The 72,089-nt window shown below is 46.0% G+C and overlaps 1 protein-coding gene across 1 annotated transcript; it reads right to left on the bottom strand.

The window, feature by feature from the left end:
* Window positions 1–23,458: 23,458 nt before the first annotated feature.
* Window positions 23,459–60,397, bottom strand: LOC134289907 (uncharacterized). Its single transcript, XM_062856629.1, has 3 exons — window positions 60,094–60,397; window positions 38,918–40,651; window positions 23,459–23,586 (listed from the first exon to the last, which is right to left on the bottom strand). Exons 1-3 carry the CDS (start codon window positions 60,395–60,397, stop codon window positions 23,459–23,461), a joined length of 2,166 nt encoding a protein of 721 aa, XP_062712613.1.
* Between the last annotated feature and the right edge of the window lie 11,692 nt (window positions 60,398–72,089).

The following is a 72,089-nucleotide window of genomic DNA, read 5'->3' as shown; positions in this document are numbered from 1 at the left end:
CGATGTGGAACTTGCGGGGATAGCTAAGTCCCTTAGCGTAGGTAAGGCCCCAGGTCCGGACGGAGTTCCGAACCTGGCCTTAAAAGTAGCTATTGCAGAGGCTCCCGAGATGTTCAGGTCTGCTATGCAGAAATGCCTGGACGAGGGAGTTTTCCCAGAAGCTTGGAAGAGGCAGAGCCTGGTACTATTGCCAAAGGCGGGGAAACCACCCGGAGACCCGTCGGCATATAGACCAATATGCTTGATTGACACGGCGGGGAAGGTGCTCGAAAATATCATCCTCAATAGAATGTTGCGGTTCACCGAGGGCGAAAATGGTCTTTCGAGTAACCAGTACGGCTTCCGGAAGGGGAGGTCCACCGTAGACGCTATCTTGTCGGTTACAAAAACCGCCGAGAAAGCACTCGAGCCTAAGAGGAGGGGAATTCGCTTTTGCGCGGTAGTGACTCTGGGTGTAAGGAATGCGTTTAATAGCGCCAGCTGGTCTGCTATTGCCGATGCGTTCTTGCATCTGGGGATACCGGAGTACTTGTACAAGATTCTCGGAAGTTACTTTCAGAATCGTGTACTAGTCTACGACACGGAGGTGGGTCGGAAGTGCTTTCACATAACCTCAGGAGTCCCGCATGGTTCCATCCTGGGTCCGGTGTTATGGAATGTCATGTACGACGAGGTGTTGAGGTTAGAGTATCCAGTGGGAGTGGTGATTGTCGGATTTGCCGACGACATTACGCTCGAAGTCTACGGTGAAACGATCGAGGAGGTAAAGTTGACTACCAACCACTCGATCAAGGTTGTGGAAGCGTGGATGCGGTCCAGGAAACTGGAGCTGGCTCACCACAAGACAGAGGTGACGGTTGTTAACAACCTGAAGTCGAAGCAGCAGACGGAGATCAGTGTAGGAGACTGTACTATCCTGTCAAAGCGCTCCGTCAATCACTTGGGCGTGATGATCGACGATAAGCTTACCTTCGGTAGCCACGTCGATTATGCCTGTAAAAGAGCCTCCACAGCTATTGCGGCACTGTCCCGGATGATGTCCAATAGCTCTGCAGTTTACGCCAGTAAGCGCAAGCTTCTGGCTAGTGTTGCTACATCCATACTTAGGTATGGCGGCCCAGCGTGGGGCACCGCGCTAAGTACTGAATGCTACCGACGGAAGCTGGAAAGTACTTACCGGCTTATGTGCCTGAGGGTTGCGAGCGCGTACCGTACCGTGTCACACGACGCTCTCTGCGTCATTACTGGTATGGTGCCTATCAGCATTCTTATCAGTGAGGACATGGAGTGCTTCGAAATGCGCGGCACAAGAGGCATACGCAGGACTGTCAGGATGGCCTCTATGGTCAAATGGCAGCGCGCGTGGGACAGTTCCACCAAAGGAAGGTGGACCTATAGGTTGATACCGAGGGTAGATAGTTGGATTAATAGGCGCCATGGGGAAGTCACATTCCACCTGACACAGGTCCTTACAGGTCATGGTTGCTTCCGACAGTATCTACACCGTTTCGGGCATGCGGATTCTCCCGAATGCCCAGTGTGCAATGGTTTAGAGGAAACGGCGGAACACGTTTTGTTCGTGTGCCCGCGTTTTCGCACAATGCGTGACCGCATGCTTGCCACATGCGGGGAGGACACAACTCCGGACAACTTGGTCCAGAGGATGTGTAGGGATGAGTTTGGCTGGAACGCCGTTTCAACGGCTATTACCCACATCGTCTGGGAGCTACAGAGGAGGTGGCGCGTGGACTCGGAGAATGGCTAGTCCAGATGCAGTACAAGAGGTGGTCCAGGGGTTCGGAGTCGGCTTCGTAGGTCATACCGGTGCCCTGCGGTCGAGATCGACCCTAACAACGATTAAGTGGCCGCGGAGAGGAAGTCCCGGTAGCGGTGCTGTCGTGGCGTCGGTCTACTGGGTTGGATCCGAGCCCGTGGTTGGAAAGAGGTCCCTGGCAAGGGTCGGGGTAGGTGAGATCCTGCTGTCTGCAACCTACGGGTGCATCTGATAGGGCCTGAAGGGTAGTGATACCCTTCCTTACGGGCAGGTCAGATCGGGTTGCACGTGGGCATCAGTTCTTGATGTCCGCTCAGCAGTAGGGCGCGGGCGGGGTTGACCCTGCCCGCCTTCCGAGGACAAAGGGAGTGGCGAGGACCACTCGGGAAACTGGCTAAGCGCCAGCATGCTACCGTGATGGACTCTCCAAAGCGAGTCATCGATGTTCGTTGTAGCAGGCTACGCAGCTAACCATGTGGGTGCCATGTGCACTAGCCCCTCTCTGAAGCAATACCTTCTTGGTGGTTCCGGAGAGACGTAGGGTTTGGCGACCATAGGAATGGTTTAGTGGGTACGAGGAGAGAGTAGTCCTGGATTTTACTTTTGTTGTAGAAGACGGCCTGTCAGACCTACACTGCCCTAACCTTCTGTAAGGGTGTCTGTTGAGCAGATTATCCCCCTATGGTTTAGAAGGAAAAAAAAGCATACTCAACATGACTACTGAAGCTCTTCTTGTCGTCGACCATGACTCCAAGAAGCTTCAGTGAGCGACTGGACTCGATCGAGCACCCGCCCGTGGTGACCACTGCCTGCTGTGCAGACTGGCGGTTGTTCACCACCACCACCTCCATCTTGTGGTGTGCGAGTGTCAGTTGCCTCGACCTCATCCAGCCCTCCACTATGTCAATCGCATGCGCTGCCGTCAATTCCACCTCTTCGAGCGACTCACCGTATACCACCAGGGTAATGTCGTCAGCGAAGCCAACCAACTTTACTCCCGGTGGTAGTGCTAGCCTCAGTACTCCATCGTATGCCGCGTTCCACAGTACCGGACTCAAGATGGATCCTTGCGGTACCCCCGCAGTGACATTGTACTGTCTTTGGCCTTCCTCGGTGTCGTAAATCAGTACCCTGTTCTGGAAGTAACTACCCAGAATACGCCTTAGGCCAGCCGGGACACCTAAGCGAGTTATGGCGCTCTCTATGGCGGCCCAGCTTACACTATTGAATGCGTTTCTAACGTCTAGCGTTACGATCGCACAGTACCGTATGCCTCTTCTCTTTTTCTGCAGCGCAATTTCGGCCAATCCAGTCACCGACCTAATGGCATCCACTGTCGATCTACCTTTGCGAAACCCGTACTGGCTGTCTGATAGCCCCGCGTTGTCCGACCTCTCGGTATAGACCAATAACCTTGACAGAATGATCCGCTCTAGGAGTTTCCCGGCCGCGTCTAAAAGGCAAATTGGTCTATGAGCCGACGGGTCGCCTGGTGGCTTCTCGTGCTTGGGCAGTAGAACCAATTTTTGCCTTTTCCACCTCTCCGGAAATTCTCCTCTATCCAAGCATCTCTGCATAGCCGATCTGACCATGTCAGGGCTAGCTTCGATGGCCGCTTTAATAGCCACCGTCGGAATGCCATCCGGGCCCGGGGCCTTGTTCAGCTTAATGATTTCGCAATTGCGGCTAACTCATCATTCGTCACTGGGGGAACCTCACTCGGACCAGGATGGTCTTGCGGTGTGGGTGCCCATGGTCTCACCTCGTGGTGCGGGAACAACGTTTCCACAATCCTCTGCAGTATCACGGGAGAGCGTTCCGGTGGTGCAGATGTGCCTTTCGTTTTGCACATGACTACGCGGTATGCATCTCCCCAGGGGGTTGTGTTAGCCGTCTGACAGAGATCGTTGAAGCACGCCCGCTTACGCGCCTCGATCTCTTTGTTCAGTGCCAACTTTGCTGCCTTGTATTCCACCTCTCGCTCCGCTCTCGACTCATCGGTCCGGGCTCTCTGCATCCTTCTCCTTGCCCTGTGGCAAGATGCACGGAGCTCCGCGATTTCTTGACACCACCAGTACACCGGTCTTCGTCCATTCCTGGGTATGGATCGCCTCGGCATTGCCGCATCACACGCTCGTCTCAAGGTACCAACTAGACCGTCGCTAGGCAAGTAGTCTGTATTCTGCTCCATGAGCAGCCGCTCCACAAATGCCGGCTTATCGAAACTCGAGGTTAGTTATCCTCGGTGAGTGTCGGTTATCCTCCACTGCTGCCGTCTACCGCCCTGTTCGATACTGTATCGAATCGCCAGGTGATCACTATGCGTGTACCCGTTATCAACTCTCCAGTCTGAGCTAGCGTTAAGCCCTGGGCTCCAGAAGGTCACATCAATGATGGACTCCGCACCGTTTCTGCTAAAAGTGCTTACACTGCCGACATTCGCGATCTTAACGTTCAATCCCGCCATAGCTTCGAGTAGAGCCCAACCTCTCTCGTTCGTAGAGCGACTGCCCTACTCGACCGCCCACGCGTTAAAGTCCCCACCGATGACCAAGGGGCTCAGTCCAGCTAGAGCGCTTGACAGCGAATCTAGCATGGACGAGAACTGACCTGTCGGCCACCTAGGTGGGGCATAGCAGCTCCAGTAGTAGACTCCGCCGATCTTCGCAATCGCGAAGCCCTCGCACGTCGTGGAGATTATCTCCTGGACCGGGTACCGACCGGTCGTACAGATCGCCGCTTTCTTGGCCTTATCCGCAACCCAGTTCCCGTTATTGGGGGGGATGCGGTTTGGGTCCGAAAGAAGCGCGATGTCTATACTTGACTCCGAGGCGGATTGCCACAACAGCTGCTGCGCGGCTTCACAGTGATTCAGGTTCAACTGTGTGACTTGCGTCATTTTCGGCCGTTACGTCCACTTATGCTTGGGCACTTAGGCCCACCCGTCACATGGCCCTTGTTCGTCGTGCAAATCAGACACTTTGGCGCCGATTTACACTCCCTGACGAAGTGGCCTTCTACTCCGCATCTTCTGCAGAGTTTGCTCCTATCAGGGCCTTTGCATGCCCACGACTTGTGGCCTCGTCCGAAACACCTGAAGCACACTTCCGGCGGCTCACATACACTAAGCGGGCACTCCGACCACCCGACTTCAACCATGCCCTCAGCAGTCGCTTTTTTCGCTTCCCCGACTGGAAGCTTGATCGTCGCGATCTGCGTACCTGCTGGGCCTCGCCTGATGTGGATCGATGCGCTTGGCGCGTCCATATTGCACTGCTGTTTAAGAACAGCAGAGAGCTCCTCCGCGGTGGTGATCTCATCCAAGTTCTTGCATTGGATAGTCATCTCCGGCGTCAGAGCCCTCACCCGTACCTTATCACCAAGCACCTCTTGTGCTAGAGCCGTGTAAGAAGAGCCCTTGTTAACGGCATTCTTCTTAAGCTCAAACATCATCTCTCCAGTCCTAGTGCGCCGGATGCTTTTAACATCCGCGCCTAGTCCCGAGAGACGATCCTCACTCCACAGTTGACAGTTTTTTTTTTTTTTTTTTTTATAGAATGAGGAAACCTGTTGGTTAGCAACACCGTAGGAAAACCACATTCTGCACTACCTGACCTTGCTCCGCGGCACGCCCGTTAGGGATTACTTCGTAGAGGAGGGGGGGGGACTGTGCTTTCGCACTCTCGCTCATCTGTCAGCCATCACACTCGGCATATCTCTAGGGGGCCAACTCGACTAACTGTTGGTCGGCCCGCCATTTCCTTTGGAGGTGGAGCACGATTGTGGATATCGTGTTCGACACGACATTCCACTCGTCCACCCCCGAACACATCCTCTCAATAATGTTATCGGGAGTAGTATCCCTGCCGCATATCTCTAACATGCTCGACCTCTGCTCCGCAAAACGCGGGCACTCGAAGAGTACATGTTCCGCCGTTTCCGCCCTGTTTGCACACTCCGGGCATGTGGGTGAGTTTGCATGCCCGAACCTGTGCAGGTACCACCTAAAGCACCCATGGCCCGACAGGAATTGTGTCAGGTGAAAGTTCACTTCGCCATGGGGTCTACACGTCCACCGGGACACGCTCGGTATGAGCCTGTGTGTCCACCTACCCTTTGTTGATGAGTCCCAGACTCTTTGCCATTTCACCATAGACGAAGTTCTGGCGTTTCGTCGCGCACCTCTCGTACTTCTTTCATCGTAGCACTCAACATCCTCGGCCAACACCAGTGCTATCGGCATCATGCCCGCTAGCACGCATACCGCGTCTTTCGAGACAGTCCGGTATGCACTGGCCACCCTGAGGCACATCAGCCTATGTACACTCTCTAGTCGGTCAACATTCCTCTGCAGCTTGAGCGCGTTCGACCATGCGGCGGCGCCATACCGTAGTATGGACACCGCGACTGACGCGAGCAGCTTCCGCTTACTCGAGACAACTGCCGAACTGTTTGACATCATCCTAGACAATGCCATAACCGCTACACTCGCCCTCTTACAAGCATACTCGACATGACTACTGAAGCTCAACTTGTCGTCGACCATGACTCCAAGGAGCTTCAGTGAGCGACAGGACTCGATCGAGCACCCGCCCGTGGTGACCACTGCCTGCTGTGCAGACTGGCGGTTGTTCACCACCACCACCTCTGTCTTGTGGTGTGCGAGTGTCAGTTGCCTCGACCTCATCCAGCCCTCCACTATGTCAATCGCATGCGCTGCCGTCAATTCCACCTCTTCGAGCGACTCACCGTATACCACCAGGGTAATGTCGTCGGCGAAGCCAACCAACTTTACTCCCGGTGGTAGTGCTAGCCTCAGTACTCCATCGTATGCCGCGTTCCACAGTACCGGACCCAAGATGGATCCTTGCGGTACACCTGCAGTGACATTGTACTGTTTTTGGCCTTCCTCGGTGTCGTAAATCAGCACCCTGTTCTGGAAGTAACTACCCAGAATACGCCTTAGGCCAGCCGGGACACCTAAGCGAGATATGGCGCTCTCAATGGCGGCCCAGCTTACACTATTGAAGGCGTTTCTAACGTCTAGCGTTACGATCGCGCAGTACCGTATGCCTCTCCTCTTTTTCTGCAGCGCAATTTCGGCCAATCCAGTCACCGACCTAATGGCATCCACTGTCGATCTACCTTTGCGAAACCCGTACTGGCTGTCTGATAGCCCCGCGTTGTCCGACCTCTCGGTATAGACCCATAACCTTGACAGTTTAGTCGAACCCCTTTGTATACCACTCGTAGCTTCGGAATGTAGTAAAGCTGGCGGAGCTCATTCACCACCGTTTCGTGATTACAATGGTGATAACGCACATGGTAGTCCATGACGATTAGCTTCGTTATGTGGTGATTCCTTGGGAGGATTATCGGATTTTTTGCGTCCATGGTGGCATTTGCTGCTTCTTCCTCGCATCCGTATTACTCTATACTCGTCCAAGAATGGAGTAAAACTGTAGATTCCGCTCGACTTGGGTAACTGTTGTAAATTTCCCAGCAAACTGATTTCCTCGGGATACCTTTCCTGTTGTACTTGCTGGTAAAGAAAGACGGATGCTTGTCGTAGTTCCTCCATTGATAATGGGCCACTGAGTCGCGGCTGTTTTGTTACTGTTTTACGAAGATTATTGCTATATCTGAATAGCCAAGCAGTAACCCGAAGAAGTCGTTTCCATGTGCCAAAGTAGTGCCAATAACTGATGCATTTACTGTAGCGTGATGGAACAAATGCGCGCGGAGCTCTTCCTCAGTCCCTTTACGATCAAACGATTCGGTTGGCCAGTGATCAGGTTTGTTCCATAGAAATTCGGGCCCTTGAAACCATCGACTGTTGTTACTCAGATCCGGTAGAAGCTGCGTTTTGGTACCTTCGTCAGCTACATTTTCTTTAGAGCAAACCCATCTCCAATTGGGAATAGATGTCGTTTCAAGCAGCTCACTTACGCGAAACGCTACGAATTGTGAATATCTTCTGTGGTCTGAGCGAATCCAACACAATACGTCGCGTGAATCTGTCCAGTAGATACGTTCATCGATAGAGAATGACAATGAGTTTGCTATGGTTTCAGCTAATCTGGCACCTATTACAGCCGCTTGCAGCTCCATCCTAGGAATAGAGATGAACCGTAGTGGAGAAACCCTTGCCTTAGCCGAGACGATCGACACTTCTACTTTTCCGTGTTGCTGAAATCGTAAGTAGCAAACGGCCGCATATCCATATTCGCTGGCGTCGACAAAAGTATGCAGTTGCACATTGGTATCCTCTCCAAAACTTATTGAGACACGGTAACAGCGTGGTATTCTGACCGATGGTACCTGCGGAAGAATCTGCAGCCAAATGCTCCCACTTATGGTTAAGCGCTTCGGGAACTTCATCATCCCAATCAACTGCCGCTCGCCATACTTCTTGTAGCAGTATTTTAAGATAGATTAGGAGATTAGAAATAAGTCCCAATGGATCGAAACTGGCCATCAGAGTACGTAGCATCTCTCGTTTCGTTGGCCTCCGTTTTCCAACTAGTAATTCAATGTCGTGTTTCGCAGACAGCTTGTAGGTGAACGTGTCCGTTGTTGGGCACCACCACATGCCCAGTATCTTCTCGGTTACCATTTCCGACGCAAGATTCAGGCTAACTTCACGTGCTTTGCTGGCATCCAGTGCTTCGAGAACCGCGGGGGAATTAGAGAGCCAGTTGTGCATCTCATACCCAGCTTGAGCGTGAACGTATCTCACATCCGTTGCTAGTTTTACCGCTTCGTTTTCCGTTTCAACACTAGTTAACATGTCGTCAACATAATGCTTTTTCGTAATCGCTTCAGCTGCCGCAGGATATTGACCCTCATGCTCTCTTGCGTTCAAATTCTTAGCATATTGAGCGCAACTCGGCGAACAAGACGCCCCAAAGGTCATAACTTGCATTACGAACGTACTTGGCTCTGCATCGGTAGGAAGCTCTCTAAAAAAAAAAGCGTTGACAGTTTTGGTCTTCTTCAGCAATCAGTGTTTGATGAAACATCTCTCAGATGTCTCCTCAAATGGCCACCTTGTATTCACGGAATGAATAGAGCACGGAGTTCAACGATGTTAACTGATCTGGCCCTTTGAGAAGCATCATGAGACACGCCCAAGTAACAATCAGCATGCCTTGAAGGTTTATTCATGTTTTATCCTGGTTTTATACGAGCATGTCAAAAATCTAGTTGTTCTAAGTTAGTTTCAAGTGATAGTTTTTTACTTTGAACCTTTGGCGTTCCATAAAACTATCATATAACTTCTGCTATAAACATCTTCAGTTAAAGACTTGCAAGTAGACCTGAATTGGTTTTATCACTTATTATATACCATTTCAATAAAACTTGCATTTGGGGTTGTTGTCGTAGAGATTTTTTTTTGTAAACAAATACACAAAACTGTGAGGCAATGCATAAAACCAACAAAAGATTTCGTGGCCGTAACATAAACCAAAAAAATGCTGTGATAAAACCGCTCAGTTATGACTACCTCAGGAGGGTTAGCCCTATTGGAGGAATCATCAGGAACACAGAGTTTTATCAGAAAAATATGTCGCCTAGCCGGGATAATTCATGTAAATACAGAAAAAATATTACTCAATTTTATGATTTCACGTACAGCTTCAGATCAAATTAAACCATACAACACGTTTCCGTCATTTTATTTTGTCAGAAAAACTACATATTGTCTTTTAAATTCCGCTGTGTTGAAAAAACCTTTTTTGCACCCAATTCCACCGAGTATATTAAATGCATTTAACTTCCAAGTTATGCATAGTTTGTGTGGCGCACTTAGTTTTTCTCATTATCACAGTCACATTCACCACAAATCTTCCGTGGTATGTCTCCTGACACGTAATAAATAGCAAACAAATCTGTATTCCATATCTGCATCTTTCCAATTGATGGCTGGATAAACTACCAAGCATAATTTATTCTGACGATCGAACATTGAGAGTGAAAAATAATCAAAACAATTATTTGACAAGTCAGAAGATGGTTTTATTTAGAAGATTGATAAAACTATGATACAACCCGAACTCCTAAGCCGGTTTGCATACGAAGTCCTGTAGACCCTAATAAGACTGGGCCAACTAGCCAGAACGTGGGCTTATTGAGGCATACAATAACTCGAGAGAATTTTTAAGTCGGCATCAATGGTTTTATGTTTAGGACTTTTGAATCGCTAAAAAACTTTGATAAAATTAAAATTGTTGCTTGGGCGCCTTGAGTTTTGGCAGCTGCGTCCCAAACAATGCTTTTTTGTCAGCTTTATTAGGATTGACTACCGGAAATATGGGAAGATACCATACTCGCGATTTCGGTTGCTGTATCTCAGAGGAGTTCAGTTTTCGAATATACCCTTTCTTCACGTATTCCTGGATTTTCGAGTACATAATTTTAGCTTATCCCGGATCACGTTTCATTCTAGTTTCAAGGCACCGAAAACGTTGAAGAGCTGTTGGTTTACTATTTGGTAGATGGAAATCATCAAACTTCCACTACAGGGGAGTCACGAAACGACCATTCTCTGATCGTGTCATTGCTTGCAGAATAGCTGAGCCCAATCGTCGGCAGACAGAACAAGGTGTTCAGATTTAGAGATTCCTATGCTTTCCAGTGAGAAATACTCCTGCATAGCACGCTGTAAATTATCATTATTGATTTCACAGCATGCGATAGCACTCCAATCGTGATGTCCGCTAAATTCACCACCATCGGATCCACCGTGAATAATCCAACCAAGGCGAGTTTTAGTAGCAACCGGCTGAAACATTTCTCCCTTCGCGACCTTTCTGTGGGTAGCCAAGGTTGGCGTTGTTGCCTCCGATGAGAAGTCGCGGTTGAATGTCCTCATATGATTCAGCTGGTACTCCCTGAAGATGACGATATTGACGAACAAGCTCTTCCATACACAGAGATTGACGAAACAGTCCAAGGTTTGGCACGGTGTGCACATCTCTCAATCGAACCTTTTTTGGACTATCTTCAGTTGATGAAACCTCTAGTTCTAGTTTTTTCGAGTTCTTTTCGTATCGGTGCTTATCTCCTGTCCATCGTAGACAAATGGGTTCCAGATTGCTTCCAGATCCAGTTCAGCGGCCAGTTTTTCATCCATTAACGTGAATGCAGATCCGTCGTCTAAAATGCGTAGGTTTTCAGAGCCTTACTACGACCGTACAAGACAACCGGAACAACACGAAACAGCGTTTTAGAAACGGGATTGTAGTGAGCGTTACAGTCACGTCCGTCGAGATTCTGAATGCTTGGGCCACTCGAGGTAGATGGAAGATTTTGTTCCTTCGCTGGCGTTGCGCTGACACGTTGGGGATTGTGAAGCAGCGGATGGTGCTTGAAAACGCAACCATTTTGACCACATAATTGCTCTGATTTACATGGACCTCTATGTAATTTCAAGCACTTCCTGCATGCCCCGGAATCCTTAACTATACTCCACCTGGCGTTGTAGGCAAGTTCCAAGAATCGTTGACATTTGGAGAAATCGTCACATTCACCTTTACAAGCATAACAAAATTTTGAAGAAGGGTTTTGCATGATCGGATTGGTTTCTTGCACAGAAGCAAAGCTCCACTCCTCGCTGTGCACGTTTAGGAACGCTCATCCACCTTTATCCAAACGAGTGTTCTGTAGCGATGCAATCGGGCAAACTGTTTCTGCTAGATCGTACAGCCAATCAGCAAACATAGAAAGATGAACTACCGGAAGAGAACGACGATGTTTTGCCCAATCTAGTTTGATGGTTGGGGGAAGCTTGTCGACAAGTTTTCTAAGAAGAACGACGTTATACGAGTACTCTTCCAATTCACATGCTTCAATTGTTGCACAAAGATTCTGCACTGTTGATGCGAATTCAACAACTGTTTCGAGTTTATCTGCCTTCGGAGCAGGAGCGGCGCAGATCTTAGTCATTAGATTGTGGACAATGACTTCAGGGTTCCCGTAGAGCATCTTCAATGTTGAAATTATTCCTGAAACATTGGCTGGATGCATTAGCCTACACTTAACAGCATCAAAGGCTTTTCCTCGGAGGCATTTTTGGAGACGTAGGAGATTTTCTTCTTGTGTATAGCCGCACATTTCTGTCGTGGAGTTAAACGTGGAATAAAATAATGGCCATTCCTCTGGAGTACCGCTAAAAGTCGGTAGCTCGCGGGATACGGCCTGACGGGCAGCTATATGGCTCTGCAATATGCTGTATTCACTTTCGGGCTGTAACTGGGGTCGTTTTGGTGTCGATCGTCGCACTGGATCAAAATCACGTACAGTGGAGTTCGCAAACCGTATACTCCTCGGCGGGCCTCGGCTGGTGAGGTCTATTGTAGATAATGGGACTTGTGGAGCTGGACGTAGAATTGGATGTTGTGACTGAACAGCAAAGGTCTGAGATGGTGCTCTTTCATCTTGTACGGACTTACTCCGCAACCAGTTGTTAACTCTTTCGTCAGGGGTTTCTTCCACCACACTTGGTTCAGAGGTCGATGATGTTTCGCTGGCAATTTCCTTGAGCAATTCAAATCTTTTTTGAAGATATTTTCTTTTACTCGCCTCCTCTTGTTCTTGAAGCCTTCTCTCTTCGTCTGGCTTTTGGAGCTCCAGTTGCATTTGCTTCTGTCGCGTTGATGATCTGGAACTAGCAACCCTTGATGACTGGCTTTTGTTATCCACTGAACCTTGAGACTTGTTGTTCTGTGGATTGCTTGGAGGCAACATGGGAGGAGCTGCGAAGCCAGATACTACAGGGGCCGCTTGTGTTTTGGAAAATGGGGGACACGCAAGGAGACAACCGTGGGGTTGTATAGTTTGCATTACTATGGGCTGACGACCTGATTCGACGACAGCTGAAGTTGCAGCCACTGGAATCCACGGAAGTTGAGACACGGGAAAGTTAGCTGGGGGCAGAGATGGCGGGTATTCACTTGTGGTCACGGCAGCATCCGATGGGCAGACAATTAACCGTTCCATAATAAATACAAAATTTCCCATAAATAATTCAAAAAGTCCCAGTGAAGAAACAGGGCTGTAAGCAGTAATAAATAACAAAAGTTCCATAAACAAATAAAAAAATGCATAAATAATTCAAAAGTTTCAATAAATAATTGATTTTTGAGCAATTAAGAACGTCAAAAATGCAATGAATAAATCAACTGTTGCAATAAAAAAAGCCATTTTTCCCACCAAATAACTTCGAATTTTCCATAAATAAATCCGATTTTTCCATAATAAATTAGAAAATTCACAATAAAAAAATATCGAATAAACAATAAAAATGCAATAAAAATGACGAAATTACCCATGAAAAACAAATGCAGGAAATTATGAGACAGTGAAATGCTGAATCGCACTTATATGACTGAAACTACTGAAAAGCTTGCGTAACTATGATTGCAATTTATCGAGCAAATGCTTGCTGTCCGAACTCGCTATCGCTCGTCGGACCTAAAAAAGGGATAACATCTATGTTTGCATTACACCGGGCAAATTTTTGGATCTGTGGTTTGCCTAGAACTGAATCGATTCAGTTACGGTGCATCGGATATCGGAAACTTCGGCGGCCTTCTGCCGCGTCAGTTCCTCAATCCTCTATGCGGCTTCGCCGCATGGTCTACTTGATTTTTTGGCTCAAAATGCATTGTTACGTATAAGTTTGTTGGTATAAAAGAATATGTAGCTGAAATCAACATAGCATTTAAGCAAACAAAATAAACTCACAAACTTGGAAAATTCTTCAACGGCGAACCGCAGCTCGAGAACCCCTGCAATCATTTTTCGCTCTAAGTTCCATCGATCAGCAAGACAGCAGTAGCATCACGCGATCAGTTTAGAAAAACCAAATGCACACACACACAAGCGCTGCATTTTGGCGAAGCGGGGCGATGCAGAGCATCGCGACACCTCGAATAGTCGGAGAGCGGTGAGAGAACGACGCCGCCGAGAACAGCATCCTCACCAGCCTCCGTTTGCAAACCAACACGACTAGCCTGGATGTGTGAAAGAGTTAGCGAACCCGTTTATGACTAAGCGCCTCCCCAGTTTGGCTATCAGGAAAGAGCAGAAAATCTCCCGCTCTCGATAATCCCGTCGACAGGGTATTCGGGAAACTGAATGGGAGAATGAGTTCAGTTGGAACCCGTCCTCCAAGGCAACCACACGCACGGAAAACCGTCGCGAGTTTCTTCAAGTTAGTGCACTTTCTGGGTATGTATGTAATGTATGCACTTTCTGGGGGGCAAGCTTAGAGCAAATCCGGCCATATTGATTAGTGCGAGTCGCGGAGTGGAAAATCAAAAAGTGCGCGGATGATTGTCGGCACACATGCGTAAAATTTGGAGTTGATTTCGACGGTAAGACAGCCAGTGTTCATTCGACGATTTGTTGCTGATTTCGAATTTAGTCACGCAGGAAAAACAGCATATTATCGGCCCAGAGGGAACTGCGAACCTCCATTTTGTTGGTTGGTAAACCGAAGCCACGCGGCACCACACCGGCGTGGGTCAGCTACCCCAGAAGATCGGGAAGAAACCAGTCCAGCGTCGAAGCCAGTGGCTCGTGAACTCCAGAGCCAATGCACCGGTAAGATAATCCTTGACCCATGTAGCGATGAGAATTATCATGATTTTCCAAAATACGCAGCAACCAGACAATCGCGAATCCCAATTCAGACCACCTCTACGGACCAGTACGTCTGCGGCGAAACGGAAAGCCTTCCCAGGAAGTATGTCCGCCTATATCCATCTGCCACGTGTCGAAGCTAATTGGCCATGTGCCACAGGGCTTTCTTTTTCTACCGTTTCAGAGCAAGCTCAATTGAGCGAGAATTTGATCTGCAGAAGGTATTGGAGAGGTGACGTAGCGTGGACCAACGTCCCGGAGCTGGCTGAGTTCAGCTTTGGGGAAGCGAGACTGGCAACATCGTGCGGAGTAATAACGACCAGGACGAGCGACAAACTCTCGCTGACCGGATCGTGGGCATTCGGAGTACAGTCCCACCAGGCCGCTAAGCGGGCGACTGGCAACGTGGATAGTCATTGGCCTGAAGGAGTTCGATTTGCCGCATCAGTCGCCGTGAGCAAGGAAGGCTCGCGCTGTTGCAGGTCAACATGCGCCACGACATCGGTGTAAGCCAGAACGGTCTCGAGCAAGGCGGCGGTTCAACCGGCAGTATGGGTGCACCCAAGTAGATCGCGCGCGCGTGAGTAAATAGAATGAAACAGACATAGAATAAGGAAGAAAGATCAGGCAAGGATAATGATTAGAAAGTAAGAGGAGTGTAGATCAGGTGTGAAGAACAAAAATAAATGTAGTTTGTGAGAAACATTGGTTTTTGTGGATTTCGTTCTCAGTTTTGTGGCATTTTTGAGCTTTCCGGGACTGATCGAGGGTTTCTATTCCCCCCCTCGACAGTCACTTGCAACACTGGCGCCCAACTGAAAATCCACATTTAAACTACCGTTTAGCGATTTTTTGGTTTGTGAGCAAAAGTTTTTGGTTTTTGTGCTTTTTGGTTATCCGGCCTACGATAACCAATATAATTTTAACCCTTACGCATTAAATTCGAAATAAAAATGGACTTTACCCATTTGACTGATGAAGAAGTAAGCTACGAGTTGGCTTTACGCCACGTAGTAAACCTTGGACCCACTACACATAGAGGCAAGGTTCTTCGCCTCAAGGCCCTAATACAAGAAGAGTCCTTGAGAGATAGTAAGCCTACTAGCTCAGACCATGTCATGAGCACACAATCCAACCTAGAGCAATGTGAATCTCAAGTTCACCAGCTGCACATTGGCGCAGAAGCGGCCATCCGCACAGCCGATAGCGTAGCTTTAAACCAAATACGAACACGTCTTTACCACTATCGTGATCGATTACTGTTGATCCGTCCTCCTAACGAACTGCGGGAAACTCACGCAATGCTGTCGGTGCATGTCGACGTGCTTCTAAATAAAGTGAACGGGACAAGTGTAGTGAACGGTGTGCCAAGAAGTGAAAGTGTAGTTAATCAAGCAACGTCAACTGGAGCCATACGAAGGAACAACGGTGGAGAGGAAGGAGCAGTAGGTGGCGAAACGAACGCCACGATTCCAGTGGGCGACGCTTCCAGGCAAGAAACCACACCACCACCAGTGACGTCTTTCTCCGGTGGACAAGGACGAGGATTGCTGTTCTCTAGTTCATTCCGAGCGCTAGACAACGAAGATGCAGGGGAGACACAGCCTAGACAACGAAACACCTCACCACCGCCTCCCTATCTTCCCCGGGAGCGAGAAACATGGAACCGGCCAGTCCCAGAAGCACAGTCACGAGAAGTTCAGGAGCTGCAAGCGAGAATAGCGGAAATGCAGGAAAGAGAACAGCGGACGCGTGAAGAAAACTATCGAATGCGAGAGGACCTGGAGCGGCTAATCCGGCGAGATCGACCAGCACCGGAACGAGCGGACGATCGCCGAATACAGAAGGCGGTGCACAACTGGCCTTTCAAATTTCGCGGCGAGAAGGACACAACATCACTCAACGTGTTCCTAGATCGCGTGGAGACATTCGCGAGGTCGGAAGGCATGAGCGATGCCACACTCCTGAGTTCGATCAAGCATCTACTCCAGGAGGACGCAATCGACTGGTACTCGCGAGCAACGTCGCAAAACCTGTTGCGCACTTGGGACCAGTTCAAGCGGGAGATCAGAAGGGAATTCCTGCCCAGCGGATACTCCCAAATTCTGCGTCTGGAAGCCAGCTTTCGATTTCAAGGAAGGGAGGAATCCTTTGCGAAGTTCTACCGAGACATCTCAGCGCTTTTCCGCTTCGTCGATCCACCAATTCCAGACGACGAAAAGTTCTTCCTGGTGAAGAAGAACATGAACGAGAACTACGCATCCATCGTCACAGCAGCGAGGCCTCGTTCACTGGAAGAAATGGTGGAAGTCTGCACCGGATACGACGAAACGAGAATGCTTCTGAACAGGCAGCGCAGGATTCCCATTCCGCACAGCGCGCTTCTTGAACCGAACTTCGCCACGCCAGTAACAGCAAGCAGACCACCACCAGTTCAGCATCACCAACAGCCACAGCGGTTCAACAGAGTTCACGCCGTGGAGGTAGAAGAAGGCGCATTCGAACACGAAGCAGCGGAGGAAGGACCAGAAGACAATTGGCAGCACAACATCGACGAACTGGTGGAGCAAGTCAACGCGTTGAAGTTGAACATTGAGCGGAGGTCTGCGAGGCCAAGCTTTGCCGCACGCGACGAAAGGCAGACAAGGCCAACGGATAGGTACAACCGGACAGAGGCTGACGTCCTGCGAGCAGCGCGGCAGTACACAAGAGAGACGCAAACGCCGGCACAGCAGCAGCGGCCGCAAACCGCATCGTACCAGACTCGGCTACCACAACAACAGCAAGAACAGCCGCAAAGAGCACAGGGCTGGCAGGCACGACAGTGGATGCCAAGTTCGGATCAGAGCGACAATAACCGAAGAAGCCAACGTCTGCTGTCAGAACCAGCTAGACAACGGGAAGATCGCCAAATACAACAGGAAGAAGCTCCGAACGGCCAACGAATAGCAATGCTTTGCTGGAACTGCGACGAGGAGGGTCACAGATTCATGGACTGTCCGAAGCTGCAAGCCATCCTATTCTGCTACCGTTGGGGAAGGAAAGGCTACTCGCTGCGCAGTTGCTTCACGTGCCGCATGGACGCGGTAAACTACCAAGCGGAGAACCAGCAGTAGAGGGGAGCAGCTCTCCGCAAAATCTCGGAGACCCCTCCGATATCCCGGAATTTCAAAACCTCAACTCGATCATAATCAACCCCGGTAGTGACAATCGACCGCACGCCGTCATATCAGTGTTGGGAAAGGAGTTGACAGCTTTGCTGAACAGTGGAGCGAACTGCTCTCTGCTAGGAGGAAGAAGAGTCGAACTGGCAGAGGAATGCGGATTGCAGAAAGGAACCGTCAGCGGCGGAATAAAGACGGCAGACGGCACGAGACACAGCATCGCAAACTTCGTCTATTTACCGATCGTGTACAACAACCGCAACGAAGTTCTTCCAGTGCTGTTGGTGCCTTCGATTCCAGACTGCATCATCCTGGGAATGAATTTCTGGGACAAATTCGGTGTAAAAGCGGTGTGTTGCACACTCGAAGCGAAGCAAGAAGATCAGATCAGCGAAGAACAGGAGATGAAGCAGCTCAGTCCGGAACAGCAGAGGCGCCTGGAGCAGGCGATTTAGAAGTTTCCGAAAGCGGTAGATGGAAGATTAGGACGCACGAAGCTGTACGAGCATCGAATCGATGTAGGGAATGCACCGCCCCGCAAACAACGGCATTACCTTATGTCGCCATACGTTCTGCAGGAGGTCAACAGAGAGATCGACCGGATGATTGCGCTGGACGTCATCGAGGAGGCGCAGTTCTCGCCATGGAACAACCCGCTGGTCGCCGTCAAGAAGAAGACTGGGCAGTATCGCGTCTGCTTGGACGCGCGTCACCTCAACTCCGTCATGGTGAACGAGGGATATCCGATTCCCCAGATAGCAGCGATCATCAACAACCTGCGAAGTAGGAAATACATCTCTTCGATCGATCTCAAGGATGCCTTCTGGCAGCTACCACTCCATCCAGGTTCGAGACAACTGACAGCCTTCACCGTTCCATCCAGAGGCCACTTCCAATTCAAAGTGGTGCCTTTCGGGCTGTGTACGGCAAGTCAAGCCCTAGCGAGACTTATGACCCATCTATTCGCCGATCTAGAACCGCTGGTTTTCCATTACCTGGACGACATCATCATCTGTTCCGAGACATTCGAAGAGCACATCGCTCTGCTCGAAGAAGTAGCCCGCCGGCTACGCCAAACGAATCTCACGATTTCATCGGAGAAGTCCAAGTTCTGCCGGAAGAGCATGGAGTACCTCGGCTACGTAATTGACGAGCAAGGTTGGCGTGTAGACGACGAGAAGATCCAAGCGATCGTACAATTCCCGACTCCAACAACGCGCAAAGAGGTGCAGCGATTTCTCGGTGTTTGCAACTGGTACCGACGCTTCATTGCCGGTTTCTCGCAGCTAGCAGCTCCACTAACAAACTTGACATCAGGCAAGACCAAGTTCCGGTGGAATCCGATCGCTGAAGAAGCGTTCCTCAAGCTAAAAGCAGCTCTGGTTTCGGCACCGGTGCTAGCGATGCCAGACTACAACAAACCGTTCGCAATTGCGTGAGATGCGAGCGACACAGCAATCGGAGCAGTGCTAACGCAGGAGATCAACGGCGAGGAACATCCCATCAGCTACTTCTCGCAGAAGTTGTCAGCGTCGGAGAGGAAGTACTCGGTCACGGAACGAGAGTGCCTCGCAGTGATCCGAGCGATCGAGAAGTTTAGAGGTTACGTGGAAGGAATCCGGTTCATTGTCCACTGTGATCATGCAGCACTCAGCTACCTGAAGTCGATGAAGAACCCGACGGCTTTGATGAGCCGGTGGCTGTTGCGTCTGAACGCGTTTGATTTGTAGATCCGGTACAGGAAGGGTTCCATCAACGTTGTTCCAGATGCGCTCTCGAGTCCTGGAGCCGTGGTACAGGAAGCTGGTGGACAGACTAAAGAGCGAAGGAGATAAGTTCCCGGACTTCCGCATAGCAAACGACAAGCTATTCAAGAACTGCCGTTGCAAGGACGAAGTGGGAGCAGTTTACCACAAGTTGAAGCAAGTCGTTCCGAAAGAAGAGAGGTTCCAGCTAATCCGAAGATTCCACGACGAACCGGCAGCAGCGCATCTTGGTTTCCACAAGACCTGGCACAAACTACAAGCCCACTACTACTGGCCACAGATGCAACAGGAGATTCACGATTACGTTATGAACTGTGCGACCTGCAATGCGTGCAAAGCACCGGGGAAAAGAATGATGCCGCAAATGGGAAACCCGAAGCCGGCGAAGACTCCTTGGGAGATGATATCGGTAGACTTTGTCGGTCCGCTCACACGTTCCAAGCAAGGAAACACAGTGCTGTTGGTAGTAGTCGACTGGGTCAGCAAATACGTAATTGTCAAGCCGATGCGGGCAGCAGATTCGCAGAAGATGGTGGAGTTCCTGGAAGAAGAAGTTTGCCCGAAGTTCTCTCGGCCGCGGCTGATACTGTCCGATAACGGGAAACAGTTCGAATCGATGGTGTTCAAGTCCTGGCTAGCGAAGAAGACAGCGTTCTACTGTCCGCAGGTCAATAACGCCGAACGCGTCAACCGCGTCGTAGTAACCTGCATCCGGGCATTGTTGGACGGCGATCATAGAGAGTGGGACGAAAAGCTACCGGCGATCACGGCGGCTATAAACGCTGCTCGGCACGAAGCGACGGGCGTTAGTCCACACGAAGCCAACTTTGGACGAAACCTGTTGTTGCACACGGATCTGTACACGCAGCAGGAGCTCAACACACCAGAAGACCCGAAGGTAGCGCAGGATCTACGACTCTCGGCGATTCGTCGAACCCAGAAGCTAATCATCGAGCGGATTAAGAACAGCCACCAGCGGGCGAAGCAGCGATACAACCTTCGCACAAGATCAGTTGCGTTCAAAGTCGGAGACCTGGTTTGGCGGCGATCGTTCGTACTCTCATCAAAGGCGGATCAAATCAACAGCAAGCTCGAGCCGAAATTCGTTCCGGCAGTTGTCAAGGAGATCATCGGGACGAACCTGTACGTGTTAGAACATGTTCTGAGCGGCAAGAAGGGAAGATACCACGCGAAGGACATCAAGGCGGACTAAACGAACATGTGCAAGCTATGCAAACAGGCGGTGCCTGTGAACGACGAAGCGAACGCTGAAGAAAACACCAGAAATGGGCATTATTACAGCGAACAGGAAGGCAGAGAAGCTTCAACCGGATTCTGCACTTCCGTTACACCGATTTGACGACTACATCTACTGGAATCTTCGTTCCCAGCAGCGAGATTCAGGGCTGTTCAAGCTATGTACACAGGCGGTGTTTGTCAACCACGAAGCAGCCAAGCCATCAAAAAACCAAACATTGGGAGATTTGATCACGAGAGCTGAGGGTGAGAAGCCGTCGCAATAGTGCTCCACCGCAGCAACACCGATTGTGAGTCGACAGCAAGGATTTCCGTACAGTCGTACGAGGTTCCACAATGTTAAAGCTATGTCCGCAGGCAATGCCTGTCAACCATGAGTACCACGCTCCAAAAACACGTAACAAGCGGGAAAATGGTAGAAAGTCAGGTGTGATGAGCAATAACTTCTTTACGACTACCTCTCCACCTCGACATATCAGTCAGCTTTGTAGTAGACCACGATCTTCGCCAGGAACAAAGAACGATTTGCGATTCCACCATCCGATCCGTCAGAAGGCCGAACAGTAGCAAGTGGAGAATCAATATGCGGTACCCAAACACTTCCATCGCGCCAGGAGGTGTACCGTGAGCCGTTCGCCAAGCGAGAGAAATGGCACCCTGTGATTCTGGAAACAGGACGCAGGTTTCTCGTCAAGGCACCAGATGTATTCTCTGATAGGAGGAGTGGAGACCCGGAGATCGACGACCAAACATCGGTTCGGCGCGGAGTCGAAGCTTACGGCCACTATCAGGCGCAGGGAGACAGCAACTGGAGAGCTTTGGGAGAGCAGAAGGATGTAGCGAGAAGCCTACAGCGGGCGCGGGAGATTGGAACCCCAAAAACCATCGTTGAGTAGGGTGGCTCCAAATACCAGAACACAGAGCACAGCAAGCACCAGCCTACAGCGGGCAAGGGAGATTGGGACCCTGAAAACAGCAGTGAGTAAGGAGGCTCCAAATACCAGGACGAAGACACGCCAAACACCAGGACGAATCGACAGCCTACTGAAGGCGAGGGAGACTGGGACCCTAAAAACAGCAGTGAGTAGGGAGGCTCCAGATACCATGTCAAAGAGCGCCGCAACCATCAGTCTACAGCGGGCAAGGGAGACTGGGACCCTGAAAACAGTAGTGAGTAGGGAGGCTCCAGATACCAGTACAGAGAGCACAGCAACCAACAGCCTAAAGTGGGCGAGGGAGACTGGGACCCTGAAAACCGTCGTGAGTAGGGAGGCTCCAGATACCAAACGAACAGAACATCGAGTGAAGCGCAACGACATCCAAGGAACCCTCACACCGAAACACCAAGTGGTCATGCCGTTTACCGATCGAGACAAATCGAGCCCATCATCAAGAATTCGACCATCCTCATTACACAGAGCTATGAGTGGCACTACTACGAAGAAACAAAATACGATCTCGGCAATCCAAGCACATCCACGACTGGATGGTGCACACGAACCCTCAAGTGTTTCCAGTCAATTCGAATGCGTGGCCAAGGGTTAAAGATCTGAGGGTCGTCATGAAATCTTCATCCCAAAAGTAACGCGACCAGGGGCGCGGTAAAACCCTATTTCCCGGGCTCATGACGATTTAGATTAGTAAATGTTTCTTTTCTCAGAATATGCACAAACCATAACAAACCAATTTTGTCCTTGTAGATAGTTTGTAAATATAGCTTCTTAATGTTTTGTGTGCGATTAAGCCTATTTTAGTCAATACAATAGGCTAGAATCCGATTTGAGTGTTTTGCCGTAGGATTCGTGGAAGCTGGACAAGGACATTGGTCAGAGACGATTTGTGAGGTCGAAGATTTTGCCAGGCGCAGCTGGCGTGAAGTTTAGTTTAGCATTAAGATTATGCAGTTTGGAGGATAGAGAAGATTTGGCAAGCGACCAAGGCTTGCGTATGAGTTTGGTTTTAGTTGAGGAAACGATGTAACTTGAGGTCTGCTCAAGAGTTAGGTTGACCGACTTGTCTCTGACCATCATCCTAGGAGGATGAGTAATGATTTTGTGAATTTTTCATAAATCGCTTGATCATCGATTTATGAAAAAATCTTCCGCTACGGTGGAGTTGTGTTACGTTTAAGTTTATTGGTATAAGAGAATATGTAGCTGAAATCAACATAGCATTTAAGCAAACAAAATAAACTCACAAACTTGGAAAATTCTTCTACGGCGAACCGCAGCTCGAGAACCCCTGCAATAATTTTTCGCTCTAAGTTCCATAGATCAGCAAGACAGCAGTAGCATCACGCGATCAGTTTAGAAAAACCAAATGCACATACACACAAGCGCTGCATTTCGGCGAAGCGGGGCGATGCAGAGCATCGCGACACCACGGATGGTCGGAGAGCGGTGAGAGAACGACGCCGCCGAGAACAGCAGCCAGTAAACTAGCAGCCTTCGGAAGGCACGGGAGATTGGGACCCCGAAAACCACCGTTAGTAGGGAGGCTCCAAAGACCATTGGGCAGAGCGCAGCGATCCGTCAGCCCACGTCAGGCAAGGGAGACTGGGACCCCGAAAACCATCGCGAGTAGGGAGGCTCCAGAGACCAGTATGCAGTTATACAGTAAACTTGCAGCCTTCGGAAGGCAAGGGAGACTGGGACCCTGAAAACAAGCGTGAGTAGGGAGGCTCCAGATACCAACAAAAGAGCGAGGAATAGGAGTGAGACAATCAGAACAGCAAGAGCAGATAGAAGTAGCGGTTCATTTTCCCATCGCGCCAGGGAATGGACTGCGCGCCGCTTGCGGAACAAGAAAACTCACATGCGGTAGACGAACAGAAGGCTGTAGACAACTCTTCAGTACGGCAGATCGTTTCCTGAATAGGAGGAGCTGAGGCCTCGGGTCGAGGGCCCAACAAGCCGGGTCGGCGGAGGTCGAAGCTTACGGCCACTATTCGGCGCAAGGGAGTAGCGACTGTGCAGTGCTACGGATGAGGAAAAGAAAGGAGATAACAGCGATTTCCGGCAATGCAGTAAGTCACCGAAAGATATACAAAAAAACGGCGAAGACAGAACTCCGACCACACCAACGAGCGGGGAAGACCAACCTGGAAAAGCGAAAAATAGAACTCCAAGGACCGAATTGCGACACTCAGATGCAACGCACGAATCCGCCTACTTCAGGCGAGGGAGCTCGGAACCCTGATGTGTCAGAGGGAGACTCCAATGCGGAAATACATCGAAACGACCAAACTCAATTCATCGTCAGTATTCCACAGCAATAGCACAATCAATCCATATCAGTTGTCTTTAGGGGGTCGTCATGAAATTCCTCTCGAAAGTAACGCGACCGGGGGCGCGGTAAAGCTCCTTACATGGGCTCATGGCGATTCTAGGGGAGCAAATGCCTCTTTTCTCTAGGCCAGATAACAAGATAAGACCAACCAAACTATCCTAATCAACATAGCTTTTCGTTTTATGTTTAATCCATTCTAGTTTAGCCAAATAACTATTTAGGATTAAGTTGTATGTCTGTCAAAGCGGCATACGAGTCATGAGAAGCAGGACGAAGATCATTGTCAGAGAAAATTTGCCAAAACCTAGTTGGCAGAACAAGAAATTGTCTAGAAGCAGCGGGAACGAGTAATTAAGATTTGTGGATTTGTGGATTTCAGAATTTGTGGATTTGTGAGTTGTGCGCTTTAAGCAGTGCTTAAAGTCAAGTAAGCTAGAGCTCGACTCTAGCGTTCTTTTGATAAGGCCCTCTCTGACCAACTTCTAAAGGAAGTTGTTAAGAGTTTTTCATGAGTCGACAATTCATCGGCTCATGAAAAACTCTGCCGCATTGGTGATGTTGTGTTACGTTTAAGCAATATTGAATGTTGTATTTATATTGAAATTCAAAATTACCATTAGCATAATTGAGACCCAATCGAATCGTAAATATAAATGTGAAAACCCCTGCGGTATGCCTTGTTACGCCACTGCCCACATAGCCACAAGCACTACGGCAACGTTCAAGCCCTATCGCTCCACCGCCGTATGTACACTACATACACAGCAGAACGCTACCAGCTAACATTGATCACATCACCGTCGGCGCGCCACCAGGCAAGCCTGCAGCAGATCGGGGAACATACATAAACGCGCCACGCGCGATTCTCTCGAGAGCTCTCTCTGGAGTAGCAGGCCATTACGATCGGTTTAATGAAGCCGCATGATTGCGTTATCACACATACCATCAGGACGGAGGGGAAAAACACCAGCCCGGTCGAGCCAGCTCTAGTTCAGCCACGACAGTCCCCACAGATCACTCGATCGCGTCGTATGCGAGCAAAGAAGCACTGGACACCACTCGCGATTCGTGCAGAGGAACGTTGTCACACCGACTTGAGATTGCCGTCCCAAAGTGGTACAATTACCGACGCCACCGAGAACTCTACGACGGGATCTTGCGAGACGTCGAGAAACACCGGATTCTGTAAGGCTCGCCGGTCTAAAGAAGGCAACATGAAGTGACCACTAAATTTCGTTTCTAGAAACATCGTAGCCATTGTTCATCGGAGGGTTGGTTCACCCGAGCGACGCTCAAACGGAGAATCATTTGGCTGGCGAGACAGAAGGACAGCTAAGCGGTGAGTTTCATGTTCTGAAAAATGATGGTAACATTGATGCTGAGTTTTGACCGCAATAGGTTCCATTCGGCACATCCGAGCATTCCTCACGGGCGTTCGACAGCGTGGTGCGAGCAGCATTCTAGACGCCACGGAGGAGAGGACGGCAGGGTAAGTCACTTTGTGTTGAGTTGGTGACAAAAGAAAGCTAACAATGCGCTCCTCATTTCTGCCGTCGCTGCATGCGAAGAGAATTCTGGGCCACTGACGAACACACACGCACACATTGAAAACCTCTTCATAGGGTGAGTAGTGCAACACTATGGCAAGAAAGCATCTATTAAACTGTCGCGCGACAGGGTTTTTTTTGTGTGTATTACAGTGGTACGCGCAACACAACATGGTGACACCCCAACGATTGACTGGGTGCGAGTGTAGGCGACAACGCGGACGACGTCGAGCGTCGTGACTGTGGGGAGACTCGGTTTCGAACGGACGGGTGCGTCACTAGGAGGGGCGCCGAAGGGTCAGGCACCCACGGAAATCCGCTACGGAAGCCGGTCATCAGCGAGGCGGCGTGAATGAGGATTGCAGCGGCCACGAACTATTTGTGAGACGAGTGAGGCTGTCCTGCACGACGGTCGACGTGTGATTTTGAGGAGTGAACCGCCGCACCGTAGAGCACGCTCGTACGCCGCATCGGTGACTGCGCCCCATCGAGCGCTGGCGTCGAATTGGCTGATTACTTCGGGCCGTCCCGTGGCACCAGGATGCAGTGTCCCTGGCAGTGGCAACGCTCCGTAACGAAGGTCTGTGAGTATACCTGACTCCTTAGAAATAAGCGCTTGGGAACTGTTTGTTAAGCGAAGGCAAGATAGGAGATAGGGCAAGGTCTAGGGGATCGATTTATGTGAGGGGACAATTGGGCCTATAATATACGGACTTAATATGATTCGATTGGTGTTATTTTGATTTGTTGGTGCACATGCCTTAGTGTAAGGGTTACTTTTCACCCCTCTTGTGAGCTAGCGGGGAAACAGTAGGTTTCCAAACTTTTAGGTGCGCGACCCCCTTTTAGCAGCAGTCGTACTTTTCGCGACCCCCCATAGAAATTCCCTCATTTGCTGTATGTTACAGTAAAATATTTGACTGACCCTCACGACCCCCGTGGATGAAGACCAGCGACCCCCCTTGGGGGTCGCGACCCACAGTTTGGGAATCCATGTCCTAGAGGGTTTCTGTTTTCGGCAAAGTTTTCGGGACCGATTGATACTACACTTTCACGTCTCCGGTTTTGGTCTAGATCTGCTGTAAATGATCTAGATAAGTTTTATTTTCGATATGACTCCGGAATTCTCGATATGCATCCTAGAACCATCCAATGGAAAAAGTTCACTGGATTGGTTAGTACAAAAATTTCACGATTTCGATTTTGATCTAGATATAATTGAAGAAAATAAGTTATTTTTCTATATGATTATCTAGAATTCTTTATATGCAAAGGGTTGTAATTTTGCACAAATTCAGCACTAAATTGGTTGGTACCATACTTCTGTGTCTCAAATTTTTATATAAATCTGAAGTATTTGATCTAGATCAATTTTTTTTTTCAATACGATACTGTGAGGCTCTAAACATGCATCCTGAAAGTTCTGAGTCTTCAGAGAAGTGCAGAGAAGTGTCAGATCATCATAGCAGGATGCGCATACGTGGTTGATAGCAAGAGCTTTTTGAGTTGCATGTTTTCGATGTATAATTAAATTGATCGGTGGAACTACGGCACTTGGCTAGAACATGTTTGGTAAAATAAATGGATGTGTGATTACAGTGGAAATTCTGCGGTTGTGTTGCGTTTTTCGTACATTGGTTCTTCAATGGCGGACATGCTTGTAATGCATTCAAGGGTTGATAATGACAATAAAGATGATAAAAGTAGTCAATTCAAGATTCTTTCAATGAATGGCTGAGTATGTGTAGACTAGACTAAATAGCCTAAACTAGAATCTTCACTGTTTTGAATATGCATCCCTTTTAGATGAACACATGGCACTACACTTTTACTTCTTGAATTGTGGATTGTTCTGATGGCACTGATCTAGAAGGTTTTCATAATTTGAAATGTCTTATCAATGCTCTTGTAGGTTTATAGTTTTGGCAAAGTTGCTAGGATTGACTGGTCTCTCTCTCTCTTCTTGGCGTAACGTCCTCATTGGGACAAAGCCTGCTTCTCAGCTTAGTGTTCTATGAGCACTTCCACAGTTATTAACTGAGAGCTTCCTCTGCCAATGACCATTTTGCATGCGTATATCGTGTGGCAGGAACGAAGATACTCTATGCCCAAGGAAGTCAAGGAAATTTCCTTTACGAAAAGATCCTGGACCGACCGGGAATCGAACCCGTCACCCTCAGCATGGTCATGCTGAATACCCGTGCGTTTACCGCCTCGGCTGTATGGGCCCTATAATTGACTGGTACACGCTATGTCTGAACCAGCAGATTATAAAAATTGCATGTACATCGGGTTTCTTTCCATAAAACATCAGTATTCAAGCTATATTTTCATTTGCAGAAGGTTTCAAAATATTCTATCGGGGAAATTTTGATTTTTCCATCTTTTTGACCGTTTTTCATACAAGTTTGCTTGAAATCCTCATTTTCGGTTAATTTCTCTCCCATACAAAATGTATGGAAAAATTTTCACCGATAGAATATTTTAAATCCTTCTGCAAATGAAAATATAGCTTGAATACTGATGTTTTATGGAAAGAAACCCGATGTACATTCAATTTTTATAATCTGCTGGTTCAGACAGCGTGTGGTAACATGTGTAAGTCTTTTGATTTAGATTAGCTATGATTCAATTTTATATTTCTGTTTGTCTCTCTAGTGCTCTAGTGTTCACTAGGGCTCCGGATGTGCTTTCTGAATGATTTCTCTGGCCTTGATTAGCTGTGACTGATCTAGATATTTGTTTTTCTTTTGTAATGACTCCCTAGTGCAGCAGCCTCCAGGTTTTCATCCATTTATTATGCAACGCCAAAATATCAATTTTTGAAATTCATGACAAAAAAAAAAGTTTTTATATCCTCTTTACTAAGAAGATTCTGCAAAAATAAATTTAAAATAAAAACTCGTCACTACGTACACGAAACTACAAATCAACCCAAATGTAGTTTTTCCGACGCAATCTCACACCTTCCTGGAATTACTCAAAAATGCTTCAAACGACAATAGCCTTTGCTTGATCGCGGAAAAAAAAAATCACCCGGTGGTAAATTATTTTCACCCATGTAGAGAATTTTAGATACTAATTTACTGCCGTAATTCTGCAAAGTGACGTAAGCGACATTGATAGCTTTGGCCCATTTTTTGGTTACTATGCATAAAACTCTTGCTTATCCTTTAAGTTTCTTTCCATAGATGATAGATTACGACTAGATCTTGCATTCTAATACAGCGGGCATAATACAGTATTATTTTTACACCAGATATTATATATCATATACCAAAAATTATCGTCATTTTGAATGGCGCTTGCGTCACTTTGCAGAATTACGGCAGTTTAGAAAAACAATACTTATCAAGTTAAATTACAGCAGATCTAGATCGAAACCGATGAGGTAAAAGTGAAGTACTAAACAACACAGAGAACTTTGCAACGCTCTAAAATGCATAGATAGAACTCCAGAAAGTCATGTAGAAAACTAAAACTTATCTGGATAAATTACAGCAGATCTAGGTCAAAACCACTGATGAAAACACGAAGTAATAACACTAGTTTACAAAATAAAACGAAAGTCGGGAACTTCTGTCAACGACCAAAATTTTTGAAGCATAATTTAGCGCTGATTTCGAAGCCGTGCTTCAAAAAAATTAAAGTAGAACAGTTTTTGAGTTTTAGCTCAATATCGAGTTTTACAACTTTTAAAAATATGGAATTTAATAAAATTTAAATATCTTGCGTTTTGTTCAACCAATTTCAAATCTTTTTCCATAAATTAAAAGCTGAATATAATAGGGTAATTGTTCCCATCGTTGCGGTAGTACCTATTGTTGCGGTAATGGCAATTGAGCACTTTTTCGACTGAAATGTTACCAAAAGGTATTTTTAATAGATGTATGGTGCTTAAATTATGAGATTGCACCATTTGTTTGCTTAAGATTTGCCCAAAAACCTATTTTAAAAAAAATATTTTCATAAATGTGTTTGCTGCTGTGTTCCTATTGTTGCGGTAGTGTTCCTAATGTTGCGGTATCCCATATGATTTCAATGGGATACCGCAACAATAGGAACAAAATACCGCAACATTAGGAACACATTCCGCAACATTAGGAACACAATGATCTTTCAGATAAAAACGAATAAAATGCTCATAACAACATCAAAGTGGCAATATTTCGTTATTTTCCCGTAGATTAAGGATGGATTTTATTATTTTCAATTCAATCCATGTAAAAAGTTTGCTTGGGGCGATACAATTGTGGTTTAAACATGAACCCAGCGCTTAACTCCTCCATGATCGGATCAATTACCCTACCATTCGATCATCTGAATGCAGGTTTTGCGTCAGATTGATGAAATTCAAGATACTGACGTGTTTTGGGGACGATCTTCTTAAATTTTAGCAAATTTTCCAAAAATATATGAAGAAATGTATTTTTTTTAATAAGAAAAAAACAATTTAAAAATTCTTTCTCAACGTTCATTTGACATATTATGTGTAGGCGAGATACAGGAAAAAAATCAGTTCAATCGGAGCATTGATTACGGAGAATGAGATATATGAAGTGAGCGACTTTGCTTAAAAATAGAACAAAAATCGATTTCAAATCATCAACCTTGTATGGAAAGTCGAAAAAATTTCCTCTCTACTGTATTTTTTTTCCTTCGCGTTTCCGAACTCAGGGCATGATTCTTCACCAAAAACAATCATCAGCTTACCGAGTTCAAAAATGCTGTAAACTAGTGTAATCAATCCAAAGAACTTTGCCGAAGACTGCAACTTTATAGGATGCCTATCGAGGATTCTAGAGAATCAATAAAACTTATCTAGATCAATTACAGCAGATCTAGATTAAAACTGAAGACGTCAAAGTGAAGTACTGACCAATCCAAAGAACTTTGCCGAAGACTGCAACCTTCCAGAATGCATATCGAGTATTCTAGAGAGCCATAGAAATAATTAAACTTATCTAGATCAGTTACAGCAGATCTAGATCAATATAGAATACGTGAAAGTGTAGTACAAATCAATATAAAACACTTTGCTGAAGACTCGAACCTTCTAGGATGCTTATCAAGAGCACTAGAATACTTGTCGGTCGGGAGCCGTGATCATTTGTAGCTAGGGATGTTCAAGATAGCTACGCAAATAGTTTACTACCTCTACAGTATGCCTTTTTGCTAAGTATACCGATTTCTAGTCATTTTTCGTGGTCACTCTTAAAATTTGGAACGCTAATCAATAACGAGGTTTTTTTTTAAATGTTCCTTACTCACGCTAGTCTGGGGGAAAAATGAACATCCCTAGAAAAATATTTTTTACAGAACACAAAAGTAGAAGAGTTGGGTAGAAAAAAAAATTTTGAATCGGACCACAGACGGCTGAGAACGAGCTGCTCAAAGTAAAAGTTCCAACTTTTTTCTGATCACGGTATTCCACGTGAGTTTTTTTTTTTTTTATCACGGTATTTGGAGTGTTAATAAGATACTCGTCACCACATCCCCCTTTCGCGTTGTGCGTAAGGACTTGGGTCATGCCTTCTCCGGACCAACATGTTGGCAATACAGTGGTACAAATTCGTTTAAACGCACTCGATTTTTGAACGATAAATTTTGCTCAAAGGTCATCCGTATTTTATTGGTATATATTTTGATAAACAATCACGTTATACAATATCTGCAAGAGTAACAAAGAATTCGTTTAAACGCACTTTTTTCGTTTTTTACATAATTGTTATTGACTAACTATTTCACAATTTTTTATATCAATATGCATTTTTACAAGTACTATCGCTAGTGATACTCAGAGCGCTATTATCAAAAATTTTAATATACAGCAACATAAAGAAAATGTTTTGAGAAGTAGGTGCGTTTAAATGAATTTGTACCACTGTAGACGTGTGCGCCGCCGCGCCGCGCCGCCGTCGCCGACGATTTTTCCACGCCGCCACCGCCAGTTAAATTGACCCGGCGCGCCGCTGTTCATATTTTCCACGCCACCGAACAAAATTTCCCACGCCGATGAGAAAACGACAAAGATTTTTTTCTCACCAACATTTTACGAACCGCATATTTAAACCTGATAGCAAAAAAAGTGATAATTTTTAAACAATTTCTAATGTTTTTTCTTGTGCATATTAGGCGTATTTTTCTGAAGTTCTTGTAAATCTTTTGTAACATTTAAATGTGATTTACTTTAGTGATTTCTTACAGCAATACTTCGAAGATCTTCATTAATTCTATTTTAAGTACTAAGTGAGTCTCTTTTGTAAACTATAACGAATTACCCACAAAATTCTTGGCGGTATTCTAATTAGGTTTACAAACATATCCTCCTACATATTATTTGTATATCTCTTGGAAAATTTTCATGGCAATTTTCGAATAACAGTCTTGAAGGCATATATTCCATGCAATCTTCAGAAATTCCCCCAGAGGACCCTCCAGAAATTTTACCATGAATTCTTCTAAAAATACTCCATGCTTAAGAAAACTCCTCCATGGATTATTTCAGAATTTCTCCGGGAATTCTTTCAGAAAACCATCCATGGATTCCTGACATTCTAACAGCGTTTTGGTTTTAGAAAATAAAGATTCCAGAATTCCTTCAGAAATTTCTCCAAGGATTCTTAAAAAAATCCGAATGTTCCTTCAGAATTTTTTTAGAGATGCTTTAAGATCCTGCATAAATTGGGTTTTTAAATTTAGAATAATGTTTAGATGTTTGTATTTTATACGAAAGAGTACCTTTTCTGAACCACTATGATTTTTTTCAGATTTTTAGAACTTTATTTTGGTATCTAAAATCAATTTCAAAGAGATTTTTTGAAATCACCTTTTGACAGCTGGACAACTGTTTGACAGCTCCGCCCAGTACAAAATGCGACAAGGGGTGATTCAACAAATCGCTCCCATACAAACTGCTAACTGAATTTTAAATAGTTTCCCAGACACAAAAAATTCATGAGAATTTGGATTTCGGCTCAGTTTGGCATGCAGATTCAGAATATGGAATTATCTCAACACCGCTAAAGAAGCCAATTGTCCAAAGAATTTCTATGCAGAACCACTGAAATGGCTCCATAAATAAGGTCATGCAAAAATCTCCATTTTCAACACACCCTCCCTTCTATGGCACACTTTTAGTATAGGTCATGGTACCGTAAAATGGGGTGTTAAGAACTCATGGGGTGTTAAGGGATTCATCTTCACACACTACTTTGAAAAATCGCTAAACCGTATAAAAATAGATTTACTTATTCCAAATTCGCTTCAAATGTGTGTTGGAAATAAAGGCATACTATAAGGATTACCACTCATGAAAATACGTTTTTAACTGGACACTAGACATCAAAAATAGAACGACATTGCTTTTTCTCAATTTCGCTACCATTGAAACATTCATTTGTGAGGTCAGAAATATTATTGGGAAAAAATATGTGAGTAATCGTAAGGTGTTCTACAACTCATTTTTAACGAAACTAGGGTAAAATATTTGTTGTAACTAATGTGGTTTTCGAACACCAACAATTTTTGTGAAAAAAAAATTAATTTCATAAACTTGTGGGGTGTTAGGGGATTGAATTTCTCATACAACTTTTTTATCTGTATCATGATGTTTTGAGGCGATTTATTCATTGTATAACAGTTACTATTCTGAATGACGTATTACGGATTTCATTTTGGGTCATAGACATCCCAACAGTTGCTATGGATGATAAATTCAACTAATACAATATCATCAATACAATCTTGAGAAACAAGTGTTAGATTGATACATATAATTAGAAAAACGGTCAAAGGTTTATTACTCAATGCCGTAGTAGTCCCCTCTTTACAGAAATTTGTGGTCTTTAGGTGTATATTTTCGTTTTAACGAAGATTTTCCGTCTGTTTTATAAGTTAAATATTATTAATGGTTGACGCGAACGTGACAGTTTTTTGAAAATGTGGAATATGCTCACTTGATCCAAATATTATGTAAAACATACTGCCACTAACTCTTGCAAAAGAAAGTATTTTTTCTATTCTGTATTAACGAGATTTTCAGCCCAAGACTAGTTCATCTCGGGACCCACGCTTTACTTCCCTTCCGAGGGAAGAACTCACATTTTGCGAGTTTGTCGGGAGTGAAATTCGATCCCAGGTCCTCGGCGTGATAGTCAAGTGTTCTAACCATCACACCAGGTCCGCTCCATAGAAAATATTGATGAAGATGATTCATTGCCGCTAAAATATCTATAATACGAGCTATCAGCGATGCTCCAAGTAGAAATATCAGCATTGAATACACCGTTAACATCCAGGGTCATCTAATGATGCTTAGATGACCCATTTTAATATAAATAAGTTTTAAAGTGATCAAAAAACTGTAAATACACATCCTTAGTTTACAACCTGTTGGTCAGTCTGAACTATTCAATTTGATTACTCTAAATTGTAACTATGTATGAATAATGTGTTCGTTAAAAACTGAAGCCACTCAGGTACAATTGACGGTATTTTTTCGTATTTCGAGACTTTAATAAAAAAAAGTCATATAAAAATGTAGATGACAATGAAACTGTCCCTGCACCTTCAGGACTATTATAATCTTTTTCGGTGATGTTCAAGAAATATTACAGTCACTGTTTACAATTAATCAATTTTTATCTTTCTTTGAAATATAAGAACTTTATCATTCATTCCCTTAAATTCCCTTGAATTCCTTAATACCCCATTTTCATATTTTCCAAAAATTTGCACATTTTGTTAAATATCTCCAACTTCTCCAAAAAATCGTCGAATTTTGTAATCTATACGCGTAGCAGGCAGCAAGACAATGATCGGACTGCTTTTTCTGAAAGTTTTAAGAAGTAGAACCCATGAATTAATGAGGACGAAAAAATTTTCCGTCCCTTAACACCCCATTTTACGGTATTTCGGCTTTCAGTCCAAGAAAAGCGTTGATTTTCTAATCTCACCGTCAACGCTTTTCTTGGTTGAAAGCAGAAATCCCACGAGAAATATGTCAACTTTTCCGTCGAACCTCTACAAGTTTTTGTATTGTATAGGACTCCTCTGAAATTATCACACACTTCGGAATCCCTTTCTCCTCAAAACGTGGCGTAACTTACGGACTTTCGCCTTTCAGAAATAACTCCAGGAATTATATTTACACAGTTATCCCAGAGTTCGTTCAGGAATTCCTCCTTCGGACTTCTTCTATAAATTACTTCGTGGAGTGTCCCCAGGACATTCTTCAAAAGTTCTTCCATGATTTTGATTAGTTTTTCCAGTAGGTATTCTTTCAGTGAATTCTGAAAACAATCATATAGTTCATGAGTTCCTCCAGGTATTCCTCTACGTATTTCACCAGTAATTCCTCCTGAAATTCTTCCACGGATACCATTAGGATTTTTTCTCCGGATTCTTTTAGAAATTTATAAATATTTCAGAAACAATTTCTAGAAAAAGAAACATATATTCCTTTAGAAATTTCTAAGAACCTTTACAAAAGATATAATATGTCTCCAGACAGCCCCTCAGGGATTCCTTTAAAAATATGTTCATGGATTCCTCCGGATTTTTTTCCGAAGATCCTCCATGAATTTTGGTAAAAGATTTCTCTTGTAATTTTTCTAAATATTTTTTAATAAATCCTTGTAGAAATTCCATCAAGGGTTTCTGAGGGAGAGTTTCCAAAAATTTCTTAAGCAACTCTTTCTAGATTTTTTTCAGAAAATTCCTTGGGTCTCTTTTACATAATCTTCAGGAATTAGATATACAATTTATTCAAAAATTCGTCCAAGGATTCTCTCAGAAATTCCTCTATGGATTCCATTCAAAGCTTATAACATATACTAAAGGTTTCCTTCTGAAATATCACTTAAGACTCCTTCGGTAGTTCACGGATTCTTTCCATGATATTTATTTTTATTTTTAGAATTTTAAGCAATTCCTTCGAAAATTCTTCTAAGGATTCCCGTTTAAAATATCGTCAGAGATTACCGAAGAAATGCATAGAAAGTTTCTCTTTGGAATCCCTTCTGCGGTCCTTTAAGAAATATTTACAGGGATTCCTTTAGAGATTCGCCCGGGAGTTCTTTGAGATATTATTCCACAGATATTACCAGAAGTATTTTATGGAATCACATATATAACATGAAGGAGTTATTCATCGAGGGTTACCTGAAAGAATTTCTAAAGGAATGTTTAAAAATTTCCTGATGAGATTTAATTTTATTGAAACAACTCCAGAAACAATGGTTGGAGGAGCTGCTTGAAAAGTCCCTGGGGGGCTCCTGAGATTCACGACAAAAGTTCAGTCAATTGGACACAGTGGTTTAATTTCCTCAACAGAGGGGTGAGAAAAAAACTCCTGAGATGGCTTTGGAGGAATTTGTAGAAGAATTTTATGGGATTTTTTTTTGAAAATTTAAGGAAAAAATCCTGGAGAAGTTTCGGATAAATTCCCTGCAAGTATTCTTAAAGAATTTTTTGAGGAATTTATAAATTGAATCATGAAGAAGTTTCTGAAGCAATCCATAAAACAATTCATTGGGAATTCGTGGGGATATTGCAGACAAAGGCACTAAATTAATTCTTGAATAATTCCCCTAATGAATTGTTGAAGGATGACTTAGAACAAACCCTGGAAGAACTCTTGGAGATATCCTGGATTCTTGAAAAAAATTCTTGCTCAATGCTGCATGGTATTAGTGGAAAAACTCTCTGATACAATTTCCCTAGAAGAACTTTTGAAGTATTCTTAAAGGAATCGAAAAGGAAATACCCTGGGAACCTGGAGAATGCTGTGCAGTAATTCTAAGAAGAGATTTTCTTGAGATATTCCTGGAGAATCGTCGAGAAATAAATCCTGAAGTGATTTCTAAAGGAACTCCTTGTAGTAGTTGGCTTTCATACTTTTTAAACAGACTTCCAAACTTAGGGAGTTTCTCTTATTGTTGGTGTAATAGAGGATTACGGTTTACCCGGTCCAACTATTAGCAACAAAAGAAGTAAAACCCGTATGATTGATAAAAGTCAAGTGTTTTTTTCTTTATTCAAATCGGTGTATTTATATCGTTTTGTCCCACATATTACTTTGGGACGAACATGATACCTGGAGTGTCATGTTAACGAAGGCTCGCTTTTCGTGGGAACGCCGCTGTCAGCAGAACATGTCTGGACTGAGGCTGTCTAAGCCGGGCGCATATTGCATTCACAGTAAATACTTAAATTGCATTATCGTGCTTTCAGGTGCACCATACAATGATGGTCACACATAATTTTATGATTTTATGTTTAAAGAAGAAAGCTTACAAAAAAAGATGATAATCATAAGGACAATCACACCATTCCCCTACAGAAATGATTGAACTTGTGAAATTATTTTTTTTCCTTCTAAACCATAGGGGGATAATCTGCTCAACAGACACCCTAACAGAAGGTTAGGGTAGTGTAGGTCTGATAGGCCGTCTTCTACAACAAACGTAAAATCCAGGACTACTCTCTCCTCGTACCCACTAAACCATTCCTATGGTCGCCAAACCCTACACGGAGAAACTGAAAAACTCAAAATTAGGTACTTTTAAACTCAATTTTGAGTTCTTTTTCATCTCCCTTTTCATGCGCTCTTTCTATTGTTGTCAGAGAGTGAAGAGAGAAACAACCCAACTTTTGCAGTTCCGTGCGTCAAGCCAACACTGAGTTTCTAGCACAGTACTCAAATTTGAGTGAATACAACCTAGTCAAAATTTCGGTTGGGTGGAAAAAACTTAAAATTAGGTATTTTTTTCACATGGAAGCAAGCGGGAACAACCCAACAAAAACATGGATTCCATCAACTCAAAATTGGCTTGACGCACGCAACCCCGAAGTTGGGTGGAAAGAACTCACTTTTGGGTAGTTTCGTCTCTCCGTGTACGTCTCTCCGGAACCACTAAGAAGGTATTGCTTCAGAGAGGGGCTAGTGCACATCGCACCCACAAGGTTAGCTGCGTAGATTGTAGCAACGATCATCGATGACTCGCTTTGGAGAGTCCATCACGGTAGCATGCTGGCGCTTAGCCAGTTTCCCGAGTGGTCCTCGCCACTCCCTTTGTCCTCGGAGGGCGGGCAGGGTCAACCCCGCCCGCGCCCTACTGCTGAGCGGACATCAAGAACTGATGCCCACGTGCAACCCGATCTGACCTGCCCGTAAGGAAGGGTATCACTACCCTTCAGGCCCTATCAGATGCACCCGTAGGTTGCAGACAGCAGGATCTCACCTACCCCGACCCTTGCCGGGGACCCCTTTCCAACCGCGGGCTCGGATCCAACCCAGTAGACCGACGCCACGACAGCACCGCTACCGGGACTTCCTCTCCGCGGCCACTTAATCGTTGTAAGGGTCGATCTCGACCGCAGGGCACCGGTATGACCTACGAAGCCGACTCCGAATCCCTGGACCACCTCTTGTACTGCATCTGGACTAGCCACTCTCCGAGTCCACGCGCCACCTCCTCTGTAGTTCTCAGACGATGTCACCCATAGCCGTTGAAACGGCGTTCCAGCCAAACTCATCCCTACACATCCTCTGGACCAAGTTGTCCGGGTTTGTGTCCTCCCCGCATGTGGCAAGCATGCAGTCACGCATTGTGCAAAAACGCGGGCACACGAACAAAACGTGTTCCGCCGTTTCCTCTAAACCATTGCACGTTGGGCATTCGGGAGAATCCGCATGCCCGAAACGGTGTAGATACTGTCGGAAGCAACCATGACATGTAAGGACCTGTGTCAGGTGGAATGTAACTTCCCCATGGCGCCTATTCATCCAATTATCTACTCTCGGTATCAACCTATGGGTCCAGGTTCCTTTGGTGGAACTGTCCCACGCGCGCTGCCATTTGACCATAGAGGCCATCCCGGCAGTCTTGCGTATGCCTCTTGTGCCGCGCATTTCGAAGCACTCCATGTCCTCACTGATAAGAATGCTGATAGGCACTGTTGCGATATTGCCAATAAAACTGAAATTTCGCAAGCTGCTACTGCACAGCTTCAAAGCTGCAATTATATTTACGTTAAATTCAGGGTCAGTTGTTTACATTTGAGGATACTTACATTTCAGTGTTGGTCCTAAACTCTATAGCAAAAAGAACAGTTTTAGGCTATCTATTAGCGGTTGCTATCGGCGATAACTGTAAATTTAGATTACAGATCAAATAAGAGATGGCACATTGCATGGATTAAATTCTTACTTACTTATTGTCATTATAATAGTGTACAAATTCAACTTATTAAGAAAACAACTTCAAATAATCTACAAAATCTTCAAATTATAGCGTTATCGAATTCACATACTTTTTTACTTTTCTCAAATCTGCTTATCATCATCGTTTGACGTATTTGCCTGACAATCTTGTCCAACAGAAATGAGGGAGTGCCCGATCGCACTATTTATCATTGTCGACCCAGTGGTTCCCGCAACATCCCCCGACCCGTGTGATCCGGCACTACCTCGAACGTCTAATACTGCTATCTTAGCTGCCGGTCTCAAGAGGATTCCCTTGGTGGTTTGAATCTTTGCTTTCCGCACTTGTCCATCTGGAGCAACGAAAATCTCAACTATTTTTCCCTTCAACCATTCGTTTCTCGCTGAATTGCCATCTACCACAATCACCGTATCGTCCACTTGAATCGGCTTCACCCGCTCGAACCACTTGGACCGCCTTGTCAATACCGGTAGATATTCCCGTATCCATCGACGCCAAAATTCGTCAATCGTCCACTGAGCCAACGTCCAACTATCTCTGAGGGCGCAACTATACTGCAACGGCTGAACTGATGGTTGGATAACTCCCTGCGTACCATATAGAAGAAAATGGCTTGGTGTAAGCGCCTCCTGGTCGGATGATTCAAGTGCAATGTAGGTCAGGGGCCGTGAATTGACCACTGATTCGGCCTCCAGGACAATAGTTTCGAAGGTCTCCTCATTTGGATGGCGTTGACTCGATCCAATGGCCTGCATAGCAGTTTTAACCGATCGCACCATTCTTTCCCACAGTCCACCCATGTGTGGTGCTGCGGGTGGGTTAAATACCCATTTCGTCCGGGCGTTCGTGAATGTTCCTGCGCAACCTTCGTTGATCATCCGTATCTCCTTCCGAAGTTGTCTGTTCGCGCCAACAAAACAGGTACCGTTGTCGCTATACACCTCGAGAGGTGCTCCGCGTCGAGCCACGAATCGTCGAAAAGCCTTGATACACGAACTGGTCGATAAATTATGTACCACCTCCATATGGACTGCTCTTATGCTCAAACACGTGAATAAGGCAATCCAGCGCTTAACTTGCTTCCGTCCTACCGTGACTAACATAGGGCCAAAATAGTCGACCCCAATGTACGCAAAGGGCTTCACAAAAGCAGTTAGTCGTGCTCTTGGTAAAGGCGCCATTAGCGGAACTTGAGGAACAGCTTTCAAATTTTTACAGTACTGACATTCGGATACCACCTTTCTCACAATGCGACGTAGTGCTGGAATATAGTATCGCTGCCTCATGTCATTCACCACCGTTTCGTTATTGGCGTGCAGTAAACGGCGGTGATGGCTATCTGTGAGAAGACGTGTCACTTTGTGATTTTTCGGCAAAATGATGGGATATTTCGCTTCGTATGGAACAAAGGGAGCAGCTCCAATTCGGCTTCCCATCCGTATAACTCCGGCTTGGTCCAAGAATGGAGACAACTTATACAGCAAACTGGCTTTGTTCACAATTGGCTTGATTGTGCCGTCACTGCTTGTCTCCAGTAGACGATATTCCACCGCAAATGCTTCCTTCTGGACTTGCTTCAATAGAAGATTCTCTGCTTCCACGAATTCCTTAGAAGACAACCAGGCTTGCGATCGGTCTTCTGTTCTGAAGTTCTTCCACTTATTGACTGCCCTACAAACAAATCCAGCCGTCCGGAGTAGACGATGCCAACTTGAAAATCGGTTCACATCGATGACAGTATCGGACGATTCTTCTAGGTGATGAAGTAGATGACCCATCTGTTCTTCTGTAGTTTCCTTCGTCTTCGGCTGAACTGGCCATGCTGATTCAGTTTGACAAAGAAACTTCGGCCCGCTGAACCAAACACCTTCCTTGGTGAAATCCGGATTGCCTTTCCATTTTGTTGCATCATCGATCACGTTGAGTTTTGACGGTACGTATTTCCATTCGTTGGCCTTGGTTAGTGATAGAATTTCGCCTACCCGTAGAGCAACGTATTGATGGTAGCGAAAACTATCTGCATGGATCCAAGAGAGTACTGTGGATGAGTCCGACCAAAACATTCGCCGTCGTACCGGTAATGTTAGATTTTTGCACACATGGTCCATCAACCGGGCTCCAATCAATGCAGCCTGGAGCTCTAACCGTGGTATGGAAACTGGTTTCAGCGGGGCTACTTTAGTTTTGGCAATGATTAGGGAACACTGTACACCTGATTCGCCAATCGTCCGTAGATAAATAGCGCACGCATAAGCGTGTTGACTGGCATCAACGAACGCGTGCAATTCCGACGATCTATCTTGATCTGTACGGGTATGGCCAAGTATACATCGGGGAATTTGTATTTTGTTCAGGTGTTCCAGGCAGGATTGCCATGCAGCCCAGCTCTGTTGCAGGCATTCCGGAATAGGTTCGTCCCAATTAGTTCCTGCTCTCCATATGTGCTGCATAATTATTTTTCCATGTATGGTGTAATGGGCTATTAATCCCAAGGGGTCAAAAACGCTCATAATGATCCGGAGCACTTGTCGCTTTGTCGGGACCTGATATTGCGTTATATCGGTATTCGAGGGGCAGGCGAACGTGAAGGTGTCCAGCGCCGGCATTTAGTACTTAGCGCGGTGCCCCACGCCGGGCCGCCATACCTAAGTATGGACGTAGAAACACTAGCCAGAAGCTTGCGCATACTGGCGTACACCGCAGAGTTATTGGACATCATCCGGGACAGTGCCGCAATAGCTGTGGAGGCTCTTTTACATGCATAATCGACGTGGCTACCGAAGGTAAGCTTATCGTCGATCATCACGCCCAAGTGTTTGACGGAGCGCTTTGACAGGATAGTACACTCTCCTACACTGATCTCCGTCTGCTGTTCCGACTTCAGGTTGATAACAACCGTCACCTCTGTCTTGTGGTGAGCCAGCTCCAGTTTTCTGGACCGCATCCACGCCTCCACAACCTTGATCGAGTGGTTGGCAGTCAACTTTACCTCCTCGATAGTTTCACCGTAGACTTCGAGCGTAATGTCGTCGACAAATCCGACAATCACCACTCCCACTGGATACTCTAACCCTGATAAAAAAAGATCATAGAGATACAACAGTCAGTAATTATTTGATGTCTGAAAATAACTGTCCATTTTTCCCTTATGCGCAACAACGTTCTTTCAATTTTGAAGAAATTAGTGCAGTTGATGTCGTAAATGCCGTTTACGAAATTACATCTAATGCAGTTGGCTTAGATAACATATCTCCTAGATTTCTAAAGGTTATCCTACCGTTATGCATAGATCAGGTTACCTTTTTGTTTAACAACATTATAAGAACACATACATTTCCATCGTCATGGAAATACTCTAAAATAATTCCTATCAAGACAAAAGCAACCGGTAATTTAATCGAAAACTTTCGTCCTATAAGCATATTGAGTGTTCTCTCCAAAGCATTTGAACGCATTATCAAAATTCAAATGTGTAGCTATGTCTTCGAATATAAACTGTTAAATGACAACCAATCAGGATACAGACCAAAGCATGGAACTAAAACCGTGATGCTTAAGGTTCTGGACGATATAGGACTAATTCTGGATGGCGGTAGCCCTGTTGTTTTGATATTGTTAGATTTCTCAAAGGCGTTTGATACTGTGTCACATAATCGACTATGCAAAAAACTAGCATTCAAATTCGGGTTTTCGAATGACGCTGTCCAGCTTATCCACTCCTACCTAGTTGATCGTTATCAAGCCGTATATTGTAACGATGGTCTGTCTACCTTTCTACCAATAACCTCAGGAGTACCACAAGGCTCCGTCTTAGGTCCTATACTGTTTTCTCTGTATGTAAATGACCTTCCCAACATACTTAAATATTGCAGGATTCATTTATATGCTGATGATGTACAGCTTTATTTCAATTGTTCAGATTTGAATGTTGCAGATATTACCATGCGAGTAAACGAAGACTTGGATCGCATAGCTCAATGGTCAGCCACTAATCGGTTGTCTTTAAATGTCAATAAGTCGTATGCAATGTTCTTAACAGACCACGTTGGATCCGCTAGAAAACCTGATCTTCTATTGAATGGCACTAATTTGCTGCTTGTTAACTCAGCGTCCAGCTTAGGAGTAAAAATACAGGAAAATTTTGAATGGGACAAATTCCTAGCCGAGCAGTGTGGAAAAATATATGGTAAATTACGATCATTTCAACTTTGTGCTAATTTTTTGAACGTTGAAACTAAATTGAAACTATTCAAAGCATTAATACTTCCTCATTTTATTTCATGTGATTTCTTACTAACACAGGCTTCATCATTGTTTTTCAATAAATTGAAAGTTGCTTTGAATTCATGCATACGATTTGTGTTCAACCTGACTAGGTTTCAACATGTTTCGCATCTACAAGCAAAGTTAATTGGATGCCCGTTCGAAAATTTTGGGAAAATGAGATGTTGTTTGCTGATTTTTCAACTACTCAAATCTCGACAACCTGACTATTTATTCAGCAAATTGAGACCTTTACGGAATACTCGTTGTCAGAAATTTTCCATGCCACGTGTCATCGAACTGCAAAGTACGGATATTCTTTCTTCGTCAGAGGCGTTGCTACATGGAATTCACTACCTAATAATCTAACCCTACAAACTTCAGAAGCTGCGTTTAGGAGGGAATGTATCGAGTACTTTAAATGTAATTAATGGTTAAAAGCAAAACAGATAATGTTTGTACAATTCATTATTTGCAAATCGCACTTAACTATCTACCAGCAATGTATTTTCAATGTAACATATTAAAAGGCAATGGCCTTAAGTTGCGCAATAAATTGTAGTAAATAAATAAATAAATAAATGTATTGTTACAACACGCTGAAATGAATGGTAATATCCATGATTTCAATTGTTTAAAACGATAGAGGAACAACAGACCCTATGGTTTTCCACCATAGTATGTATTGTAAATGTCACTTTTACAATAGAAAATGGGGGTTGTTATGTATCTTTACCATAAAAAAATCCAAATTTTCTGGAGCAAATTCAAGTCAACTACCATTCAATTTATGGTGTTTTTATTATTGAAATCTCTAGTGCCATTCATTTTATTGTGCACATATTGTAGTTCCAATTAATAATTTTCAGCAGGAAAATACGTCCACAATATGATTTGTTGTTGAACAATCAACTTTATCATTATTCAATGGAAGTTTATGGCGATTTTATTGTATATTTTTATCAGGGAACCTCAACACCTCGACGTACATGACATTCCATAACACCGGACCCAGGATGGAACCTTGCGGGACTCCTGAGGTTATGTGAAAGCACTTCCGACCCACCTCTGTGTCGTAGACTAGAACACGATTCTGAAAGTAACTTCCGAGAATCTTGTGCAGGTACTCCGGTATCCCCAGACGCAAAAGCGCATCGGCAATAGCAGACCAGCTGGCGCTATTAAACGCATTCCTTACATCCAGAGTCACTACCGCGCCAAAGCGAATTCCCCTCCTCTTATGCTCGAGTGCTTTCTCGGCAGTTTTTGTAACCGACAAGATAGCGTCTACGGTGGACTTCCCCTTCCGGAAGCCGTACTGGTTACTCGAAAGACCATTTTAACCCTCGGTGAACCGCAACATTCTATTGAGGATGATCTTTTCGAGCACCTTCCCCGCCGTGTCAATCAAGCATATTGGTCTATATGCCGACGGGTCTCCGGGTGGTTTCCCCGCCTTTGGCAATAGTACCAGGCTCTGCCTCTTCCAAGCTTCTGGGAAAACTCCCTCGTCCAGGCATTTCTGCATAGCAGACCTGAACATCTTGGGAGCCTGGCTACTTTTAAGGCCAGGTTTGGAACTCCGTCCGGACCTGGGGCCTTACCTACGCTAAGGGACTTAGCTATTCCCACAAGTTCCACATCGGTGACCCTCTCCTCATCGCCAGCCCCAGTCCCCGGCTGTCCTACGAAAGGAGGCCAAGGATTAGGATCATGACGCGGAAAAAGTCCTCCAATGATCCCCTCCAACATCTCTGGAGATTGCTCTGTAGGAGCCACCACACCTCTCGTCTTGGCCATAACGATCCTGTAGGCGTCACCCCACGGGTTCGTATTGGCACTCTGACAGAGACCCTCAAAGCAGGCCTTTTTGCTTGCTCTTATCTCGGTCTTAAGCGCGGCTTTTGCAGCGGCGAACACCACCCGCCGTTCGTTTCGCTCTTCCTCTGATCGTGCTCGCTGCATCCGCCGCCTAGCCCGTAGGCAGGCGCGGCGCAGGTCCGCAATCGCGTCGGTCCACCAGTAAGCCGGTGGCCTCCCATTTCTAGGGTGGACTCGCCTAGGCATGGTCGCATCACACGCACGTGAGAGCACCGCTACCAGCTCGTCGCCGTCTAAACCGATTAGGTTTCGCTTACGGCGGAGCGCCTCCCTAAATACCCCTTCGTCGAAGTATGATGTCTTCCACCTGCGAGGGCTTGGTCTTGGCCTAGCCGCCTCTTCTTCTATCCGCTGTCTGCTGTTACTGTAGTCGATACTGTAGCGAACCGCCAGGTGGTCGCTGTGAGTGTAGCCATCATCTACTCCCCAGTTCAAACTATTTGTTAGGCCAGGACTACAAAAGGTCACGTCAATAATTGAATCCGCTCCGTTTCGACTAAAGGTACTCTTGGTACCGACATTAGCCAAGTCGACATCTAAGATGGCCAGTGTTTCTAGCAGGATCTGATCCCGCTGGTTCGTGAAACGGCTTCCCCATTCCACGGCCCAGGCATTAAAGTCGCCCGCTATTACCACCGGCCTTCGCCCTGTTAGCACGGTCGTTAAGCGGTCCAGCATTTGCGTGAACTGCTCGATCGGCCACCGCGGAGGCGCATAACAGCTACAGAAGAAGACCCCGTTTACTTTGGCGACCACGAAGCCCTCATAGGTAGTAGACACCAACTCCTGAACGGGGTATTTACCCGTCGTCCATATCGCCGCCATTTTTCTGGTCCCATCTGAGGCCCAGTTGCCGTTGCCGGCGGGTACTCGGTATGGGTCCGAAATGATGGCGATATCCGTCTCCCACCCAGAAACCGCCTGACAAAGCAGTTGCTGAGCCGCATCACAGTGGTTCAGGTTCAGCTGCGTTACCTGCACTGTGATTTGTTGTTCACTGCGGCTTTCTTAAAGGCCGGGCACCTTGGACCACCCATCGGATGTCTGTTTTTCGAGGTTTTCCCGGTACAGATCATGCAGATGGGCGGACTCGTGCAGCTTTGGGCCTTATGATTTTCAGCGCCGCATCGCCTACACAGTTTGCGCCTGTCGGGGCCTTTACAGTCCCACGACTTGTGTCCTGGTTCCAGACACCTGAAGCAAACATTTGGTGGCTCGTGGAATGTCAGGTGGCATACACACCAGCCCACCTTTATATTCCCTACTTTAACGGACTTTTTAACATCCGCCACAGGTAGCTGAACCAAAGCTATCTGTGTCCCTGCTGGCCCTCTCCGTAGTTTAACGGCTGCGGCGGCCACCTGCACATCGCACTGTTGCCGCAGTGCCGTGGCGAGCTCTTCCACTTCGGTGATCTCGTCAATGTCTTTGACCTTCAGAGTCGCCTCATGTGTCAGAGCCCTCACCTGCACACCCTCACAAAGGACCTCTTCTGCCAGGCTCTTGTAGGTGGCGCCCTTGTGTTCCTTCTGGCGCTTCAGCTCCAGGATCATCTGGCCCGTACGAGTACGTCTAATACTGCGTACGTCGGCTCCAAGACCCTCAACCTTGGCGTCGCTTCGCATCGTCTTCAAGACGTCCGAGTACTTAGACTGTTCCGTCTTGATGACGATAGCGTCGCCTTTCTCGCGCCTGGCACCTGCCCTCCTACGCCTTGGCTTGGCGTCCTGCACTTCTACCTGCGGATTCACCTTCTTCTTCCTCTTCCGCTCTACCTTTGTCTAAGAAGGGTCCTCTCCTTGGATCGCCCTGCTCTGTGGCTGCTGAGGGCCCACCAATGGTCGCAACCCCTTGTTCCCATCGTTCCGGGACGGGCCAGCCTTTTCAGGCCCACCCTTCCCAGCTTTCCGGGAACCCTGGCTGGGGTCCGACTCTCCGGCCATAATACCGACTTTAGGGGTTATTATACGCCTGGCCTTGCGGGCGCCGCCAGACAGCTCCTCACCTGACGGCTGCCTCGCCCGCTTCTGCGAATGCTTGTCACGTTTGTCACGAACATTCGCTTCCACACTCTTCGGACTACCCGCGAAGGAGAATGCCTCCGTTTGTGTAAACTTCGACGCCTTCTCCTTTGCGGATTCCGCCGCTGCAGCAGTCAGCAACGCGAGTACCGCCTGCTCCTGCTTGGCCTCATCGACAGACGCTCTAAGTCGAAGCAAGGCCGTTTTCAGGTTCTTGCTTATATTCGACTTAGTTGTCGCAAAGTCGATGATTTTGCCAAGCTGGTGCTCAGCAACCTCTAATGCGGGCCGTCCTTTTCCTACTTCTTGGCTGATGGCCCTCAGCAACCACGCTCCGTCCATGACCTCCGCCGGTTGGCTTGCCGTAGAGTGGACAGGAGCTCCCACGCTTGAGCTACGTGAGCGGCTTCCAGCACCTGACTGCTCACTTCTCCTTGTCGGAGACCTCATCAACCCGCTTCTTGCGAAGGGGTTGATCGCACCACTTCTTCCACCTATGTTGGTATTTTTAGAATTTTTGCTCATAATGTATTCCTACGTGCCACAAAAGTTCAGCTTATTGGACGCAGTGGCTTAAATTCCCCAACAGGGGAGGAAAAAAAATTCCTACGAGTTGCACGAGAAAGAACGTCCACCACGCCAGAGCTCTGCATTAACGCGGTAAGGGACAGCTTACTGTGAGGGGGGGGTGCCCAGGTACCCCACAGGCTCCGTTAAAGATCGAGCATCTTTTTCACCCCCTCGATCACTCATTCCTCGGCACGGGTCGCTTGACCCCTTGAATTGGGGTTAGTAGTCCTATTCTTAGCCGGCAACTACGCGGCTGACTCGCAAGCGGGGGGGGGGGGTTGCGTCAGGCCCCAGGACATCCGTCCCTGCTGCCCTGAATGTTGTGAAATTATTTAAAGACACTCCAAATGCCTAACCTGTATATAAAAGATTACAATTTCATTTTTTTACAATATTTTGTTTTCAAATGCTGTTATACAACTAAACACTTATTTTAGGTAACTAACCGAATTTCTCACGTCTCAACTTATAGTTGAACTCCATCTCTTTTTACACTTATTTTTTTCGTTTCTAATTTTTTTAAAAGATTAGGCTCGGATTTGTTAGTTTTACTTAACTTAGCTTATCTTTAACAGACATGATTTTTAAAATTTTGTTTAGCGCACTTGTTTGCACAATATCCTTCCTCCTGATAGACAAAATTTGGTTACAAATTATGTGGATTTTAATAATGTATTACTCTATTTTTATGAACGGTTTGAGACTCTCCTGACGCGTAATTTTTAATTATGATATTTGGATGATTGATAGTGGTAACTATAAATGGACCTGAATAAAGAGGATCTAATTTTCTGCAATTCTCAATTTTTAGTCAAACTTTATCATGTACCGTCAAACGGGGTTACTTGCAACAGCGGTGTAACTTGCAACACGATGACATACACTAAATGTGAAGCATTTTCTAATAATAATGAAAACTAGTATGCCCTACTTTTTCGGTTATAGAGATTATGTGTATAAAGGTTGATTTAGTATTAAAATTAGCTTTGTTTCTTTGTTTATGGTTTAACTACACTGTTAAAACGGATTGCTCATTTTATGCCATAAAAACAAGTATGAAAATCGTGCTTGACCTCTCCCTTATGGTAAGTGCGATAAGTCTGATGACCTTGCTTGCAGTTAGGGTACCTAATAGTAAGCTTAGCTAAACGATAAAAGTTTGATAAACTTATCGACTAAGTAATGCAAAAAATCATTATTATATTCGACAACCACTGTGGGGTAACTTGCAACAGTTGAATTTGACGAAACCTTCTATTATTTATCTTCATTTCACGATATTATTGACAGAAATAACCGAAATGGATCATTTATTGATTACGTAACGCGGTTATTTTCAAATGACAATTCATTTTTAACATTTTTTTGCACGTGACCTTCAAACATTGTTAGGAAATACCACATTTTAAAGTTTCATTCATGTTTCATCATGTTAAAAGTTCAATTTTTGTTTATGAACGCTGTAAAGCAATCATCAACATCAATTCTGAATGGATGGAGTAAATTATTTCAGTTCAATACCCAAATTAGCGAGTTTGACAATTACAAAGTAGAATAGGTGTGTTTCAATCATGTTAATTCAGCTGAAATTGCCAAACACCACTTCAAACTGAAAACTACTTGAAGATGACTCACTCTACCTATTCAAGAAATGACAATAATAATTGTTGACATTTTGTAATGAGTGCTAAGTCACGAGAATCGTATATATTTTGTGTTTGAGGGACGTGAGACCTGTTGCTCAACGATATACTCTCGCTTGCAATAACTATCAATCCTTTCATGAAAAATTATATGTCAATTGGTTAGTGTACATCTTTTCATGGTATGTTTCATGCATAACATCAAACATTTACAATACGACTATATATTAGAATGTTAGTGCTGTTTAATGATAGCTAACTTGGCTTCATGTCCTATGTTGCAAGTTACCCCACAGATGGGGAAACTTGCAACAAGCATGTATTTCGCACCTCCTGATGAGGTGGCAACGTATTTTGGTAAACCAAGTGCTGCATAGTATTCTACTCGGGGTAATTAGCGTACACGATGCTTCACAGGATGTTTCAAATGTTTAGATTTTCAATGATATTGCTTCAAAGTCGAAAAGTGTTGCAAGTTACCCCATTTGACGGTATCTTTAAATCAATTGGGTTCGCTACTTTATCTTGATTTTCGATCCTTCTGGTTTTGTTTTTGTCTAACATTTCTTTTGCTTTGATAATAGATTTCTGTATTCTGAATTTAAGCTCTGCATAGTAATTTTCATGTTTGTAAACTGGCTCAATGTTAGTTGAATCTTTAAAGGAAGATGGAACATTGACATTTTTTCCGAAAACTAGTTCAAATGGTGAGAACTCATGATCAGTGTGTGGTGAAGTGTTTTAACAGAATATGTAGTATGGTAACCAGGAGTCCCAATCGTCACGTTCTTCATTGATGAAATGTCTCAAATACTCATTCAGAAAACGATGATTTCGTTCAAGACTCCCAACTGTTTGAGGATGGTAGGCTGTGGCAAATTTTTGATCTATGGACAATATCTTACATACATCATTAAAAATTTCATTTTCATACTCTGTCGCCATATCCGTTTTAATAGATTTTGGGCAGCCATATATAAGAATAAAAGATTCTACGAAAGCTTTAGCCAATGTACTGGCTTGATTATCAACTATAGGAGATATAACTACGTATTTAGATAAGGCAGACAATTAAACGTTCCATAATAAATACAAAATTTCCCATAAATAATTCGAAAAGTCCCAGTGAAGAAACAGAGGTGTAAGCAGTAATAAATAACAAAAGTTCCATAAAAAAATAGAAAAATGCATAAATAAATCAAAAGTTTCAATAAATAATTGATTTTTGAGCAATTAAAAACGTCAAAAATGCAATAATTAAATCAACTGTTGCAATAAAAAAAGCCAATTATCTCACCAAAAAACTTCGAATTTTCCATAAATAAATCCGATTTTTCCATAATAAATTATAAAATTCACAATAAAAAAACACCGAAAAAGCAATAAAAAATTCAAAAAATTCAATAAAAAATGACGAAATTACCCATGAAAAACAAATGCAGGAAAGTATGAGACAGTGAAATGCTGAATCGCACTTATATGACTGAAACGACTGAAAAGCTTGCGTAACTATGATTGCAATTTATCGAGCAATTGCTTGCTGTCCGAACTCGCTATCGCTCGTCGGACCTAAAAAAGGGATAACATCTATGTTTGCATTATACCGGGCAAATTCTTGAATCTGTGGTTTGCCTAGAACCGAATCGATGCAGTTGCGGTGCATCGTATATCGGAAACTTCAGCGGCCTTCTGCCGCCTCAGTTCCTCAATCCTCTATGCGGCTTCGCCGCATGGTCTATGTATTTTTTTGACTCAAAATGCATTTACGTTTATTGCTCGTTTTTTGACATTTATTGATAATTTATTTTTTTGTTATTGCACTTTTTGAATTATTTATTGCTTTTTTGATATTTTTTTATTGTGAACTTTTTAATTTAATATGGAAAAATCGAATTTATTTATGGAAAATTCGAAGTTTTTTGGTGGGAAAATTGGCTTTTTTTATTGCAACAGTTGAATTATTCATTGCATTTTTGACGTTTTTTATTGCTCAAAAATCAATTATTTATGGAAACTTTTGATTTATTTATGCATTTTTTTTATTTGTTTATGGAACTTTTGTTATTTATTATTGCTTACACCCCTGTTTCTTCACTGGGACTTTTGAAATTATTTATGACGAAAGATCACTTTCTTATGAGTCGTTTATATTTTAAACATTTAGATAAATCGCATTGTATCGTTATTGCATAACGGTTACTGTTATTACTTTTAGTGAAAGGCCCTACAGTGTCGACTGATATCAGGTCGAACACTTTAGTAGGTGTTGTAGTATGGACAAATTCTTCATTTGTTCGTTTTCCATGTTTGTTTCGTTTGCACGAAATGCAGTTTTTTACATAATTGGTAAGTGTAGACTTCATATTTACCCAATAATAGTCTCTTCTTAGTTTTATCAATAGCTTATTGATACCTACATAACCTCCCAAAGGGGTATTGTGGTTTTCGGCTATCAATTTAATAATGTCATCTTTATTGGTAATTACTTTTGCTTTTTTATAAAGTATGATTTCGACGTCTTTAAGCAATTTATTGCAGCAATCTTTAAAATGTTGAACGTTCATATAGGAAAATAAAATGCTGCTGAATTCAAGCGCTAGCTTCTTTATATGTAATCTTTTGGCCATATTGTTTATCTTTTCAATACTTCTGTCGACATCAATAATATTTCCATTACAGGTATGTTGCACTAATGCTAATTCCCTTTTCTTTGTCTTAGATGTTATTTTAATTGTAAGTTTTTGATTTTGCACTTCAAATACTAGCTTTGGTTGTTTGGCATGTACATTGTTGAAACACTCATAAGCTTTGAGGTGATCAATCTCAATTGCATTATTATCTGTTGGTAAACTTTGCAGATGTTTTTGTTTTGTCTTAGACCTTGTCTGAACTGCTAAGACGAACATTCTCTTAAGTTCCTCAGAATTGATAATGACGCGTGAAAGGGCATCGGGGCCGGCGTTATTTTTGCCTTTAATGTATTCAATATCAAAAGTGAAGTCCTCTAAATCTGTTCTCATTCGTGTCAATTTAGACGAAGGTTCTTTCATATAAAATAAGTATACTAGAGGACGATGATCAGTTTTGACCAGAAAACGTTTTCCATATAAATAGGGTCAGTCTTAGTCGAACCACCTTTGTGTTCGGACGTGCGTAACAGTGCGCTTGTAAATATTTTTAAAACATAACTTATTATTTAATTTTTTGACCCCGGGTCCGTCCGCGCGCGAACCTGTGTTAGTGTTTTTTTGCCTTTCTCGTACACCAAGGTGTACCGAAAGGCTATATGTTCACTCCAAAAATAAAATTTCGATAGAGCTGCTCATCAGACACCCTAACAGGAAGGTTAGGGTAGTGTGCGGTTAAGGCCGTCTTCTACAATGCCGGTAGAAGCCAGGACTACTCTCTCCTCGACCCACTAAAACACATTCCTATGGTCGCCAAACCCTACGTCTCTCCGGAACCACCAAGAAGGTATTGCTTCAGAGAGGGGCTAGTGCATATCTCACCCTCAAGGTTAGCTGCCGTAGCCTAGCAGCAACGAACATCGATGACTCGCTCTGGAGAGTCCATCACGATAGCATGCTGGCGCTTAGCCAGTTTCCCGAGTGGTCCTCGCCACTCCCTTTGTCCTCGGAAGGCGGGCAGGGTCAACCCCGCCCGCGCCCTACTGCTGAGCGGACATCAAGAACTGATGCCCACGTGCAACCCGATCTGACCTGCCCGTAAGGAAGGGTGGAACTGGTGGAACTGTCCCACGCGCGCTGCCATTTGACCATAGAGGCCATCCTGACAGTCTTGCGTATGCCTCTTGTGCCGCGCATTTCGAAGCACTCCATGTCCTCACTGATAAGAATGCTGATGGGCACCATACCAGTAATGACACAGAGAGCGTCGTGTGACACGGTACGGTACGCGCTTGCAACCCTCAGACACATAAGCCTGTAAGTACTTTCCAGCTTCCGTCGGTAGCATTCAGTACTTAGCGCGGTACCCCACGCCGGGCCGCCATACCTAAGTATGGACGTAGCAACACTAGCCAGAAGCTTGCGCTTACTGGCGTACACCGCTGAGCTATTGGACATCATCCGGGACAGTGCCGCAATAGCTGTGGAGGCTCTTTTACAGGCATAATCGACATGGTTACCGAAGGTAAGCTTATTGTCGATCATCACGCCCAAGTGCTTGACAGAGCGCTTCGACAGGATAGTGCACTCTTCTACACTGATCTCCGTCTGCTGCGCCGACTGCATGTTGTTAACAACCGTCACTTCTGTCTTGTGGTGAGCCAGCTCCAGTTTTCTGGACCGCATCCACGCCTCCACAACCTTGATCGAGTGGTCGGTAGTCAACTTCACCTCCTCGATCGTTTCACCGTAGACTTCGAGCGTAATATCGTCGGCAAATCCAACAATCACCACTCCCACTGGGTACTCTAACCTCAACACCTCGTCGTACCTGACATTCCATAACACCGGACCCAGGATGGAACCTTGCGGGACTCCTGAGGTTATGTGAAAGCACTTCCGACCCACCTCCGTGTCGTAAACTAGTACGCGATTCTGGAAGTAGCTTCCGAGAATCTTGTACAAGTACTCCGGTATGCCCAGACGCAGGAGCGCATCGGCAATAGCAGCCCAACTGGCGCTATTAAATGCATTCCTTACATCCAGAGTCACTACCCCTTAGAAGCGAATTCCCCTCCTCTTAGGCTCGAGTGCTTTCTCGGCGGTTTTTGTAACCGACAAGATAGCGTCTACGGTGGACCTCCCCTTCCGGAAGCCATACTGGTTACTCGAGAGACCATTTACGCCCTCAGTGAACTTCAACATTCTATTGAGGATGATCTTTTCGAGCACCTTCCCCGCCGTGTCAATCAAGCATATTGGTCTATATGCCGACGGGTCTCCGGATGGTTTCCCCGCCTTTGGCAATAGTACCAGGCTCTGCCTCTTCCAAGCTTCTGGGAAAACTCCCTCGTCCAGGCATTTCTGCATAGCAGACCTGAACATCTCGGGAGCTTCTGCAATAGCTACTTTTAAGGCCAGGTTCGGAACTCCGTCCGGACCTGGGGCCTTACCTACGCTAAGGGACTTAGCTATCCCCGCAAGTTCCACATCGGTGACCCTTTCCTCATCGCCAGCCCCAGTCCCCGGCTGTCCTACGAAAGGAGGCCAAGGACTAGGATCATGACGCGGAAAAAGTCCTCCAATGATCCCCTCCAACATCTCTGGAGATTGCTCTGTAGGAGCCATCACACCTCTCGTCTTGGCCATAACGATCCTGTAGGCATCACCCCACGGGTTCGTATTGGCACTCTGACAGAGACCCTCGAAGCAGACCTTTTTTCTTGCTCTTATCTCGGTCTTGAGCGCGGCTTTTGCAGCGGCGAACACCACCCGCCGTTCGTTTCGCTCTTCCTCTGATCGTGCTCGCTGCATCCGCCGCCTAGCCCGTAGGCAGGCGCGGCGCAGGTCCGCAATCGCGTCGGTCCACCAGTAAGCCGGTGGCCTCCCATTTCTAGGGTGGACTCGCCTAGGCATGGTCGCATCACACGCACGTGAGAGCAACGCTACCAGCTCGTCGCCGTCTAAACCGATTAAGTTTCGCTCACGGCGGAGCGCTTCCCTAAATACCTCTTCGTCGAAGTATGATGTCTTCCACCTACGAGGGCTTGGCCTTGGCCTAGCCGCCTCTTCTTCTATCCGCTGTCTGCTGTTGTTGTAGTCGATACTGTAGCAAACCGCTAGGTGGTCGCTGTGAGTGTAGCCATCATCTACTCTCCAGTTCGGACTACTTGTTAGGCCAGGACTACAAAAGGTCACGTCAATAATTGACTCCGCTCTATTTCGACTATAAGTACTCTTGGTACCGACGTCAGCCAAGTCGACATCTAAGATGGCCAGTGTTTCTAGCAGGATCTGACCCCGCTGGTTCGTGAAACGGCTTCCCCATTCCACAGCCCAGGCATTGAAGTCGCCCGCTATTACCACCGGCCTTCGCCCTGTTAGCACGGTCGTTAAGCGGTTCAGCATTTGCGTGAACCGCTCGATCGGCCACCGCGGAGGCGCATAACAGCTACAGAAGAAGACCCCGTTTACTTTGGCGACCACGAAGCCCTCGTAGGTAGTAGACACCAACTCCTGCACGGGGTATTTACCCGTCGTCCATATCACCGCCATTTTCCTGGTCCCATCCGAGGCCCAGTTGCCGTTGCCGGCGGGTACTCGGTATGGGTCCGAAATGATGGCGATATCCGTCTCCCACTCAGAAACCGTCTGATAAAGCAGTTGCTGAGCCGCATCACAGTGGTTCAGGTTCAGCTGCGTTACCTGCACTGTGATTTGTTGTTCACTGCGGCTTTCTTAAAGGCCGGGCACACCGTGTGTGTGTGTGTGTGTGTGTGTGTGTGTGTGTGTGTGTGTGTGTGTGTGTGTGTGTGTGTGTGTGTGTGGGTGTGTGTGTGTGTTTTATTTTTTCCTTCTAAACCAAAGGGGGATAATCTGCTCAACAGACACCCTAACAGAAGGTTAGGGTAGTGTAGGTCTGACAGGTCATCTTCTACAACAAAAGTAAAATCCAGGACTACTCTCTCCTCGTACCCACTAAACCATTCCTATGGTCGCCAAACCCTACGTCTCTCCGGAACCACCAAGAAGGTATTGCTTCAGAGAGGGGCTAGTGCACATCGCACCCACAAGGTTAGTTGCGTAGCCTGCAGCAACGAACATCGATGACTCGCTTTGGAGAGTCCATCACGGTAGCATGCTGGCGCTTAGCCAGTTTCCCGAGTGGTCCTCGCCACTCCCTTTGTCCTCGGAAGGCGGGCAGGGTCAACCCCGCCCGCGCCCTACTGCTGAGCGGACATCAAGAACTGATGCCCACGTGCAACCCGATCTGACCTGCCCGTAAGGAAGGGTATCACTACCCTTCAGGCCCTATCAGATGCACCCGTAGGTTGCAGACAGCAGGATCTCACCTACCCCGACCCTTGCCGGGGACCCCTTTCCAACCGCGGGCTCGGATCCAACCCAGTAGACCGACGCCACGATAGCACCGCTACCGGGACTTCCTCTCCGCGGCCACTTAATCGTATCGTATCGTGTGTGTGTGTGTGTTTTTTTTTTTTTTCCTCCCAACCTCCCGAGCAGAGAAAACCGATTGGAAAAACTCTGCTACACCTTGTCGCCTCGATCCCCCTGGTACCACCGATGCGACTGCTTCAGGGGGGGCAATGCGCTCATGCGCTCTTCTTCTTCTGTGCTCATGCACATTTTGTCGCTTCTAAATTTGTTATTCTAATCTTTTTAGTATTCGTACCTAACCTATCGCCATTCAGCGACACAGTTGGTACAAACATACACCAAATTTGTTATTCTAATGCTATCCGTGTGCCATTTAGCACTCCGGCTTTTCGCGCACGACTCGGATAGTCCCCGACGGTGGATCTACCCTATCCGACGAAGAGTTCCCCGACACTGAAACTTCTTCCGTTACCGATACTTCCCAGGCTGGTGCCAAGGTCGGTTCTGAGATTCCGGTTGGAGACTGGCTTCCGGTTCACAGGCGCCCTGACGACCAAGCTCCGGTGCTTTGTCGCGGTCTACTCGGTCTAGTCCCCGGCGGTGGACGGACCTAGCCTACTCCGACAGAGAAAGACCCCGACGGTGGAAGTTCTCTCGACACCGATGTTTTCAACCCGACCAGTAAGGTGCCGAAGTCGGCCCGGCGATTCCGGTTGGTGGTAGACTTCCGGTTCACCGGCGCCCCGACGACCTATAACCGGTACTACGCAACGAACGACTCGGTCAAGTCCCCGGCGGTGGATCAAGCCTACTCCGATCGCGACCCGATACTCTTTGATCTTCGCGCCATCTCCGCTGGAGAGCTGACATGATCCGCGTGACCGCTCTGTTCACCGCATTCCATACGGTTTCGTCCTGACACATTCTCTCTACTACGTTGTTGGGACTCAGATTTCCAGCAGCGCTCGCTAGCATGTCACCACGTACTTCTTCAAATCGCGGACAGTCGAATATCACGTGCTCCGGTGTCTCCTCGTTGTTTGGGCATGTCGGACAGAATGGGGACTCTGCATGGCCGAATCTAAACAAATACTGTCTGAAGCATCCATGACCTGACAAGAACTGTGTTAGGTAGAAGTTAACATCTCCGTGTTTTCTGGACATCTGGGATAAGCCGGTAGGTCCATCTACCCTTCTCCGCGTCATTCCACTCTTGCTGCCACTTAGCCAACGAGTCCGCTCTGATTGTCTTCCTCACGTTTGCAGTGCCTCTTCTCCGGTAACACTCTACATCCTCTGCCAGGGTGATGTGTATGGGGACCATCCCGGCGATAATGCAGACTGCTTCCGACGATATCGTCCTGGAGGCGCTCGCCACACGAATAGCCATGAGCCGAAACGTGCTCGAAAGTTTTGTTCGATTCCGCTTCAGTTTCAGCGCTGTAGCCCAGGCCGGAACTCCGTATCTAAGTATCGAAGAGGATACTCCCGCCAGAAGACGTCTGCTGCTGCTGCTCGGTCCACCGATGTTCGGCATAATCCTGGATACAGCATTAACAGCTTTCGCTGCCTTCTCACAGGCATAGTCGACGTGGCAATTGAAATTCAATCGGTCGTCCACCATCACGCCCAGGTGTTTTAACGCACGCTTTGACGGGATAACATGTCCGCCGACGTTAATTTCGGACCGTTGAACTGCTTTACAGTTGCTGACTAGCACTACCTCTGTCTTATGGTGAGCCAACCGCAGCTTTACTTGACTCATCCAGGCCTCGATGGAACCGATCGTCTCCGCCGTCAGCATCTCTACTTCTTCCAGGGTCTCACCGGTTATCGAAAGGACGACGTCATCCGCGAAACCGACGATCTCGACTCCTCCGGGTAGTTCAAGTCTTAACACTCCGTCATACATAATATTCCACAACGTTGGGCCGAGTATGGAGCCTTGTGGCACACCCGCCGTGACTCTAACCGATCTCTGACCCTGGTTTGTCTCGTAGACCAAGACACGATTCTGGAAGTAGCTTTTCAGAACCTTGCACAGATAGTCAGGGACCCTCATGTTGTGTAGTGCAGTGGCGATGGCTTCCCAGCTGGCGCTATTGAATGCGTTCTTCACGTCTATAGCTACCACGGCGCAGTAACGATTACCTCTTCTCTTCTGCTTTGAGGCTTTCTCCGCATTCGCAATGACTGTCCGGATTGCATCCACAGTCGACTTCCCTTTCCGAAACCCGAACTGCCTATTAGACAGTCCGCTCTCGCTTTCCGTACACTTTATCAGCCTGTTCAGGATGATTTTCTCCAGGAGTTTGCCAAGCGTATCCAGCAAGCATATCGGTCGATACGATGCTGGGTCTCCTGGCGGCTTGCCAGGCTTTGGCAGCAACACCAGCTTCTGGATCTTCCAAATGTCTGGGAAGTTGCTATCCTGAACATGTCCGGGAACGCTTCGATCGCCGCTTTCAATGCCATGTTGGGGATACCATCTGGACCAGGGGCTTTCTTCACTTTTAGTCCTTTGGCTATTGTAAAGAGTTCCTCGTTAGACACCCGGTTTGCGCCGGCAGCTACTTCCACCCCGTCGACGTACGGCGTAGGTGGCCATGTGGTTAAACCGTGATTCGGAAAGAGGCCGTTCACAATTACCTCCAGCTTTTCAGCGCACATTTCAGCTGGTGTAGCTGGGCCCTTGATCTTCGCCATCACGGCGCGATAAGCTTGTCCCCAGGGATTGGCGTCTGCTTCTCTGCACAGCTCCTTGAAGCAATTGGCCTTGCTCAGAGCAATCTCCCGCTTGAAGGCGGTCCTGGCCTCGCGGAAAATCACCTTGCGTTTCTCTCTGCTCGCTTCGGATCTTGCTCTTTGAAATCGTCTTCTAGCTTTAAGGCAGGCAGCACGTAGGGTGCTGAGCGTTTCATTCCACCAGTATGCTGGACGCCGGTGGTTATTCGGTTCGAGTTTCCTGGGCATAGTAACATCACATGCCCTCGCTACTGCTTCCGTTAGTTCCACAGCGGTCATAGCGGGAGTATCGCTGTCTGTCCGAAGTGCCTCGACAAAAAGCTCCTTGTCGAACTGCTTCGTTTTCCACTTCCTTTCGCAGGTCCTCCGGGTGCTCGGCAGAGCGGAGATCCGCCGACCGACGCTGTAGTGGATGGACTGATGGTCACTGTGCGTGTATTCTTCGCTTACTCCCCAGTTCATGTTGTTCATCAGCGACGGGCTGCAGAACGTCACATCAATAATGGATTCTCGTCCGTCCTTACGGAATGTACTCACAGAGCCTTCATTGCACACTTTAACATTCAGGCGTCCAGCAGACAGTAACCCCTTGCGTTGGTCAGCCTACTTCCCCACTCCACCGCCCAAGCGTTGAAGTCCCCGCCGATAACAACCGGCGCACGTCCTATCAACTTATCAGTTAGTAGATCCAACATCCGATTGTATTGCTCAGGGGTCCACCTTGGGGGCGCATAGCAGCTGCACACAAAGACACCGTTGATCTTGGCGATAACAAAACCTTCATGATCGTTAACCACTACTTCTTGAATGGGAAACCCGCCTGTAACTTGGATTGCCGCTATCCTTGCTTTATCCGCCACCCAGTTACCATTATCGATAGGAACTCGGTACGGCTCTGCAATTATTGCGACGTCGCACTTGGTTTCCGTTGTCGACTGCCACAACAGTTGCTGTGCTGCATCGCAATGATTGAGATTCACTTGCGTTATCTCCATCATTGTCATTGTTGACCTGCCTTCGCCTTCTTGTACATCGGGCATTTGAAGCCACCCGTCGAATGATCGTTTCCGTCCTCCGGTTTGCAGAACATACACCTCGGTTGCTTCGTGCAATCACGAGCAACGTGACCACTTCCGCCGCATCTCCAGCACAATGTGGACCTGTCAGGGCCCTTGCAGCTTCTCGCCTGGTGACCAAACTCTATACACCGGAAGCATCTCTCCATCTGTTTAGCAACTCGAGGAATGACTCTCAGAGTGCCCACCGCCCAACCGACTTTTATCTTGCCGATCTCCACCAGCTTGTTTGCAGCGTCAACCGGTAAGCGAATCGCCGCCGTCTGGGTGCCTCCAAACGCTTTCCTTAACCGAATTTGCACCGGAACATCCAGCTTACACTGCTCGGTTAGGGCAAATCTCAGTTCCTCTTCTGTCGTGACCGCATCCAGATCCCTGCACTCGATCACCGCCTCCTGTGAAAGAGCCCTGACATTTGCATCGCTGCCCAGGGATTTCGCGATGAGTTCCCGGTAATCCAGGCTCTTAACAGCTGGATCTTTCTTTAGCTCGAAGATCATCTCGCCTTTCTGCGTGCGCCGTGTCTTAACCACGTTCTCGCCCAACTCCTTAAGGTCCGGATCCTCCCTCACCTTCCTGAGAAGCGCTGCGTACGTTGTCTTGTCGCTCGCTTCGACAATGAGGGCATCACCTCTGCTTTTCCTCCTAGATGGCCGGAGTTTCTCTTTCTTTTCCGGTTCCGTCTTCCTTTCTATTTTTTCCTTTCGCTTTTTCTTCTTAACTCGCTGGCTTTCAACGGTGCGCCATCCACTGTGTGTGTGTGTGTGTGTGTGTGTGTGTGTGTGTGTGTGTGTGTGTGTGTGTGTGTGTGTGTGTGTGTGTGTGTGTTTTTTTGCCTCCCTACCACCCTCAGCAGAGAAAACCGATTGGAAAAACTCTGCTACTTGCCTCGATCCCCCCGGTACCACTGACGCGACTGCTTCAGGGGGGCAATGCGCTCATGCGCTCTCCTTCTTCTGTGCTCATGCACATTTCTTCGCTTTTTAATTTGTTATTCTAATCATTTGTGTTCGTACCTAACCTATCGCCATTCAGCGACACAGTTGGTACAAACATACACCAAATTTGTTATTCTAGATGCTGCTAACTTGCTCCGAACAGTGCTCTTTCGGTGCCACTCCACTTTTTCGTCCAGCTTTTCGCACACGACTCGGATAGTCACCGACGGTGGATCTACCCTATCCGACGAAGAGTTCCCCGACACTGAAACTTCTTCCGTTACCGATACTTCCCAGGCTGGTGCCAAGGTCGGTCCTGCGATTCCGGTTGGAGACTGGCTTCCGGTTCACAGGCGCCCCGACGACCAAGCTCCGGTGCTGTGTTTTTTTTTTTTTTCCTCCCAACCTCCCCAGCAGAGAAAACCGATTGGAAAAACTCTGCTACACCTTGATGCCTCGATCCCCCTGGTACCACTGATATGCGACTGCTTCAGGGGGGGCAATGCGCTCATGCGCTCTTCTGCTACTGTGCTCATGCACTTTTTGTCGCTCCTAATCTATACTCATACACGTCTCGTATTTTGCTTACTCCGGTTGGTGTTGGCTCGCCATTAAGCGGACAACATGCTTAGTTTCAAATTTGTTATTCTACACGTTCTAATGTTAGTACCTAACATCGCCATTCAGCGACACATAGGTACAACATATACACACAATTTGTTATTCTAATACCACGCAAGGCATTCGGATCCTACTAACTTGCTCCGAACGGTGTCCTCCCCGTGCCGCCGTTGCGCCATTAAGCACTCCAGCTTTCCGCGCACGACTCGTGTAGTCCCCGACGGTGGATCTACCCTACGCCGACAAAGAGTTCCCCGGCAGTGGAACATCTTCCGAAACCGTTTCTTCCCAGACAGGTGCCGAGGTCTCTCCTGCGATTCCGGTTGGAGACTGGCTTCCGGTTCACAGGCGCCCCGACGACCAAGTTCCGGTGCTTCTTCGCGATAGACTCGGTCTAGTCCCCGGCGGTGGCCCTAGCCTACTCCGACGGAGAAAAACCCCGGCGGTGGAAGTTCTCCCGATACCGATGTTTCTATCCCGACCAGTAAGGTGCCGAAGTCGGTCCGGCGATTCCGGTTGGTGGTGGACTTCCGGTTCACCGGCGCTCCGACGACCAAAAACCGGTGCCACGTTACGGACGACTCAGTCATGTCCCCGGCGGTGGATCATGCCTACCCGGATCGCGTTCCGCCGCTCTCTGGTCTTCGCGCCACTTCCTCTGCAGCGCGGACAGCATCCTCGTTACTGCTCTGTCGACAGCGTTCCACGTGTTTTCATCGCGACACATCTCTTCGACAATGTTGTCGACTGTCACTCCGCCCAGCAAGACGCGAATTTCTTCGAACCTGGGGCATTCGAAAACGACATGTTCCGGTGACTCCTCCACGTTAACACACTCCGGTGCTGTGTGTGTGTGTGTGTGTGTGTGTGTGTGTGTGTGTGTGTGTGTGTGTGTGTGTGTGTGTGTGTGTGTGTGTGTGTGTGTGTGTGTGTGTGTGTGTGTGTGTGTGTGTGTGTGTGTGTGTGTGTGTGTGTGTGTGTGTGTGTGTGTGTGTGTGTGTGTGTGTGTGTGTATGTGTGTGTGTGTGTGTGTGTGTGTGTGTTTTATTTTATTATTTTTTTTATTTTTTATTCTAGGAGTCCAAAAATCTTCTTAAGACGCTGTGTGGGATTCGAATGTGCGCCTACCCACTGAAAACACTCTCCTAGTTCACCTCCACCTTAAATTCCCCTCCGGTACCACCATGCAGTATTTCTTCGGAGGGGAGGCGTTATGTGCCTTGTGCACCATCACCAATTTGTTATTCTAGTCTTCTTCATGCTATGCGCACCGCTTCGTTAGTATGCTGTTAATATTCCAGTATCGCCACTAAGCGACATACATGCTATTTTTCAAATTTGTTATTCTAATCGTTCTTAGCCTTTCGGCTCCGGTTAGCTTGTTGTTTGCTTAATGTGCCGCCATTGAGCGGTAAACTCTATGTTAGTACCACTTTCATCAAATGTGTTATTCTAAAGCCATGCTGAGTTCATCGGCTCCTACTAATTTGCTCCGAGAACGTTGCCCTCCTGGTGCCGCCCGAGTGCCAATCAGCACTCGAGGTTTCCGCGCACGACTCGGATAGTCCCCGACGGTGGATATACCCTACCCGCCGAAGAGTTTCCCGACACTGAAACTTCTCCCGCTACCGACTTCCCGGGCAGATGCCAAGGTTGGTCCTGCGATTCCGGTTGGAGACGGCTTCCGGTTCACAGGCGCCCTGACGACCATGCTCCGGTGCTTCTTCCCGATCGCTCTACTCTGACAGTCCCCGGTGGTGGATCTGTATTACTCCGACAGAGAAGTCCCCGGCGAAAGACGTTCTCCCGTTACCGCCCGTGTGCCATTGAGCACAATGACTTCACGCGCACTACTCGGATACTCCCCGGTAGTGGATCTATCCTACTCCGACAGAGAGTTCCCCGATGTAGGAAGTTCTCCCGAATACCGACCGAGAGCCAGTAAGCTCCACACCTTAATTGCTCACGACACCGGTAGTCCCAGACGGCGGATCTACCACACGCGGACGGAACTACTACGGGGGTAAGGGATTGTTTCTTCTATCGTTCATTTGCAGCTCTCGCCACTTCCGCTGGAGAAATGACATCATCTTCGTTACCGCGGAGTTCACCGCGTTCCAACAGGCTTCATCGTGGCACATTCTGGCCACGATGTTGTCGGCACTTAGACCAGCACCGCAGATTGCTGCCATCTCACTGCGCTCCACAGCAAAGCGGGGACACTCGAAAAGGACGTGTTCCGGTGATTCCTCTACATCTCCGCACTCGGGGCAGAACGGCGACCCTGCGTGTCCGAACCAATGCAGGTATTTCTTAAAGCAGCCATGACCTGACAAGAACTGCGTCAAATGGAAATTGACTTCTCCGTGAGCTCTGTTCACCCATTTCGTCAGATTTGGAATAAGCCGGTGGGTCCACCTTCCCTTCGCTGTGGTATTCCACTCGTGTTGCCACTTCGCCATCGTGACGACTCGCGCTGCCTTCCGAGCTCCTCTAGCACCCCTGGCCTCGTAGCACTCTTTGTCCTCTTACAGAACGAAGACGATAGGGACCATTCCGGCTATCACGCACACCGCATCCGATGATATCGTGCGATAGGCGCTCGCCACTCTCATGGCCATCAGTCTGTGCGTGCTGCAGAGCTGAACGCGATTCCTCCTAGTTTTTGTTGCGGTCGCCCAAGCCGGACCAGCGTACCTTAGGATCGATGTGGACACGCTAGCTAGTAACCGCCTCTTGCTACTGCTGATTGCCGAGTTGTTCGGCATGATCCTCGACAATGCTGTGATCGCCTTTGCTGCTTTTCCGCAGGCATAATCGACGTGGCTATTGAAATTTAACCGGTCGTCGATCATAACGCCGGGATGCTTCAATTCCCACTTGGAGTCTATGACATGTTCTCCGACTATGATTGCAGCCTTCTGCACCACCTTGCAGTTGCTGATCAGCACCAGCTCCGTTTTCTGGTGGGCTATGGATAGTTTCTTCCTCTGCATCCAGTTCTCAACAGCATCTACCGCCTCCGTAGCAAGTATCTCCACTGCTTCTAGGGACTCGCCAACTACCACCAACGTGATATCGTCCGCGAATCCGACGATTTTGACGCCTGTCGGTAGCTGCAGTGTCAGCACCCCGTTGTACATTGCGTTCCAAAACGTCGGACCTAGGATAGACCCCTGTGGGACGCCTGCACTTATCGTGAAGTTCTTTTGCTCTGCACTAGTATGGTAGCACAGAGTCCGGTTTTCGAAGTAGCTACTGAGCATCCTGCAGAGGTAGTCCGGAATCTTCATCTCGTGCAGCGCTGTAGCGATGGCTTCCCAGCTTGCGCTGTTAAATGCATTCTTCACATCGATCGTGACGACGGCACAGAAGCGGTTACCCCGTCGTTTTGTCGTCCTTGCTTTGTCGGCTGTAGCAACAACCGCCTGGATAGCATCTATCGTTGACTTCCCACTTCGGAATCCGAATTGCATCCCCGACAGACCATGCTCTCCTTCCGTGAAAGTTGTCAGCCTATTGAGGATGACTCCTTCTAGCAGCTTGCCGAGCGTATCCAGCAAGCATATCGGCCGGAATGAACCTGGTTCACCGGGGGGCTTGCCTGGTTTCGGTAGCAGTACCAGTTTTTGCCTTTTCCACTGAGACGGGAAACAACCCTCATCTAGGCAGATCTGCAGAGATGTCCGGAACATATCTGGGTTGGCCTCGACAGCTGTTCTCAACGCTATGTTGGGGATACCATCCGGGCCGGGCGCTTTCTTCGCTTTCATTTTCTTGGCCACTGCTATCAGCTCGTCGTTGGTGATACTCACTCTCTCCTCGCCTGTATGGCCGTATGGAGTCGGTGGCCATATCGTAGGCTCGTGTTGAGGGAACAACCCTTCGACGATAACTTGCAGCTTCTCTGGGCCTCTGATTTTATCCATCGCCACTCTGTATGCATCTCCCCATGGGTTTGCATCAGCATCCCGGCACAACTCCTTAAAGCTTGTTTTCTTGCTCCGCTTGATCTCCTCCTTCAGAGCAGCTTTTGCGGCTCGCAGCACTACTCTACGTTCTTCTCTCTCACCGTCGGTTCTAGCTCTTTGCATTCGTCTCCTGGCTTTGAGGCAGGCTTTCCGGAGGTCCCGAAGCGCTTCATTCCACCAGTATGCCGGACGACGTCTATGGTTCGGCTCGAACTTTCTAGGCATGGTTGTGTCGCACGCACGCACCAGCGCTGCCGTTAGCTCCTCCGGCCTTAGATTCGACCCCGGATCTTCTCTTCTGAGAGCTTCGACGAACAGCTCCTTGTTGAACTGCTTCGTCTTCCACATTCGATCGCGAGGTTGACTGCCAATTAGTGTACTCCCTGGCCGTGATCCAATACTATACCGGACCTCTTGGTGGTCGCTGTGAGTGTATCCGTCGCAAACTCTCCAGTTCATGTTTCGCGCCAGCACGGGACTACAGAAGGTGATGTCGATTACTGATTCTTGACCATCCCTTCGGTAGGTGCTGGTGCTTCCTACGTTGGCCAAGTCCACGTCGAGCTTTGCTAGCGCTTCTAGCAGAACACGCCCTCTTGGGTTGGTGAGGCGGCTGCCCCACTCAATCGCCCAGGCATTAAGGTCTGAGGTCAAGCTCGTCCGTTAAAAAATTGATATTGTCACGTGTTGTCGTTTTGAAAGCACGTTGTAGTTCTCTCAGAGAGGAAAACTTTCCCACCTGATCAAGTGTGGTAGGGTGGCCAAGATTGTGTGGGGGGAAATCCCTAAAATGCTACGACATGAATCAGTATCACAACTTCTTCATTTGGCTCTTGGTAATCAGGTTTTCTTATAACATTTATATGTAAGTTTTGTATAATTATTCAAGCAAGTGAATAGATGCATTCGACATATTCGAATAACATACATTCTGAAGAAAATAATTGTAATAATAACTGTGGAAGGGCTCATAAAACAGTAAGCTGAGAAGCAGGCCGTGATCCAGTGTACATACGATAGGTAAAGAAAAAATAAGAAAAATAAGCTGCTTTCTAGTAATGAAAAGTAGTGAAAATATCAGAGCAAGGATAGTTAGTATGGAATTACTCACGATTAACACTTATGTGGCCGGCAGGGTACCCGGGTACCTTTTTCAATTTCAAATCTCGATATTTTAATGGTAATTGAGACTAGGATGTTGGAACTCTGTTAGATCTTAGAACTCGTGAATATACATCTATTACTGGGGTTGACCAAATTTTAAAGTGAGGAGGGACAGGGGGAGGGGCTCCTGCATTTTTTTATTACGTGGAAGGCCGGCAGGGTACCCGGGTACCCACGAAATTGAAATGATCATATCTCCGTCAATTTTTCATCGATTTTGGAAATTTTTAGCTCATTCAATTCAGAAACTCATCATCTATCGGGAAAATATTTGGTTAGACCGATCTAATCACCGTGGTTTTCGGAAAATCCATATTTTTGGGAGCATGTCCTTATACCATATTGAAACCCACATTGTTAAGGCTAGGATACCTTAAAGTGTTTATGGTCAACCATGGCCTCACGGGAAGCGTGTTCCGAAATCACAGTTTCAAAGTCAACACGTTTTATGATTCCCTGCCGGTCAGATACAATATGCCAAAGCAATTTTACGATGCTTGGTACCGAAATTGCTACTAACCTACCGAAAATCCCGTATATTCTATTGTATAAAAACACGGATCCGGAAATCCGGATTTTCCGGTACCTATGGTGATCGGACCGGTCTAACCAAATACGATCTCGATAGATAATGAGTTTCTGAGTTGAATGAGGCAAAAACTTTTAAAATCTGTGGAAAAATCGCTGAGATATGATCATTTCCATTGCGTGGGTACCCGGGTACCCTGCCGGCCTTCTACGGGTGTTTTTTTTTTGCTGGCCACACTACGGTTAAATTATTGTCAGTTTTGTATAATAAGCAATGTTAGTACCAACAATCTTTGTTGTCTGATAATTCATAGCAGCTTCATCAAAACTATATAATATCACACAAAATAAAATCATAATTGTTGTACATTTTGCCAAGTGGCAGAAACATGATCATTGGCAACCATGAATACGATGATCCGTGCACATTGATATTATCGTCGCACCACCAAATCGAAGTCATCGCTAGAAGCACATGCGAAGTTGCAGCTGCGAAGTAAATTTGAATCTACTTTTTCTGTTGCGCATCATTAAGCAACAATATGCACTAATCCAAATTGAGTTGCGACATTTCTAAGTAGGTTAAAAATCAGTTTTCGCGCGTTCGGTCACTTTGTATTTCGACCAAAAGCATAATATCTATTTTATCTTTACTCTCCTGCAAACCACAGCACAGAGCAAAAGGAAAGAAAAAAATCGCATAAGACCAATACACGACATAACGGATTTGACGTTTGAACGGGTGCGTATTGACTAAAAATAAACTCGTTTTTGGGCTGCCTTGATAACACAGCACCGCTCAGGAGTCAAGCGGGGAAACAATTGCATCGATCGGTACATACAATGCTCAGCCAGCTTGTTTCGAGAGGAGAGAACAATGAAGCACGGTAAAGCGGGTGCGTTTGGTAGCTGCTAAAACAGTAACAGTTGATTAGGAAATAATTTCATGCTGTTCGAGCAAATTGCTCGAATGTTTGTATTCAATGAAATTATTTATGAGCAGTTTGAAGTTCGTATGAATAAATATAATAAAATGTAAGAGCTTGCATTCAGCGCTACATCCGATCTGAGTAATACTCAACACGTAACAAATTAGCCATTCTCATAAACCATATTTCATTGAACCAGGAATAAAAATCACGACTGCTCGAAAGCTCTCATGGTCTGTAATCGTTGATAAAACGTGGAACTCTGGTGCATGTGTGAGTTCAATGACCTTGCACGAAAATTCTTGAAATATTAGTGTATTTTTGTTGATTTTTATGATGACCTGGAAATTCTGGTGAATATTTGAGTTCAATGAGCTGGCTCGAGATTTTGTTGAAGCATTTGTGAATATTTCTTGATTTTCATGATGACCTGGGAATTCTGGTGAATATTTGGTTTCAATCAGCTTGCTCGAGAGTTTGTTGAAGTATTTGTGAATATTTGTTAATTTTTATGATGAGCTGGGAATTTTGGTGAATATTCGAGTTCAATGAGCTTGCTCGAGGGTTCTTGAAGTATTTGTGAATATTTGTTGATTTTTACGATGATCTGGGAATTTTGGTGAATATTTGAGTTCACTCCGCTTGCTCGAGGGTTTTAATTTATTGTATTGTATTCCTTCATCTGACCTCTGGAGTCTTAATGAAGTGTGGTTGGGAAAAGCCTTTTTAGGCATAAAAACCCACATCTTAACATATTACACATTAAAAATACAAAATTAAAACTAAGAACTAATACTCACATTTTAACCCTCTAATACCCAACCCCGCCTTTAGACGGGGTATAGTTTGAGCATTTTTGTAATTTTTGTTTCGTGGAAAATCAATTTTTTAATATTTTTGGCTGATATTTAAGACTGTTTTGTATATCTCAAAATGGTTTTTGGTGTATTTTAAAGAATATTTACATTTTTTAAAAATCATTGAAAAATTGATGTTTTAGTCACCTTCTAAAAGTCATTGTTTATTTTGTATAGAATCGCTACAAATAACATATTTATATTTTTTCCCAAATCATTCCATCCTAGTTTTTTGGTTTAAGGGAATTGAATATACTCTAAAATTATTTTCTTTAAAATTACACGGAAAATTAAATTTTCTATGAAAAAAATTTAAAATAAAAATATTTTAACAATAACCATAAAATCTCAAAATGTTTTCATCTCAAAAAATCCGTATCCCAAATAGGCTTCCAGGAAAAATATAAAACTGTGGGGATGTTCAAAAATAAAAATAGGAAAAATCAAAAACTGAAATTCACGAAATCGAGAATTAAAAAGAATCATCTTCCAAAACATGTTTAAATCGATTTTAGATGACAAAAAATGGTATTTAGATCAAAATCAAAAATTTGGGTATTAGAGGGTTAAAAATAACAAATCTAAGTTTTACAAAATACGTTAACGGAAATCAAAATCATCAAAAACATTATTAAAATTCACTACCATATACCTAAGAGGATCATGTTGTCCATATCGGCTATTGCGAGAATCCAAATGGAGAAAGTTGCGTCGTCGTAGTGGCCGTTCAGGATCGTAAATACGAAGTTCAGAGAGTAAGGCTGGAGCATCAATCTCGCCATTCAATAGCTTCCCAATAAAGCTGGATTGCATAGACGATCTCCTTTTCTCCAAAGTATCCAACCCCAATAGCATGCACCGATGCTCATACGGAGGAAGATGCACAGCGTCCCGCCAGGGTAGGCCCCGAAGAGCTAATCTCACGAATTTCTGTTGTAGAGCTTCAAAACGATCTATCCAATTCCGGTTATACGGGCACCAAACAACTGCTGCCGTTTCCAAAATAGAGCGAACTAAAGCGCTGTACAGAGACTTTAGACACAAAGGATCTCGAAATCCATCAGCAATTTTAAAAATGAAGCCCAGCTGTTTGTTTGCTCTAGTAAGTACATCATCATAGTGCGGCCTGAACGTCATCTCTGTATCCAGTATCACTCCAAGATCCTTAATCTCGCTCTTCCGCTCCAACTTTTCACCTTGCAAAGAGTATTGAAAGAGGATAGGATTCCGTTTTCGGCAAAAAGAAATTGCATTGCATTTTCCCACGCAGAGTTCCAATCCATTTCGCCTGCTCCAGCATTCAAAAGAGTTTAACGTTGCCTGAAGTGCCAAGCAATCTGCAATACTGGTGACCACGATGAAAAACTTTACGTCATCGGCATAGAACACTCTTTCACCGCGGGGTAGTACAAACGCTACGTCGTTGATAAACAGCGAAAATAAAAGTGGTCCAAGATTGCTTCCCTGTGGCACTCCAGAGGGAATAGGAATTGATTCCGATTGGGTCGAACCAATGCGCACTTTCATAGATCGACCAGATAAATACGAGTCGAACCATCTAACGAAGCCTGCGGATACTCCCAATTTAGCAAGCTTATTGAGGAGAATCCTATGATTCACACGATCAAACGCTGATTTGAAATCCGTGTATATCACGTCCACTTGCTTTCCAGCATCCATCGACCGAATGCATAGTGACGTAAACTCGACAAGATTGGTAGACACTGATCGCTTAGGGAAAAATCCATGTTGAGCCGTGGATATGTAGTTCTTGCAGCATTCAAACAGTACGTTTTTCACAATAATCTCAAATATTTTCGAGCAGGCAGCTAATGATGTTATCCCTCTGTAGTTAGCTATGTCACGCTTGTCGCCTTTCTTAAACACAGGTGAAAGAGAAGAGTTTTTCCAACTGGTAGGAAAGGTACCTTGTTGTAGCGAGTGATTGAACAGCTTCGTCAATGGCATTAAAAATGCAGCGGAACACCTTTTCAGCAAAGATGACGGAATGCCATCAGGTCCAGGTGACGTAGAATACTTCAGCTTCCGAATTGCATTAAGAACGTGTTCTTCAGTGACATCGAAAATACCAAAATCGATTACATCCGATGGAGTATCAAGGATGGCCTTAGCGATTAGTGCAGGCGTGACATCGGCGCTCGAGAATGCAGACTTGAAGTGATGCGCAAAAAGGTTACACTTTCCAGAAGCAGTATCTACCGAAGATTCTCCAAAGTGCATAGCCGTCGGTAGTCCATCTTCCTTGCGCTTAGACTTTACAAAAGACCAAAAGCGTTTTGGGTGTAGTCGAAGATTCCTCTGAACTCGGTCAACATATCGAGCGTATGAAAGTCGATTGTAGCTAGTGTATTTGTTGCTAGCAAACACGAAACAACGTTTCAGCTGAGGAGAACGATTCCGTCGGTATTTTCGAAGTGCTGACCTTCTTCGGAATTTCAGTTTACGGAGGTATCGGTTTGTCCAGGGTGGTTTTAACGGAGGACGCTTGAAAGGGACACGATGCTCAATAATGCGTCGAATTTCACTGCTGAACGATTCAACCATGTCATCCAAATTAAGATCTGAGTTCAAAAATTGCCAATTAATTGAAAAAATGTCATTGGTGAGCACTTCATAATCAGCACGACGGAAATCGAAAAGCGCGCCTTCTGGAGCCTGCTCGTATTTTACCGGTAGAGACATCACAATATCGATTTCTATTGCGGGGTGAGCGGTATCGACTACAACGAGCGCTTCGACTGCTTCGGAAAGATGACAGGCTGGTAGTGACAAGTCATTCACCAGAACCAAATCAAGAATACCGTTATTGGCGTTTTTAACCGAATTAATTTGCGTCAAGTTATGGAAGCAAAAGCCATCGTATAGTATACTACCGGGACCTGTGAGATTTGAACCTCTAGTATCAAGTTTAAGGCCACCATCCTCAGAAGGTAACCAAAGCATCTCCGAATGGTTGTAGTCACCAAAAAGTAGGGCATAATCGTGTTGGCTTAAACCGGACATAATAGAGTCGATGGATTCCAAGTGCTGCTTGAAGTATTTGTGGTTCTTAAAGTATTTGTGAATATTTGTTAATTTTTATAATGACCTGGGAATTCTGGTGAATATTTGAATTCAATCAGCTTGCTCGAGAGTTTGTTGAAGTGTTTGTGAATATTTGTTA

This window comes from Aedes albopictus, chromosome 1, assembly GCF_035046485.1.
Source record: "Aedes albopictus strain Foshan chromosome 1, AalbF5, whole genome shotgun sequence".
Classification (NCBI taxonomy): Eukaryota; Metazoa; Arthropoda; class Insecta; order Diptera; family Culicidae; genus Aedes; species Aedes albopictus.
This window is presented reverse-complemented; position numbering and strand designations above follow the sequence as displayed.

Excerpts from the sequence above, each read along its gene's own strand:
- LOC134289907 (XM_062856629.1), bottom strand. The coding sequence starts at position 60,397 with ATGATCTTCGAGCTAAAGAAAGATCCAGCTGTTAAGAGCCTGGATTAC. Across the intron at positions 40,652-60,093 it reads GATCGGCAAGATAAAAGTCG|GCGAAATTCTATCACTAACC; the intron begins GTTGGGCGGTGG and ends CTCTACGGGTAG. Across the intron at positions 23,587-38,917 it reads AGCAGTATTAGACGTTCGAG|CACTGCACAGTCGCTACTCC; the intron begins GTAGTGCCGGAT and ends CCTCATCCGTAG.